At 34.9% G+C, this 72,089-nt stretch overlaps 4 protein-coding genes and 1 long non-coding RNA gene across 18 annotated transcripts in view; 1 reads left to right on the forward strand and 4 right to left on the reverse strand.

Moving 5' to 3' along the window:
• The window catches only part of LOC18448734 (U3 small nucleolar RNA-associated-like protein), a 12,370-nt gene extending 1,397 nt beyond the window's left edge, over positions 1–10,973 (forward strand). Inside the window, exons 2-6 of the mRNA XM_006858795.4 lie at positions 492–1,163; positions 2,781–3,236; positions 6,688–6,860; positions 10,427–10,610; positions 10,725–10,973. Coding sequence (XP_006858857.1) covers positions 492–1,163; positions 2,781–3,236; positions 6,688–6,860; positions 10,427–10,610; positions 10,725–10,817 — 1,578 coding nt within the window. The 3' untranslated portion in view covers positions 10,818–10,973. The remainder of the gene's footprint in view (positions 1–491; positions 1,164–2,780; positions 3,237–6,687; positions 6,861–10,426; positions 10,611–10,724) is intronic.
• Positions 10,974–14,265: 3,292 nt separating this feature from the next.
• On the reverse strand, positions 14,266–19,174 carry SKIP16 (SKP1/ASK-interacting protein 16). Its single transcript, XM_006858794.4, has 5 exons — positions 18,707–19,174; positions 15,777–16,496; positions 15,181–15,396; positions 14,978–15,084; positions 14,266–14,813 (listed from the first exon to the last, which is right to left on the reverse strand). The coding sequence occupies exons 1-5, from the start codon at positions 18,908–18,910 to the stop codon at positions 14,735–14,737; spliced, it is 1,326 nt and encodes a 441-aa protein (XP_006858856.1). The 5' UTR covers positions 18,911–19,174; the 3' UTR covers positions 14,266–14,734.
• Positions 19,175–24,802: 5,628 nt separating this feature from the next.
• On the reverse strand, positions 24,803–49,467 carry FPA (RNA binding protein). 4 transcript variants are annotated; one of them, XR_002283424.2, is made up of 7 exons: positions 48,730–49,467; positions 42,465–42,710; positions 42,257–42,343; positions 41,123–42,030; positions 39,195–40,581; positions 37,112–37,207; positions 36,387–36,771 (listed from the first exon to the last, which is right to left on the reverse strand). XR_002283424.2 is itself a non-coding variant. In XM_011630431.3 (6 exons), the coding sequence occupies exons 1-5, from the start codon at positions 49,030–49,032 to the stop codon at positions 39,219–39,221; spliced, it is 2,907 nt and encodes a 968-aa protein (XP_011628733.1). In that variant the 5' UTR covers positions 49,033–49,467; the 3' UTR covers positions 24,803–25,033; positions 39,195–39,218. The 4 variants fall into 4 exon arrangements, 3 of the variants coding, with proteins under 3 accessions (XP_011628733.1, XP_011628734.1, XP_088725284.1); XM_011630431.3 differs by lacking the exons at positions 36,387–36,771; positions 37,112–37,207 and adding an exon at positions 24,803–25,033; XM_011630432.3 differs by having other exon boundaries at positions 35,861–37,207.
• A 9,969-nt stretch (positions 49,468–59,436) lies between these two features.
• The window catches only part of LOC18448731 (3-beta hydroxysteroid dehydrogenase/isomerase family protein), a 16,306-nt gene continuing 3,653 nt past the window's right edge, over positions 59,437–72,089 (reverse strand). For 5 of the 11 annotated variants that reach the window (XM_020676256.2, XM_020676254.2, XM_020676255.2 and 2 more), the window contains 11 exons: positions 65,205–65,294; positions 64,952–65,085; positions 64,287–64,457; positions 62,908–63,024; positions 62,544–62,623; positions 61,604–61,805; positions 61,344–61,461; positions 61,052–61,226; positions 60,548–60,704; positions 60,053–60,119; positions 59,437–59,959 (listed from right to left, as the gene is read on the reverse strand). In XM_020676256.2, coding sequence (XP_020531915.1) covers positions 59,766–59,959; positions 60,053–60,119; positions 60,548–60,704; positions 61,052–61,226; positions 61,344–61,461; positions 61,604–61,805; positions 62,544–62,623; positions 62,908–63,024; positions 64,287–64,457; positions 64,952–65,085; positions 65,205–65,265 — 1,476 coding nt within the window. In that variant the 5' untranslated portion in view covers positions 65,266–65,294 and the 3' untranslated portion in view covers positions 59,437–59,765. Of the gene's footprint in view, positions 59,960–60,052; positions 60,120–60,547; positions 60,705–61,051; positions 61,227–61,343; positions 61,462–61,603; positions 61,806–62,543; positions 62,624–62,907; positions 63,025–64,286; positions 64,458–64,951; positions 65,086–65,204; positions 65,295–66,137; positions 66,545–72,089 lie in introns of those variants that run through there. The other 6 variants (XR_016057294.1, XR_016057293.1, XR_016057291.1 and 3 more) reach the window with 5 other exon arrangements.
• LOC148781849 (uncharacterized) lies at positions 67,805–68,009 on the reverse strand. The gene is made up of 2 exons (XR_016057298.1): positions 67,923–68,009; positions 67,805–67,891 (listed from the first exon to the last, which is right to left on the reverse strand). It is a non-coding gene; the product is annotated as an uncharacterized LOC148781849 (long non-coding RNA).

Below are 72,089 nucleotides of genomic sequence, written 5' to 3' on the forward strand. Positions count from 1 at the left end.
TTTTTCATAGACTTTTAATGATGTCTATAACATCTTTTGGTTTTTTTTTTTACTGATTTTTAAATATTTTTAACAGTTTTTTGTATTTATTTTATTTTATTCTGCAATTTTTAAGCCTTTTTTGGGCTTGTGCGGGACTCAGGTGAGTCCACTGGCTGAGTTACTCGGCTCAGGCAGGGACAGAGTCCTGAGCCCAAGCTGAGTTCTGTTAACATTGGTTACAAGTTTAGCATTTAGATGTTTCTTAATTGATTTAGGATGGGATAATTGTCTTTTTTATTTTTTGCTGGTAATTTGGTCCATCATTTGAAGTTAATTAAAATTTTCAAAAGCTTCTTTGTATTTTTAAGAGTCTACTTTTCTGAGGTTTCTTTGTCAAATTGATATGGGTGGAGCACCTTTCCTTTTTATTTTTTTTGGGTAAGTTGAACCATCATTTTTCAAAATAAATGGGTCAGTTGACCTTCTTAATGAAAATTTGAATGTCACAGGCACTCGCTCAGGCACTCCGTTTCCATCCAAATGTCCCTGGCCTTTGGATATATGCTGCTGCCTGGGAGTTTGGGCAGAATTTAAATGTTGCGGCTGCTCGTGCACTAATGCAAAGAGGGTTGAGAGCATGCCCCTGGTCAGAGGATCTTTGGGTCGAATATCTTCGAATGGAATTGACTTACCTCAATAAATTGAAGGCTCGGAAGTTGGCTCTAGGAAACGGTTCAGGAAGTTCAGTTAAGGTTGAAGAGGATGATTGGAAAGAACAAAACAAAGATTTATTTATGTCACTAGATAATGGAGATGAAAAATCAAATGATGGGGACATTCAAGAAGCTAAGGTGGATGAGGATTTGGATGCTAAAGCTAAGGTGGATGAGGATTTGGATGCCCTTCGAAAGCAGGGCTCTGATATCATACGGACTATTTATGATGCAGCAGTTGAATCCCTTCCCCATAACCTAAGTTTATGCAAGAAATTTATTGAAATTTTGGAAAATGCAGATGTAGCAAATATGGATGGAATAAAGGAGGATATGACAAGTAGTATTCACAAGGAGTTCTTGAGGGATGAAAGCTATTGGGACTGGCTAGCAAGACGTGAACTTTCTAGAGGAGACAAGGAAAGAACTGAAGAAGATATGCTTTGTCAATTGAATAAAGCAGTGCAAGTAAGTTGATATCTGAACCACATCAACATTTGATATGATTCTAATTTTCCAATTCCTGTTTTAGTATTATACATTATTTGTTGGGGGACTATCATTTTATGATAGGTCATCTTGATGGCATAAATGGAAAAGTTAATTGTGGATATGCTTTTAATTGTTGTTACAATTGGGATATAGAACTATGTAATGTGTTGCCCTGACATGTACCGCAAAAGCGCAAATCATCATATATTATTGTGTTTCTCTCAAGGGTTTGTTTGGGATAATGTTTGGATTGCATGCATAAGAGAATGGAAAACCCTTAAAAACGCCTATAGGCAATGCTACAGTGTTTTTTTCCCGAGAGCCATTGTGGGTTTTCTTGAAAAGTCGCAACAGCTCTCATAGAACCATGGCGGTTCCCGTATTTTCGCGTGAAAAATCGACCGCAACGGCCCGCAACAGACATAGTAGAGCCGTTGCGGTAGATTTATCCATGCCGTCCAAAAAAATCGGTTGGCACCGAGCCTATGGGCAAAAACAGTGTTCATTTTCGCCCATAGGCGTTGTGTAGTGGCTGTCAAGAGAAATATGTAGTGTTTGAAAAGTTACAGTTTCGATTTTGTTTCAATATTATTGCGAAAGAAAGGAAACTGTTCATGGTGAAGTCTTTCTTTCTTCTCTCCTAACTCTGTTAGTCATTTTGAGTTTGGCATGGATATTGAATCCATGTCTCTCATATGTTAGAAAATGAATGCAACTCTTTCTTGTCTTATGGACTGCACATCATATCATTTCTCCGTTAGTTGGTGCTTTGCAATGCCTGCATTTTATTTATTGATCAACCAACTTCCTACGTGCATGATTTTGGCTCATGCAGATACAGGCTTGCATCTGGTAATTGCTTTGTTTTAGTCAAATGTTATTTCCTAGATGTTTTATTCGAAAGAAAAGGCTCAACCTGAGAAAAGCACTACAATTGGATGCAACCCTTTTTATGTAAAAAAAAATGACAGTGTTTCATGTAACCACGAAGGGTCAAGTGCCTTAACCTTTACGATTTATTTTATAAATCAAATTTGTAAGCACGAAGGGTCAAGTGCCTTAACCTTTATGATTTATTTTATAGATCAAATTTGGTAATTGTATATTTCTATATACTTTACGGAGGCAGTCTCAGACTTGGTAGGGGCAGTTTTGATAATACACCACGAAGTAAGGGTCAAAGTTAAAACATTAAATAATATGACAAAATCTTTTTGCATATCAATTATTATATAGTTAAATGTCAACACTTGTTGATGATTTTTCTTCTCTTCTCATGGCATGTGATGCAAATACCCTCATACAAAAATTGCTTAAAAAGACAATTAGGCAATTTAATGTCCAACACATTTGCAATATATATGTTTATATATGTATAATCATTTTGTTATTTTAGTGATCGTATGTTGTATACAGGACTGAAGTTCTTTCTAGTGGAACATTCCCTGTGCTCTGATGCCAGACATCTATGATGACATGCTACATTATGATGAATGTGATATCTGTTATGTACTGTGTTGTGGTAGGATGGCATTCCTATTTTAAACCATATCCTGTATTGGCTTCTCCTAATGACAGATGCTTTCTCTTTAGGTTTATGAAGAAGCATTGAGTGTTGTTCCTTCTCCCAAATTGTTTGAGCTATATGCTGCCCTCTGGTCTGAAATCATTGCTTCTGAAGGAGGTTCAGAAGTTGTTGGTTTCAGCAACTTAGTGTCCAATGTTCCACAGTTCATATCGACTTTATTGGAAGTTTATGAAAAGGCTGAGTCTTGTGGGTGCATGACCCCGGATCTTGCCCTACAGTATATTTCCATGTACTTGAAGCTTGGAAAATTGGAGGAAGCCAGAAAACTGGCAGCAAAGCTTTGCATTGGTGGAAGCTCAGGGAAAACAAAATTGTGGCTTGGAAGGCTTTTAACTGAGATAAAGTGGGTGACAACAAAGTCTGCTGCTATAAGTAAGGATGATCAGCAGTCTTTATTTGAGCTCTTCAAGTGCATTTTGACAAAATTAACGATCCCAGAAGCTGAAAGCTTATGGCTCATGGTATACTTATAATCTTGCCTTCTATACTTGTATCTCTAGTCTTATTTCGTGCAAAGGAGTTCTTTATAGTTGCTACTATCTAGCTTGCACCTCTTCTAATGGATGCTTTACATGCATCATATGTTTTTTTCATTACAAATGTGGGGTATGTATCATAACAGGTAGTTAGCATAGTTTGTAGTTTGTTTTTCAAATTCTATATTTGGAATTCCCAAGTCACTAGCTTAAGATCACTGCATGGTTAAAATTGGGCAGCTTCCTTGCTTATTGACCTTGGAGTAACTTGAAAGGCTCAGGGTTAGCTGGGGTAATCTGCTTGCCCTTTTTGTGGCTTACAAAGTAAATAATATGCAGCCATGATGCTCTAGTTTGTTACTTCCTAGATAAGTCCAGAATATAAGAATGTTCAGTATTTTAGTGAAAAAAAAAAAGCTACATTTTGACGGATGGAATATGCCACCCTGTGTGAGTACCATATTGGCCATCTTAATCAAATTCACAGGCCATTTGTGTTGTTATTGAAGTTTTCCCTGCCATCTACTTATTTATTAGCAGTTCCAATTTTTTCCTGTTTTCCCCCTGATAAACCTACTGCCTGTTGGTTTCATGTTGTCAAATATATAAAAGTACACAAGTAATCTATATGCTGAGAAATTGTTTTTGGCTATTTATTATCTTCCTTTTATTCATTCAATCACAAAGTTGATCAGTGATGTCACCATTGGGTTAGCTTCTGGTATATTCCTTTGAATGGGAACTATGCTTCAATTGGCCTTTACTCATCTATAGAGCAAAGTGCTTTCCTTCCTGGGGGTCCACATGAGGGAGTTTATATTTAACCACCTCATTGGCATCACTTTCTGGTCTATTCTGTATGGTTTGAACCAATCATCGTGACTGTGGTTTAAGAAATTGCAAATTTTATATAGTTAGGCTTTTATTACAGTTGAACATGTTGTACTTTATTTGTTCAACATCCACCAATTGATGTAGTTGTTTTCTTTGGATATTAATGTTACTAAGTGGCAATTATGATATTGCTATGTCGGATCTGAACAGTAGAGTTTCATTTTCATCTGAAAGACACGTCTGATTTTGAAATCTTTCTTGGAAAGACTTGGGCTCTAACTTGTTTTTCCTGGATTAGATGCTGTATTAGTCCTTACATGGTCTTGCAGCATAAGTATGCCCAGAATCTCATTAAGGACACTCATCTCATAGATAGCAAGATAATGGATATGCCACTTGAGCTTAACATGCAACATTTGTCAAATCTGGGGTAGTCTTTCTAATCCTATACATTGCCGAAAGTTAGCGGGTTGATTGTTAGGTTTTGTTGGGACATTCCAGCTATTATGCATGCAGTTCATGACATCTCCTCAGAAGCTATGTTTGACCACAGTTTCCATGATAGTATGTCATGTTTTGCAATTCACACAGACAAATGTAGGGATCTCTACTTATCATCTTCATTGGATCTCTGAAAACACCCTAATTCTTCTTGCGCCGATGGTCCTGATTCCAGTTAGTTGATAATTGGTTTTTACTTTTCTGCACACTGTATACATCTTGGAAGTGCACAAAGCCAGACTGATAGAGTAAATACGGTGTGGTACTGAATATAGGATGATGATATCTGTGGCATTGAGTGGGATTGTTTGGTTTCGAGCACTTCTTGATATTGGATTACGTATGCTTTCTCCTTATCTCAAAGTGATAGTAGCCAGTGCTTTTTGGGTTGTTTTAAATCTGTTTTTTTGTAAGCTGACGAAGCTCATTGATGTCAACAGTTGTTCTACTCAAGAAAGGTTATTCTGCAGAACACTGTTTTAGAACTTGCTGAGTCTGACACGGACTCCCCAAATTACTCAAACCTGCCAAGGTTCCATTAAAAATCTCAGGAAGCATCTGAGTCTCCATGGTTCCTTTGGCCGATGTATTAATTATCCATAGACTCGGTTGGGTTGGATGGGCTGACAGTTGACTTAGGCTTAGGTCCTGACCATTCCATACCTGAATCCGAGATTTCAATCATTGGGGCAGAATTATGGTGCCTCCACAGTTCTACTGCATATGACCATAAAATATGAATTAAAAAACTTATGGCTATTGAATTTTATGAGTTTTTAGTGCACAAACACTCCTTATGATATGCATCATCCATACCAAGCTTAAGGGGAGGAGTTAATATTATAACAGAAATGTAGTTATATATTGTGTACATTAAGGGTATTTTAATCATTTATAACTTTGTATATAAGGTAATCTTAGTCAAAAAAACTTCGCATATATGGCTAATCCTTTTCATCGGAGTAATAAAATTAGGTGAAGGTTAAAATAAGGTGTAGGCCTCATGGAAAAAAATGTAAAGCTACGTCTCAAATCTCACCAAAAATTGTAGTTTTAGTGTTGAAAAACCTTTAGATCGATCATCTCGTTCTTGACCATTACGAATATGGAAAAAAAAAAGGTTTCCAAGCCCAAAAAAGTGTATATTTAACATGTTATCTAGAGCATCCATTTTCAAGTTTTCATAGATCTGCAAGATTTGTACCAATTTTTGAACTATGAATTTCATAATTAGTGGTGGAAATAGATTTTAGAGCTATCGCTAGGGTTTCCCATGCCTAGAGTGTTTTCCAGATGAAGTTTGGAGGTGAGGCTTTACGTTTTTTCCATAAAACCTAGGCCCTATAGAAACCGCATCAATAAAATTATAATGCACTCTCAAATTGCAAATTTTATGACATATATGTCAATGATGATGATGATGATAATCCGAGCCTTTTCCCAACTATTTGGGGTCGGCTACACAAATCTTGATATGTTATTCTGTTATATCAAGGGCCATACCCACTGTGAGGTCATAAGTCCTCATATTTTTTCTCACTACTTCCAACCATGTCCATTTGGGCCTACCGCTTACCCTTTTGAGCCTTCCCCTTGAATCAAATCGCACCTCCTAATAGGTGCTGCACTGGGTCTGCACTGTACATGATCGAGCTACCTAAGTCTACTTTTCTCATCTTATCACTTATTGGAGCCACACCTAAGTTTTTTCAAATGTATTTATTTTGAATTCTATCCTATCTTGTCTTGTCACTCATCCATCTCCTCATATCGTTGGTTTAGGATTCATGGAAAGTTTTGGCGAAGTTTTATGTGGCTGCCTACTTAACACAACCCACCTCTTTTACCCGGGCCTGAGATGGGTTGAGGGAAAGTTTAAGTTCCTCACTCTTCTTAGACCTTATCTCAGTCATGAAATGCAAAGGAAAATAAGCTATAGTAGTATTTGAGTCTTTCATGATAGCTTATGGCGAAACCCAACCTTAAGCCTGCCATATGTTACTTAAAATCCTTGCTTTGACACACACATATATTGACACATGTACAACATCAACTTTTTTACTTTATGCTCTGCATTTGACTCTTGCATGCTGTATTGCAGGCTTTGAAGATTTTCTCAAATCAGAGGGACCATATTGACAAACTGGTGGAGATTTGTTTGAGACAGCTTGCCGGTGGAGGTGACTGTGAAGCATGTGGGTCAGTATCTTGTGCTCTCCTGAATTGTGCTCTTCAAAGAGGAGGAATTCAGCGTGCAAGAGATATATATAAGCAGTGAGTTGGCAAAATATGGTTTATTGAGCCAATTATAGTTGTCCATACTTACTTAAACGTTTCTCTTTCATATTTAAGTTAATATGTTCCTCGGACAGCCACCTCCGAATTTTTTGAGTCTTGTTCATTGTCTGTCTGTCCTTTGATTTCTTTGAGATTGAATTTCATTTTCAAGGGTTTGTTGGTCTGCTTTATTTATGAGTGATAAGGTGCTAACAACTAGAGCAATCCCCTTTTTCTGTGAGATTTTTGATCAATTAGATAAATTGCACAGATTACTGAAGCAATTCTCAACATCACTAAATCATCTAATCAGGAAATTATGATGATTACAAGTGCAAGAACTGCAGTAATGCTGCTGAGATGGCTACAGCTACCACAGACTACAGCCTGTATCTTGTAATTCATAAATAGAATGAATAAATCTAGGTTTACACTATGATCAACTCGCCCATCAGCAATCCTCCAGTCCAGAACTGTCTCATGTATAGGTTACTTGAAGTACCTCCCCGACATTATTCTTGGAATCATTTGAGATATCAATGATATTGCTGTTATAATGTAATGCTTAGAGGGTCAAAGTGCGCTTGTATCCTAATGTTCATGAAATATATTGCCTTCTTGATTACCAGATGATTAGATGTGATTGTTTAGCATATTGAAAATGAAGTCTCCTCATTCAAGACTAAATTTCTGCTTCAAGCAAAAAGGATTGGAGATATAATGGCTTTCCATGAGTACTTTTGCTGAATTTGAGGCCTTCTGCAGTGCCGAACAATGGAAGGGATCCCGGCTTGAAAAGTATTCTACAGTGGATTCCATCGCATTCTGTCAAAAGGAGATTGCATATAATGCCATTGCCTGGAGCACAGGAATAACTTCATTAAGGAGAGATATGAGAGGTTCAATTGCAACTAATTCTTCCATAGCGTAACCCCTGGTAAGAAAATTGTGTGAGGACAACACTTACTTGAGGAGCAACAGTATTTATGCATATTTCTGGAAAAGGTGCCAGAACATGAGCAATAAGTTGGCAGCTCGATTTTGGACTAGTCTAAAGCAGTAAACTCGGGTCAGTGGAAATGGTCCCACTTTAGCTTGGATGGTAACTCAAAATGCATCTTCTTATTTGTATAGTTTTATATCTGTTTATAAGGCAACACATTTGGGCAGGACAAGCAAAACCGGCACTAACCTAACCAAAAAAGGGGAAAAAAAAAAGTTGTCAAAGAGGTAACATTTTATTGCTGTTGGGGTTTGGGTATAAGCTTTTCCTCAAGATTGCATATGGCAGTATGGGCACGGACAAATATGGCACTATAAATAGTGTTGGGATACATGTGATAGGAAATCACTTCTAACTTTTGAGGATCCACCTTTATTCATCCTACATTAAATCATTTCTGTGGCTGTCGGGCATGGGGAAGGCTGTATTTGTTTCCCAAGATGACATCACATGCAAAAAGTAATTTGGTAATGTGTACCCTAGTGGTAGGATATAGGAAAGAGATAGGAAAAGTCTTCCAAAGTTCATAGAAGGCCAACTACTGTTTATCCTGGATTGATAAAACTAAATAGAATGAGTTAAGAGTATTGTCTCCATTATTTGCAGAAGGTCCCAGGATGCTTATTGTGAATTACTTAAGTTCTCGCCTGTACAATTCAAGCAGCAGCTCATTAGAGGTGGGGATTGAACCATATGGGATGCCTGATGAACTTGCTCAATGCTCTTTGTGTAGGTTTATGCAGGGGAGTTGCTTTTTCATATAGTTTACTGGTCTGTTGACAAATCTTTCGGGTATAGATAGTGTAGTGCACATGCATTCATTTGATGAGAATGCTAATTAACAATTGCCATTGTAGTGGACCTGATTATTTGTGGGATTTGATTCCATGACAATCTATGATCAATTTCTATGTGTTGAGGTTTTCCTTTCTTCAAGCAAACTATGTTGCTTTGCACATGTTATTGGATGTTCTAGGATTGGTCTCTGTGCCATTACACCGCCATTGCCATCAGAGATTATGTTTCTTTGACATAGTGGCTTTATTACATACATGTTGATCCTTTTTCGCTTTTCCGGATGTATTCTATATAACCTTGTTTTCACTACTTCTATCATGGAATAATTTACTATGTATTATGATGTGGATTGTCTTCTGTTCCATTTGGTGGTTACATGTAAAAGCAAATGATGTGTATAGTATGCTCCCCACAAAGAAAATTTGCATTTACTCTCTCGGGCAAAATGATCTACTTAGTTGGATATATATATATATATATATATATATAGAGAGAGAGAGAGAGAGAGAGAGAGAGAGAGTAATGATCCTATGAGACCCTTCCATACCCATATGTGTAGGACCCCAAAAGATCACCATTAAATTTAGCACAGATCTCTTGAAAAGCTTTCACATAGGTGTGGGACTTGATTTTTTTAGGGATCTGTGCCAAATTTAATGGCGATCCTTTGAGGTTGTACACACATGGATGTGGGAGGGTCACATAGGATCATTACTCATATATATATATATGTGCAAGATACTACAAAACGCCTATAGGCGAAAATGAACAGTGATTTCGCTTACCCTCATCACCTTCCAAAGTTCATCGCACGGTCACGATTGTCCGGTAGTGTTTCATTTTTCATATTTTTTTACAAATCGAAATGATCTGAAAGTTGGAACATGTGTTAATAAAAAATAGGTGAATCTACGAAAAATATCAAAAAAATATTTTACATAAAATAAATTGACCAAAATACCCCCGAAAAGTTTCAAGAGTATTTTGGTCAATTTTTTTGGCTAATTTTTTTTTTATATTTTTATTAGGTGTGTCTCACTAAGATGTACACACGTTCCAAAATTCAGATCATTCCGATTTGTAGAAAAGACAAATGTAAAATGAAACACTACCGGACAATCGTGACCATGCGATGAACTTTGGACGGTGATGAGGGTAGGTGAAATCACTGTTCATTTTTGTCTATAGGGGTTGGGAAGACTCTTCTATATATATATATATATATATATATATATATATATATATATATATAGGTATTATCTGTTTTGGGATCCACTTTAGGATATCACTAAAATGGGTATTTCATAGGTATTATCTGTTTTGGGATCCACTTTAGGATATCACTAAAATGGGTATTTCATAGGTATTATCTGTTTTGGGATCCACTTTAGGATATCACTAAAATGGGTATTTCAAAAACTAAATAAAAAGGATTTTTAGTTCTTAAACACTTAGATTTGGCGGTCTATGTGCAATTGTAGGGCGTGATTTTTTTTTTTTGTACAATTCTTCGTGTTCTCTTTTAGGTGGGTTGCTAGTTTGAGTAGGTCACATCCCTAAAATTTGTGGTACAAAAATACTCCTGGCTAGGGTTTTGCTTGAGGGAGCAAATGTACGTTCGTTCCCCCGTAGGTGCCTATAATCTTTTCAGTATCGATGTAATTAATTTGATAATTTGATTAGGTTGGGTCTCATGCTGATGTGATTGGATCTGAGTTCTCTCTCTCTCTCTCTTGAGTTTGTTGTTATGTATCAACTGCAGATTCCTGGCTCTGCCCCATCCAAGCCTTGGGATCTACAAGTGTTGTATTGAATTGGAATCAAACCTCGCATCGCTAGGCGATGGTCGCTCTCTTCAAAATGCTCGCAAATTGCATGAGTCTTGTCTCAGTTTCTATGGCCAAAATGCTGGATTGTGGCGGGATTATTATTTTTTGGAGTTAAAGGTGAGAACTATTATATTTCCTTTTAGTTTTTTTCTTGTACTGTGGAAGTTCCACATTTTATCTTAGTTTCTCCCAATGACTGATGCCGTTCATGGCTGGAAATTGCCTAAGCAGGTGGGAACACCCAAAACTGCTAGTGCGATTTATTGGCGGGCAAAGAAGACTCTCTTTGATGCCAGTGAGTTGTTCCAGCCGTGCCATCCTTGATGTTCTCTAATGCCGGCTAGTCTTGTATTCTGTCACTTTCTCATTTTTTATTTATTGAGGGATAGTTTGTAATCTAGAATGCTGAAAATTAAAAAAATTGGAAAAGAGAAGTCGAGAAATTGTCTTTGATAAATAAGCATATATTTTTTCAATCAAGTTAGGCCCTCTCTCTCACACATGCACACAAAGACACACACACACCCATGCACAGGCACACATTACATTTCGTGTCTGGCTTCTTGAAGGGAGGGCTAGCATGAAAGAACTTCCAGTAATAGGCTATTACTGGTATCTATTTTGGAGCTCTTACTTCAGTGTAGCTAGACTTGCCTATATGAGCCAGGGGTTTCTATTACAGTATGAAAAGGTGAGTAAAGACAGTGAGCACTGGCAATGGAGGAAATGAGATGCCAAGTCTGTACGCAAAAGATGGTATTCACATATTTCAGGTTTTGGGAATACCTTGTTCACATATGAAGAATGATCAGATGCAGGTAAAATTGTCATAAGCCGAAGTTTTCCGCCTTCAACATTATGACTCTCGATAAGGTGAGCTAAGGCTCCAAAGATTGAGGACCCTATGTATCAAGAGGTCGATGCATTGAAATGTGTTCTTAAACTATTGTTCTAATGTCATATAATTAACATTTAATAATTGATATTGCCTTGGGAGAACTTTCACTGCTGTTGTAGGTAGTTTCATTGATTTGACCAGTTTATTGTGATGCTGGAAAGCTCTCAAATTTATCATCTCAACCTCGAGATGAATAGATATACATTAAAAAAGAGAAAAATTCAAGTGCTAACAATGGTGCATCCTGAATGTGTTGTTTGGAAGGTTTATTATCACAATTTTAAAGTCTTATACATATTTGCGTGATTTATATTATTTTTTGATATAGTTTGTGTGATTTTTATTTTTTGAACTTTAAATTTCATAATTAGAAGTGAAATACATTTTCAGGCCATCATAGGGGTTTTTAGCATTGGAATTGCATTTATATAAGGTTGACACCTTACATAAAGCCCACCCTTTAGTTAAATCAGCACATCCATGCGTCGTCTTTTATGGATTGAGGCGCTTTAGTTAATTTTCCTTTGTACATATACATCCTTGCATATAAAAGAGGTAAAATTTTATAGAACATTGGGGGACATTTGGTAACTCGCAATTTACTTGGGTTCTCATGCTAACTTCGATGAAGATTTGGGGTAAATGAAAACTAGTGGCCTGAAAATTGGGAACTGTTTCGTAACCTGAGTGAATTCTCTGCATTTGCAATTTTTCTTGTTTCGTAACTTGGAAATTGCATGTTTTTAGTTGTTCATAATGTAATTCATCGATAAAATGTGGGAATTATTTTAAAATGATATTTTTTTAGTTATAACACATAAATGGCATCACTTACAAAATAGCTAGTTCAGTAAATTATTATTCCAGTTGCCAGAAAAGACGCTAACCCATACTTTCTCTTGAGGGATGCAGTTCAAGACATTCTTAGGAACCAACTGATATGATAATATCCTTAAGACTTCCACTAAAATATTCACTTGATACAACGGTATCTTTATTTAGGGATGAAAGTGGGTAAAAATAAATAAATGCAGTTATGAATTCTCATTTGGAAAGCTCTTTGGGCATTGGAACTCTCCGTAATGACTCTAAAATCAAATTTAAAATCAATTTTCAATGCCGACTATCAATTTTGAAGCTCAGAAAAATGGTTAAGATCTTGCGGATAAGTGAACTCTTTATTTTTTTGGTGAAATGGATGGTCTAAGATTATTTGTTACAAAACACGTGTAGGATCATCAAGCTATTTCTACTAAAACACAAGTGTGATTCCCCCTAAAAAATGAAATACATTGACAGGAGGATTGTATTTAATAGTTAATATCATTCGCCATCACCTGAATCTCAAGGCACTCTTTGAATCAATCATACTTTATTGAGATAAGTAAACCATATTGAGATAGGTAAACCAAAGAGATTCCCCGTCCGAGAACCATATATGAAAATTTTATATTTATTATTTTTTGAGCTTGAGATCTTAATATTTTTTTCACAATCATAATTATCAAGGCCGAGATGATCGATTTGAAGGATTTCTGACTTCAAAAATACAATTTTCAGTGAGAAGAGGCCTTATTTATTTTGATAGGGCAACCACCAAAAAAAATGTGGACGATTAAATTGGAAACATACTAGAAACTCAAAAATTTAATCTAGTAATGTCTTTGCAGTATGGCAAAATAAGGAGCCTAGCACAAAAGAAACACAAAATTGATATTTTGTATGAACTTATGAAATATTGACATGTGTTTCCTAGGGTCGAATATTGACATGTTTATCAATACTTCTAGGTTATGACACCCCTTTTGAGTGTCGAATGGCTTGTCCCTTTAATCGGACAAATTTCATTTTTAGAATGTGGTGTTTCTTGTTTCAAAACACCATTCTTCAATAATTTCAAAAGTAAAAGATCTTTTAGAATAAAATAATAAAAAATTATCCGTGTTTATACTTGTCTATTTTAGGAAGGTATAGTTTGCATAAAGTTGTAACATTAGACAATTCAATTAAAGCGCACCTCCAAATTTTATTATAAGATGTAATTTTGATGTCAAAATTTTTAGGATTACAGAAAAATCTATTTTCATCTCTAATTATAAAATTTTAAATTTAAAAAATAGTTCAAATTATAATATTTTGAACTCCAAAAAAAAAAAAAATAGTTTAAATCAGTAGATCTATAAACAAAAAAATAATCTTGAAAATAGACTGTTTAGATAATGTGCTGCTGCAAGTGACTGAGACTTGAAATCTACTTCTGTTCTTATGCGTTGAGATGATCAATTAGAAAGTTATTTCAATATTAAAACAATCTTTTTTTGAAGTGCACCTTAATTCTACATTTACGTTGTCCAACGTTATATAAACTTTTTCCATTTTAGAATGTCAGTTCTTTGTAGATATTTTAATATTTTTTTCAAAATATAAAAACTAAAGCCCATTTTCATTAGTATATTTTCACAATATTCCTGAAAAGCCACAACCGAAGGTACCCATGGATAGTGCGTAACAGCAAATAGAATATCTGTGGACCGCTTGCTTATTGTAGCTTTCGCCTCAATTATGGGAAAGTTAATAGTAACCTGAAAAGCGAGGAAAAATATTTTCCCTGCTTTCCCAGGATCGAGAAAAGCTAGGAAACATGAGAGGATTTTCACTGGTTTCCCCGATTTCCAAACGACCCTAGGCATTTGCGAGATTTCAAGAAGAAAGGTTACATACAGAGTGCCTTTAAGTTCTTAAAGTGCCAAATACTAGTGTTGCATCCTGAAAATATTTGACACATAAAACTATGCACACCCGTCTTCATGTGTCTATCTATAGACCCAAACTCACTATCCAGAGAAACAGGGGTAACATCTGACCAGTGACCGATACAATAACAACCATATAAGAGGCTTCTTTAGATGAAGAACTCAAAGCTACACTATTTGAGTGCGAGGATTTCAAAACCACAAGACCATCAGCACCTGATTTAGGGCAAACCCATGATTACATCATTCTTGAGGTATCTTTAGGAGCCAAAATTTGGGAATGTAATCTCCTCAACCCATAATCAACCTCACAAAAGAAAACGAAATTCATACGCAATCTGTGTCCCTAGAAGGTTTACAAACTCAAAATCGAATCCCTTTGTCTTGAAAATACTCATATGGTGATTCCAGAGTGATCCTAAAATTTCAGATCAAGAGAATCCTCCTAAGCAATTCATTTCGCAAAGGAGTATGTATACAATGTGCCCCAGGAGGAGTACGCTATAAGTGCTAACATGACAATACTTTGTCTTGACAATGAGTTGGACAAGGTAGAATCCAATCCTCCTTCCCATGTCAAAACACTTTGATCAGAAGATGTAGTCTGGTAACTCGAGGGGAAACTGAGCTACTTCGGCATCAAATTGTCCACCTTGGGGATTGTTCAGCCTAGTAAAACCAATACATACAAAGATAACTGTTTAGAATCTTCCACAATCTTCCACACGAGTCGTAAGGAGCTTGCAGACAACCATTTTAGAAACATTAATTTGACATTTATAACAGTTTGCACCCACCCACACACAGATTGATTTACTTTTTGAGGCACATACCTGCCGGGAACAAATGTGAAAGATCCTTCTATAGACCCCGAAGGCAGCGGTGATGAGGTGCAACTCTGATATACAAATTCTTTACCACCTTCACGCAAGAGAGGATGCTGCTCTTCCCACACATGCACACAGAGAGAGAGAGAGAGAGTTGGCTAGGTTTTATTCATAGAATAACATAGCTGAGAAAAAGTTGGTATGCATACCTTTCCAATCACAGCTTTATCGCTAACATCAGATATGATTGCATCATTTGCACGGATAATCCAATGCCGCCAATAGAGTTGGCAAGAGCTCATAGGGTTTCCACTAGAGTTTTCAAGAGGTAGCAAGTGCATTCGAATAGAATAGGAAAATAAATACTTGTTCATTGGCTGGTCAAGATCGCTCAACTCCGGGACAAACACAGCAGAGGCCCGAACCTGAAAAGAAGTAAGAAAGGCAGGTTTTTAAATCATAGAGAAGGTTCACAAATAGGGAATTGACAGAAAAGGACAAAATTGGAGACAATTAGGCTTTTAAGCTCTTTTTATCAGGAAATCACTCTAGATCTCCTGCCAATACTGTAGTTTTGTAGTAATTCAGATTTGATATAGAAGAGAAAAGCTATCACGAAGAAAGGAAAAACGTGTTATGCAATATGAGAATCCTGTCCTCTGGTGGGTCTTACTCTTTCCCATCATTACATTGGATGGTGATGACCCTAGTAGACCATAGTCATTGCATTATGCATACTTTACCACAAAACAAACCACTTAACTGACAAATTCTAAGGGGAAAAGAGCCATGGGTTCTTGCCAACCTGAACTCCTCGGGTCACTGCAGTGGAGCACAATGGTGGTGTCTCTGGATATAGACATATACTTCTAGCATTGTTCTCCTCACGAACCCCAATAACACCACTTTGCAAGCGCCTAGCAAATTCTTCAAGCCATAGTAGCATCCCATCTTGTTGATCACCGCTATCAAGAGCATGCACAGTATTTACCAAGGCACCAGGCACACATGCCATCAAATTTATATCTACCTTACGATATTTTGTGTTAACATAGAGTAAACCATCCGTGCAATCGAGGAAAAATATCTTCCTCAGGTTACAGGAAGAGGCAACAACAATGAGTTTTCGCTTTCTAGAGAATCTAATGCGGCGAGTAAGATGCCTGGTTTGAGTGACAATTTCATTCAAGGGCAGCAGATGCACATCAACTGAATAGTCATAAAAGCAATAGCCTCCAATGAGGCCCAATAAGCATGGATCTTCCTTGAAATCTGAAAAACAACGCCCAGTGTCCTGTCCATTACAGAAACGATAAAACACACGTGTAGGAAGAGGGAATTTCACTCCAAGGGCTTCCTCAACCGCTTCTAATTCAGCCTCAGATGCACCTTTCTGCAAAGTACTTGCAGCTTCTTGGAAATTCTCTGACACCCAAGTTTTGATAGCATCCAAACAAAGTTTGACCCTCCTTACAAGAGGCCATGGATACATACCAAATTCTTTGTTCCACAATTTGTATGCCTCCTGCATAGAAAAATTCATACATTTGCTGAAAGCTTGCCATTGCGGTATGAGATAAGCTCAACAATTTTTTTCTTTCTTTGAGAATCTTAAAAGAAAAAAGTAACAGACACGATACATAAATAATATGCTAGACTGCTAGGCACATGATACACAAGAATAAGGTCTAAGAAGCTATTGTTTTCTCATCCAAATATAATTTCTTTCATAATCCGGGACATCAAATCTTTGATCTCAACACTTTTGAGGGATAAAATGAGTCCTCCAGCATTTTAATAAATTTTTTTTTTTTTTCGTTTGGTTGTCTTTTTTTTTTTTTCCTTCGGTTGTCTATTTTTTTTTGTGGTGGGGTTGGGGGAGTTTGAGTCAAAACAGACTCCTTTCATTTTTCTTTTGATAGATCGAGAGACAAACAGAACCTACCCTTGTGTAGAACATCAAATGAACAAATTTTAAAACCCACAGTTGTCAAAAAAAGCCAAAGAGGATTTCATACAGTTCCTCTACAAATTGTACAAGCATTGTATGTTAGAGAATTTTTTCCTTTTAGTGATTAAAGAGAATATTAAGTACCAATTAACTCATTCTAAACCACAATACTCACAAAGAAAAGCAATTACCTCTGTCTTGATAGCACAATTCCAAGAAGTGTCAAATGAAAGTTACATAAGTCCCCAATATCCTCATGGATAATGAATTATATATATATATATATATATATATATATATATATATATATATATATATATATATATATATATATATATATATATATATAGGAAAACTCTTCTCAACCCCTATAGACGAAAAAGAACAGTGATTTCGCCGATCCTCATCACCATCCAAACTTCATCGCACGGTCATAGTTATCTGGTAGTGTTTCAATTTTAATTTTTTTTTCTACAAATCCAAATTACTTTAAATTTGAAGCATGTGTACATTTTAGTGAGGCACACTTAATACAAATATGAAAAAAATAATTCGAAAAATATAATTGACCAAAATACCCCCAAAAATTTATGGGGGTATTTTGGTCAATTCATATTTTGCGAATTATTTTTTTCATATTTTTATTAGGTGCGCCTAAGATGTAAAAGTGCTCCAATTTTCAGATCATTCCGGTTTGTTAAAGTCCGAGGATTAATAACATGTTTTCCCAAATGTTTTGGATCATACCCAGAAAATTGATCAATGCAAAAACTTTACTAAAATTATATCAGTTTTAGTCATGGTGAACCATTTTTATCTTTTTATTCAACTTCCCACAAGAAGTCAAATACAGTTTGAAATATTCTTCTTAAACATTTTCTTAAGAAAGTTCACCTTAGTTTTAATTTGTTCATAAAACTCAATGCAGCTTAAATCCTTCCTTGTCCCCATTTTTCTTAAGCCAAAAATTAATTATATAGTGCAAAGGATAGCTGTTCACTTACAAATTAATCAAACAATTCATGATAAGATTTCCATAAGAAGAACCATCACCAAGAATATAATGCCAAAGCAGCTTATAGATCAGACAGTCAGATACTGATAATTGTTACCAAGAGCACATCTTGGATCATGAATTTCTCAAGCCATAGATGATATAAGAATCAGTAACACTGGTGTGTTTGTGTGTTCAATGCCTAATTTCTGCAGCCCTGGCCCGAGCCTAGCTACTCTTGCCCGAGGTACATGACCAAAGAGCTCTAAGAATATAAAAGGGAGATTAAAAAATTGTTAGAAATAAAATAAGTAAAAATAAAACTAAACCAAAAACAACATAAAAAATAATAATACAAATAAGCTGAATAAAAATGGAATTAAACATGGATTTAGAAAAAAATAATTTACAGTCGACATTTCAAAATATCCATAAAAAAGAGAAAATTATTATTTAAGTAGGGCGTACGACAAGAATAGCTCACAAATCATTCTAAAAAAATCCCAATTACATATAAACTATTTATACATTGATTCAACTGTTGAATATAATTTTAGATTTTTATTTTATTTTTAAGTCAACCCGAGTCGTACACGAGTACTAGGTTCCGCAAGAGGCTGAGTTTGTGAACCTTGGCTGCATGAGTTAGCCCATGATAGCGTGCAATCTTCCCCATAAAAAATGATGACATATCCAAAATTCACAGAAAATAAAGCAAAAGTAATGAGATTTTATCATGAAAAACAAAGAAAAATCCACGAATTTGAGGGGAAAATGGGATAAGAATCACCTTAAATGAAGAACAGGGTTTGCCCAGAGGATCTTGAGGTGTAGAAATTTGGAAATCTGAGGAGCAAAACTGAGACCAAATGACTTCATCTGAGGCCACTGCCTTAAAATGCTTGTTCAGACAGGATATGGCGGCCGTTTGTTTTGGCCCTAATTTCTCTATGATCAGGTGAAGAACCATGTCTCCCACACCCTCGAAAGCCATTTCTCTCTCTCTCTAAAATTTCAGGTTCCCTCTCCTATGTAAAGTCGAGATTTACCTCCAAGAGTGGGCGCGGCGCCGATGGTTTCTCCAATGGTCAACACATTAGGGTTTTGAGCAGCGACACGTATCGTATTCGCTCTCTAGGGTTCTCTCTCCATCAAAGCCATGGGGGCATCAGCACATTTGGGTTTCTCTCTCCAGAGTTCTGAGCTCTTTCAATCTCCGCTCCCAGAATTTGGATTTTCTCTCCCAAAGACTCGACGCAATCAGAGCGCGTGCGTGTTTCGATAAGGATATCTTTAAGACCATAAAAAGTTGGCCCTCTGTGTTTTCCTGAATCTCAGAAATAACCCTGAGACTCCTTGTTTATTTACGTATGAATACCGGCACAAACTTCCCCTAGGGGCCTGAACCAATTTTTATCGTCCAAACTTGTATACCAAAGTAATTTTTTATAGCCGATATCCCTCTAAGTAAAAAAGTTTGTTTTTTTGGCGGTAGAGCGCAAGCAGTCCGGAACTTGTAAATACGATGAGACAGTTATGATCCTCGCTTCGATACTTCTAAATGTGGTCTTGCGGATTATTGTTACAGTCCGGAAATTTTGTCGGTCTATTATACCTCGGTCCGGCAGATTGTTGCTTGGTCTAATAATTAATGTGATATGGGTTCTTTTCCAAAGGTAACCTTCTTTGGTGATTGGACGTTTATGGGAATGTGGTGCTTTTTCATGTACATATAATGGTATTTTTATCTTTTATTTCACCCAGGTTAGATTGAAAATATATGCGTTCCAAAAAGTATAAAGCATGCATATTAAAGATAGACATAGGCATATGTTCCATCTAAAAACAATAGAAATTAACAGTCCAAATGTTTTTTTGATAGAATTATTATTTTTAGTTTTTAAAATTCATTTATTTTTTTATGTTCATGATCTCCATGTTAGAGATCACATGTCTTTATAAATTAAGTCCAAAAATCCATCTCAAAAATAGGTTTATTAAGAAGGCCGCATTTCTACATATGCACGCCTGGCTGCATAGAAACCGTGTTCTTTTGCTATAAAAATTGTTTTTTTGATATAAGTTGCCAGAAAAAAATTATTTGGAAAGAAGTTGTAAAGAAAATTAATTCAAGGGGGATTTTGTAATTTTTAACAGTTATCCTGATGGGTCATCTCTTGTAAAGACGATAAAGGACCCAGTTTCTATCCCGTCAAGTCCGCATATATATAAATACGAGACTCTTAATAAATTTATTTTTGAGATAAATTTTAAGATTTAATTTTTAAGGACTTGTAATCTCTAACATGAAAATCATAAATATAAAAAATTAATAAATTTAAAAAATTAAAAATAATAATTTTAATAAAAAAAACATGTGAACCGTTAGTTCCTATTGCCTTTAAATGAAACACTTACGTGCATCTATATTTAAGATGTATGTATTACACTTTATGGATCACATATGTAGAAATGCGGTCCAGCCCAATGGAAACAATTTTCCATACGAAAAAGGCGGATAAGTTTTGATGCCTAAAATGTCCTATTTCAATTACCAGATTGACATGCTTGCCCATGAACTGCAACAAAGGCTTTGGCCGGTGGCGATCTCAAGAGGGCTGCGAAAGTGTATAACCAAAATTTACTTATTTTGACACGTATGCTGTCCTATCAAGTTTCACCTCAAACCTCATTAAAAATTGTAGTTTTGGTGTAAGAAAATCTTCGAATTGATTAACGTGATCATCTTGGCTTTTATCGTTGTGATTATATAAAAATAGAGTAATAATCTTATCAAAATTTTTTACATATATGTGTGTAGGATCTCAAAAGATCACCATTAAATTTAATATAAATTTTTTTAAAAATAAAATTTCACATCTATGTGATAATTTTTTAAATATCTATGTCAACATTAATGATAATCCTCTGAGGTCCTACACACATGAGTGTGAAAGGATCTCGTAGGATCATTACTCATAAAAAAAAGATTTGAAGCATTAAAAATAATGCGTATTGTAATACATTATTTAAATCTATTTTGTCCTTCACATATATTTGCAAGATTTTTAATATTTTTTAAGCTTCAAATTTCATAGTTAATATTGAAAATTCATTTTTAGAAGTTATCATTGTGATTTCTGATATCCACTCCAGATTACTTTCTAGATGAGGTTTCTAATTGAAGCTTTACTTTGTTTTTATAAAGCCTAGGCCTTATAGATGCTGCATCCATTTTATTTAAAAACAATGTTTCTATGAGTTGGTTGATAATCCATGCCATGGTGAATCGTGAATATAAAAAATTAAATAAATACTTTTTTTAAAACAAGAATAATAACTTTTTATGTATATTTCTAGGCGGTTGAATTAAAATATTTGTGGGACCACCACCTTTGCAATATATGTCTTAAAGATGGATGTTAATCGCATCAGCTAAGCACATGTAGAAGTGTGCCCTTTTAAACAAACTTCACTTTTCCTTTGTTATGAAAAGGGAAAATTATTTAAAATACAATGGGAAATGAACTATGTAATATTAGAAATATATATAATGAGATTATTTATTTTTTGTATAAAAAGATCACAATCATCAATGACCATTACATATAAAATCAAGTAGTTGGGGACGTCACTAACTGCACAAAGTTCAAAATAAACGTTATTGAATATTGTAGCACACCTCGATCCATAAGAATTCACAATGAATGGGTAACAATGATTGTGACCACCTTGTACCAAAAATGAATGGTGTTATAACATACAATCCTTTTAATAGTATACATGTATTTTATTATTTAATTTAAAAATATCTATTAAAAAGTGGGTGAGGTTTGTATAAGGTGCCCACCCTTACACTAAGCAAATGAGGCACGTCTCTAAATTTTGTTGAAAGATAGCGTTAGTTTGTATGCTACACGATCATAATATACAATAGAAAAGTATACAAAAATACAATTTACGTTTAATAGAAACAAGTTACAATCACTCTTGTTTGTTAAATTTCAAATAATTGTGAGTGTGTTATTGATAAGACTTAAAGTTAAAAAAACAAAAACAAAAAAAAATTTTGAACTTTGTGACATCTGCCTCTCCCATTTTATTAGAATAGAAGGCTAGGATGGTTCATCACACCAATCACACCATATATATATAACTTTTTTTTATACATTTTATATAAATAAAAGGGTATTATATATGGGAAAAGTATCTTCTAAAGAATCATGAAAAATTATCAAGGACTGGAAGCATCTCAATTAATATTAGAAGGTCCTTTTTAATTTTCATTTTACTAAAGTACCTCCTAAAAAAATGTCCACAAATGTACCCCAATTGCCCCTATTAAGGTTGAGAACCTAAATAAGCATGAGTATTCTAGTAATTTGACCCCACCTAAGAGACCCCAAGGCTGCAACCAAATAATAGATCAAATTGGTAAAATGCTTCTACCAGGGGCAATTTGAGCATTTTAGTATATTTTTTAGGAGAACTCAAAGTAAAATCAAAATTAAAGATAAACAATCAAATTAATATTTTGACCACAGTGATTTGTTACGAGTTTTGACCTATTAAATGATTCTTTTAACACCCATTAAAAAAAAAATCCTCATTAGCGGTTCTAACTCTTAATACTTTAAGGAAAAACATTGAATTAATAGTTTTAAAAATATAATGGTTTTAAAAATATAATGCCTTTTTCACAAGTTTTAACGCAACCATATACAATGATTTTGAACTAGTGATATATCATGTCTATATATTTATTTATATATACAATTATGGATACATCTAATCTTATATGGATTTTGATAGGGAGAAATCTATAATGGTGAATACCCCAGTGCACGATATACTTAAACCCTAACCTTGAGAGAAAATCATATATGGGCCTCAACACATCTCCAGTTACATTAAAGAAAGAAATAGAAAAACACATCTCAAATTCATGAAATTGAAATTGAAATTCTAAATACAATGCAGATATTATGATATTGGGAGAATTAAAATAAACAATCTCAAAAGAAATACAATATAGACCATTATGAAGACTCAATATTTATTCTTAAATTCATGATTGTGATAGTTTAGATAATAGATATATAATATTTATTGAATACGGTTTATATAACACCAAAAAAAAAAAAAAAAAAATCCCATTTTGTTGAATACCGGGCATATATTTACTGAATAATTTCCCATTTTGTTTAAATCAGCCAGCCCACACAAAGAAATTGGAACATGGCCCTGGTTACAGAACTCTCCGACACGAATCTCTCTCCCTCTTGGTGATGGCTTCCCCAAGGCTATATCACATTTTCTTAACTAGGCCATGATGGCTTCTTCCTTGCCCTACAATGCTTTTAACATTTATTTAACTCTTTATTACTTTTTGTCACTACATTTAAAAATGAAATATACCATAACCTGGTAGTTACAGATTGGGAAGCCAAACATAACCACTCGGCCTGATCGATCAGACTGTCAACTGGTGTGTAGTTTGATTCAATGTTCAAAACGACGGATGCAACCACCTAGGCGGGCGCCCAGATACTTAGGCGGCCCTAAAGGAAGGCGGTTGGGTTGCGGGACATACGTTTTATGTGTGTTGTAATTGTGTATGTATATATAGGTGCATGCACACATATGTGTGCATGTATGAAGTCTCGCATGAAATTCTTAAATATCATCCTTTTTTTCTTCTTTTTTTTGGATATGTATTTGTCAGAGAGGGGTCTCGAATACTTGGAGGATATGGAGAGAGAGACCTCACATCAAACACTTGGAGGTCATCTTCTAACATGTAAAGAGGGAGCATATGGGTTCATGTATCTTTGTGTGTGTATGTGTGAGAGAGAAAGGTCACGCACCGAACATGTAGAGTCCATGTTCTTCTTCTTATTCTTCTTCTTCTCATATGTAAGAGAGCACATAGACCCTAGGTGGGTGCCTACGCACCCGCTTTCATTGCCTAAGCACCCACCTTAGTCATGTCCTCTTAGATCCCATCGCCTAAGTGTTTGTCAGTAAGGCCGCCTAGACGGCACGATGGCTGAATTTTTGTTTATTGGTCTTGTCTAAGATAAAAATCACATTTGGTAAAAAACTATTCAATATTAGTATTTGACCAATTTTGACCAGTTTGATTGTCTAATTTTGATCGATTCTACCGGTTAAACAACATTTAGAAAAAAATTTTCAATATATTTAGTATTTTTAAAATTATATATATATATATATATATATATATATATATATATGAAGATGCTACAAAACGCCTATAGACTCAAATGAACAATGATTTCACCTTCCCTCATCACCGCCCAAAGTTCATCGCACGGTCACGATTGTCCGATAGTGTTTTATTTTTCATTTTTTTTTTCTACAAATCGTAATAACCTGAAATTTCAAACATGTGTTCATAAAAAATAGACGAATCTACGAAAAATATCAAAAAAATATTTTACATGAAAAAATTGATCAAAATACCCTTGAAAAGTTTTCAAGGTATTTTAGGCAATTTATTTTTCTCGAATTATTTTTTTTATATTTTTATTAAGTGCACCACACTAAGATGTACACATGTTTCAAATTTCAGATCATTCCGATTTATAGAGAAAAAATGAAAAATGAAATGCTATTGAAAAATCATGACTGTACAATGAATATTGAACGGTGATAAAAGTAAACGAAATCACTGTTTACTCCAATCAGTTCAACTGCCGATTAAATCACTTTTGATTCGACTAGACCGTGATTGATTTGATAGCCAATTTATTCCTGATAATTATACTCCAGATTCATTGTTGCACTCATATCTGAAAAAACCAAATGAATCGAGTTTCGGCACTCATTTCCCACTAAAAGAAACAATGAAGACAATCAAGTAGAGAGAGAAATAAAAGCAAGTAGTTATTGATCATTCTAAACAAAATTAGTAAAATTTATGGAAATTTCTTCTACGCATCATTTTATAGCCACACAGTTCAAAAGAAACATAGCAAGATCCAAATAAAGTCCACTAACAACAATTTAGGGCAGTACCCTTCACTATCCTAAAGCCTTCAAGGCCGATTCCCTTTCGCCTCTCAAACCGTACTCCATAGACCACGCTCCCAACCTACAAACATTAAATAAATAAAATTTAGTCATATGAAGTAGTTCATCATTCTTTAAAGAAGATTTAGATATTTAGTCAAGAAATGGGTGTTAGCTGCACATAGTTCATCTTTTTGGGACTTTTGATATGTTTCTCTAATCAATAGAAACATATACTACGAGACCAATTGCCTTTCCTATAAAGTTATCAGAGTCACCCTAAATCAAATTTGGAGATCATGAATACGAAAAAATAAGTAAATTTGAAAAACTAGAAATAATAATTCTAGAAAACATTTGAACCGCTAGTTTCCATTGTTTTGAGATGGAACACATATGTAGTCATGCGGGCTGTACTCGCGTTCCATCACTTTTTGCATTGCAAAAAAGTTTCTCAAACTTTAAGTGGTCATCCACAATTAAAAGGAAAAAGTTTATATAAGGGCGAGGCTCTTTACGATGCACCTTAAAAACTTCACTCAAAAGGTATTGATGCTCAAAAATCCTCAAATTGGTTATCTCGAATTCAAGATGCATAGATATGAGAAAAAATAGATTTCAAGTCTCGGAGATAGTACATCTTGTAATGCATTTTTGGACCATCAATTTTCAAAATTTTCAAGTATTCATAGATCTACTCAATCTACATTTTTTAAGGTTTAAATTTTATAATTAGAGAGGAAAATAAATTTTCAAGCCATCACAAAGATTTCCAGTATTGAAACAATATCTTTCAACACTATTTAAAGGTGTGCCTTACTTTGCCTGTCTAAAGCCTCGACCTTATACAAACTGCACCCAAAGATAAATAGTCCAATAGTATACAATCCCCAAATAAAAGAAACAAAAAAAAAAAAAAAAGACGGAAAAAACCCTTAAAAGTCAAAGTTAGATGACCATCTTTCAATTTAAGGGATCAAAATCAAATTGTTTTAGCAAAATTGTGTCAATGATCAATGCTCCACAATTTCTTCCTACCCCATTTAAATGAGTGTGCGAAGGCAAAATCTTACATCCTTTCCTGGCAAAAGAAAAACTACCTCATTCTTCCTTCACATATGTGGTGTTACTTCTGACACTCTGTATATGGGTTGGTGTCGCATGTTGACACTTAAAGACACATGCTCGCCCTTTGTTGCCTTCCATTATCATTTTCCAATATAGAGTCTACTTTAAATTAAAATGCAAGAAGGAAAAAGCTTTTGAATTTAAAAGCGCAGTCCATCAAAATCCTTCACTTCTAACAATATCTAGCAAGTAATTCAAAACTCGCTAATCTAAAGGCTGAGTCCCCCAATTTTCTAGCCTTTCCTATTATTGTTTTCGGGCTATTTTATGAAAAAACTCGTGAGAGATGTATTATTAAGCATTTTTAACTTTCGATATTATTCCAACTCATGATCGTAGGATTATACAACGGACCCGTGATTTTAAGATGTGATCAACTAATTTATTTATTTTTTCCTTTTTTTGGTGGGGTATGGTTGGCTAAAAAGATTCCTGACCCATGGCTAAAACATAGATTGTTCATCTTTTGGATGATGACGTCTCCAAATAATTACTTTCATTATAAAATTATTTATCTGGTGGTTCAAAGTGATTTCCAAAATATCACTTAAAAAAGGGGAAACTTACGGATTAATGTGTCATTTTTAATATTTAAAAATAGTTTTCTATAGTTCCTATTCTACAATCAAGTCCCATATTTTGAAAATGTAAAATACATTTTAATTTGATCTCTTTTTCTATAAATCAAATTAAGCTTCAGTAACTCCACCCATTTCAACATATTACACCATCAAAAAAATATTTTCAAAATTTTAAAATTCATAAAAATACCAAACCACTTAGTTTTGGTAATTTTATTTGCACAAAATTATTTTGAAAATACTTTTATAGGTGTATGACGATGACAAATATAGACAAACAAAAATTGAGCTTAATCCAATATATAGAAAAAGAGATAAACTTCACATAAGGTTTATGTTCTAAGAAAAAGGCTTCACTATAAAATATGAAAAATATAATTAATAAAAATTTCCCCGAAAACAAATAACCCTCCCAAGTGGGTACTTTTGCCCGAGGGAGCGAGTGTACCCCTTACTCCCCGATATTACTCATGAAAACAAAGAAAGTGGGTCTCGTATTAGCTCTCACCTATGGGTGGCGATGAGTGAAGTTCGGCCCAAACCGGACCCGACCCAAAAATTAAAATATCTATATATTTAATTATAAATATATTTCATATATAGGCACCTAAAAATCTTTACCGGACCCAGACTTGAATAGAGTTTAGGTCCAAGATTTGGACCCGAACCCGACCCCCCAGGTCCGATTTTTGAGCCCATACTTCGACCCAATTCAGGTCTACCCCTCAGGCCTCGGGTTGGAGCCGGGTCCGTTGCCACCCTTACTCTCACCCTATTTGTCGTTCCTTTTGGATGTTTTTTCCACATATTACAAGCGCAGATATAAAATAACCAACGGATCCCGAAACTTTAACATCATGGCATTTGAAGTACACAAAATACCACCAATCCAACAAATGACGTAAACCCCGTAAGTCTCGTACAAATTTCATCTAACACGCATGGATTTGACCCCTCGTAAATCCGAATCGTGAATCAGTCTATTCGAATCAAACCCTTAAAACAGTGATTCAAACATATTACACCCTTAAAACAGTGATTCAGAATCCGAATCGTGAATCAATCTATTCGGATCAAACCCTTAAAACAGTGATTCAGAAATATTAAATACCCTTGAAACAGTGAATCAGAATCCGAATCGTGAATCAATCTATTCGGATCAAACCCTTAAAACAGTGATTCAGAAATATTAAATTCGCTGATTCGGATCAAACCCAATAAATTGATGGACACTCGAAATTAATTTTCCCCTTATTTTATTTATTTTTAAATTTTTAAATTGAAACGTTGTGTGACACAAAAAAAAACCCCTTTGCCGATTACCGATGTTGATGTTTTCAAACTCTACATGATATGATCTTTTTGCTATTGTCTAGCGGAAGCATACTTGTTTTGACCGTTCTACCCTTGCGGCAATAGAAAATACTTTTGCTATTTTCTAGCGGAAGCATATATTTTTTTGTTTTGTTTTGAGTGTACTATCCTTGCGGCAATAGATCTATGTGTTGGTTCACTACCAATTTGTTTTCAGGACCACATTAAGAAATTTGGGTTTGAATAGAGGGAGTTTCATTTTTATCTTTTTACTCGTTAGGAGGGAAGATAAAAACCATAGTAGATACTTCTAAATGACCAAAAGCCCATCTCCATTGTTACACTAACAAAACAAGTGTCCATGTTCAATGCCTCAGTCTAAAAAATCAATATAACTAGACTCGTACGTATGATCAGACAACTTTTATAAGTAAAATATTATGCTGTTCGGTACATGTAATATAATATCTTATTAGTGGGATACATAGAAATAAAATAAGCGATCACATAAATAATTACGTAAATATGTAATCAAGAGTTCGTAGATATGTTTCAAGTATTTATATAAATAATTTCATAAATATGCGATGGAATAATAAATTGATATGCGTTAAGTGATCACTTAAATAATTAGGTGATTTTAGAAATAATTACATGATTTTTCAATGAAAATAATTACATAACTTTCCAATAGAAATAATTACATGATTTTTTGATGGGATAGTGCATTACCAGTAAAACATATTCATAATAATTATACGACTTTAATTATATTTAGATAATTGTTTTAATATTCATTATAATATTACAATCAAATTATTAATGTTGATTCTAATATTACTATAAAGCAATTAATGATAATAATTTAAATTATTATCATCATTATCATAACCTTTTTCCAATTAATTGAAGGTGGCTAGACCAATCCTGATCCTCCCTTCGCCTCTATTAATGGTTATAGCCCCAATGAGGCCACAAGTCTTCATATTTTTTCGGATTACTTCCTACTACGTCCTTTTGAGTCTACCTCTTGCCCTTTTCAATCCTTCCACTTGAACTAACTTTTGGGTCGGTGTCAAATATGGCCAGCCCACCTAAGTCTACTATCTCTTATCTTACTACCTATTGGTCACCACTTAAATTTTTCCCAATGGATTTATTTTAAATTCTATCACTTCTTGTATTGCCACTCATCCATTTCAACATCCTCATCTCCGCTACACCCATTATATGGATATATTGCTTTTTGTCCGCCTAACATTTCGCCCCATAGAGCAAAACTGGTCTTACAATTATCCTATAGAACTTGCCCTTCAGCTTTGTTGGTATACGACGATCCCATAAAATATCAATTGCACATCTCCAGTTCGCCCACCCAACTCTGATAATTTAAATCACTATCTTAACTTTAAATTAATTATAATAAATTTATAAAAATTTATTTTTATTACTTGAATATATTAATAATATTTAATTCTAATTTTTTTAATTACAATTAATGAAACTATACTTATTATTGTCATAACATATGAATTACTATATTAATATTAATATTAATAAGATTGAAATATTTATAATTATGATATACATGAAAAAAAATCATAATTACTTTGTTATTACTTTATTAGTAATACCTTATAACTACTAAAGACATCTTCAAGTTAAATTGATTTATTAATTCTTTTTTTTAATTATAAAGTTTAATATATAACTATATTTAATATCCGTTGTAGTTTTAAAGAATTTGCGTTTTTTAAAGTATGGTCACAGAATTTGTATATTTTAAAATAAATATTAAAAAATAACAAGTATTTGACATTTTATGTTATAGGAGATATCATTTCTATTAAATACTTTATTTACGTGTGATTAAGCCTCATGTTTTTTATCTGGTAGAAGATGCCCTTCTATTACCTACTTTATTTACGTGTGATTAGGCCATGCTTTGAACTTTATTTATGTGTGATTAGGTCATGTTTTGAGTGTGAATAGACCTTCATAGATCCACCTTATACATGATTTATTCCAAATACCATTTTAACTTCAATTTTCAAACTTTAGTGTTCAAAATCATCCTCAAAAAAATAAAAAATATTGTATGATTCAAGATGATCTTAAACTTGGATGAAGATTCTTGTTATTAATTTTTACTTTAACTTGGAACATTGGAGGATTTTAACTTTAATTTGGGAAAATGGCGGAGGATTTTAACTTTAATTTGGAACAATGAGACTAATGGTAAGTATATTTGAATTATCTATAATATTCTTTCCCATATATGTCGATCTATCTTCAGGCTTCACAAATATCTTTACTTGACTACTCTAAAATTAGTTTTTATAATATAAAAAATCACATTTGAAAATAGTAATACATGAATTACTTCATTAATATTAATAAAATTATAAAATAAATAAATAAGTATCATATATAAATAAGTATCAAAATATTTATATTCAACTTTTCTCTCCACATTGAATCCATCTTGTTTTTGTTGAAAAGTGAACCTTTTCAGCTTTCCTTTCCTATTCACAAATATCTTTACTATTTGAAAATCAAGTTTTACAAGTATCTTTAATTGATTAGTCAAAATTTAGTTTTTATAATATGAAAATTCATATTTGAAAATGCTAATATGTAAATTACATCATTAATATTAATAAAATTATAATAAAAATAAATAAATATCAAAATATTTATAATTAGAAACATATAATTATGATATTCATAAAAAAAAATCATTACTTTTTTTTTTTATTTTATTTTCGCTCTATCTTTCCCTATTCTCTCCTTATTTTTTCTCTCAGCCTATCTCTCCCTATTCTCTCCTTATTTTTCTTCTCCACGTACTCTTTTCTTCTCTTTATGTTTCCCTGGCGTATATCTCTCCCTTACAAATAATATCTAAGGGAATATCACGGGAAATCCATTAAATCCTTACCTCTCTCTGTCTTCTTGGATCCGTCTCTCTATGTCTCTTTGGCATATATCTCTACCTTATATATTTAGGGAATTTCGCAAATTACTCTACTTAGCCGATTTAGTAAATTTCCACCATGATTTAGAAGATTTAACAAATCTATTAAGGGTGCATATATAATAATATTATAAGCTCATGATTTCCATCATCATATCTATAGGGATTTGCTAAATTTTATTTCCTATTAATTTAGGAAATATAAACATTTAAAGTAATTTTAAATAAATTAATTAAAATGCATGGTTTATAGAGAGTAATTATTTTATTTTAATTTTTTTTATTTCTAAGACATCTACCCGACTTTATTTCTATGTATAGGGTCCCGTTTTATTCCCGCCAAAAGTGTCCATCCCTTAATTCTAGCTTAATAATGTATAATGTAGTACTGATACCATGTAACATGTAGATAGAATTCACAATAATAGCCGAGTATTACTCGAGTTCGAACCTTAATTTGAGCACTTACAATGTTTGTGTGAATGTTTGCCGCCACAGTCAACCTTTCAAATAAAAAAAAGAGTGAAAAACCAGTATCTTGTCTATGACGCTATAAGAATTCATGGGGCAAATAAGGATCAACTGGAGAAGGGCAACAGACAGTTTTCGATACATCATATTTATCCACAATTTACACAAACAAGGATCACATGTTTGGATTTTTCACAATTTTCGACCTATTTTGAATCCCAACCTTTCGACACGTCATATTTATCCACAATTTACACAAATAAGGATCATATGTTTGGATTTTTCACCATTTTCGACCTAGTTTGAATCCCAACCTTGTGTGTATTATGATTCAACCAATGGTAATTCGGAGTTTCGGAGTTTCTTAATAAGATAAATTAGAGATTGGATGTACAAAAACACATAATTGATCGATTTCCTTGAAAATTTTGATAGTAAACCCCCCTTGAATTCCAATTACTTAGTATTTAATTTGGAAAGATGATAAACTTTCATAGACAATCGGCCAACACGTCGTTTCAACTTGCTGAAACTTTCATGGGATTCAGAATCAGTCAACACTGAAGTGGGATTCAGAATTGGTCAACACTTAAGTTTCAACTTACTGAATCTTTCCCCAACCAAAAAGGGAAGCAAAGGAGAAAGACCTGCTTCCTAAATGACCAGCCATGTCCCCTAAATCATCCAAATAATGGCCCAAAAATATTCATTATTTCAAATAAGTTCATTCCCTTTTTCACCTTTTTCAGCCTATGTGAGTAAATAGCAGAATTTCTAAGTTTTAACTAGGGCAGGCAGGCCTATATGACTAAATAGCTGAATTTCTAAGTTTTAACTAGAGCGAAAGAATGAACCACAGCAGACCTAACAAACCTAACATTCCTATGAAAGCTCCTTGATGTTGAAAGCTCTTTGATGTTTGATGTTTGACCTGAATCTCATTCAAAAGTGGTGGCCCAGAGTTCTCTCAACCATTTTCTATGACCATATGTCATTCTTCTAAAGGAGCTCCTTGATGTTTGACCTGAATTTCATCCAAAAGTGGTGGCCCAAAGTGCTTCAAACATTTTCTATGACCATGTCATTCTTCTAAAGGTGAACTCTCAGACCATGTCATTCTTCTAAAGGAGTACTCTCAGTTAGGTCCGAAAACGAACAACTGACTTGGACTAACCCCAAAACCAGAAGAACTCAAGTATCATCAGTTCCGTGAATTTATGGTTAATTTTATGGGATTTGAGTTGACCCAGGACCAGAGAGTCCCGGCAAGAATCCCTGTGTATTAATTACACACACAATGTGAGCAATAACAAACATAATGTCTCGACATCACCTGTATTGCAGCAAAAATTACCAAGTTGCTCTCATAAGACCCACTCCAATTTGTATCTCCGTGGTTCGTCCACTCCAATTTGTATCTCCTTTTTTTCCCTGATGGAGTGAGATTGAAACCCTTGACATGACATTGTGGTTCATCCACCTGAGCACTAAACCAAGAGCCATATGCTATATAATATGTAATGAATCTATTGCATTTAAGGTCCTACGATTTATGATTTTTCTGATTCCACTGTATCACTTACCACTTTTTCTTATATAGGTAAAATCATAAATAAGATGTAAATGGACATGGCCATTCTAAATTATATGGTTAAAATTTTATTTTCATAACCATTGAAAGCTCCTCCACCCCAAAAGTTAATTCACACATAGACCCTACGAAAGCAATAACTTCATCCTAATTACTAACTTCATCCTAATTACTGAGATATCCAGGACCATTCAGTACCTAATCTTTTTGGAGTAAAAAGGCGAATGTGCAGTGCTATTCATGGCAAAGAACTACTCGCATTGTTATAGTTGCAAGAGAGAACCTCAAGGGCAATTAGGCTTTCCTTCGAACCTTTGTTTTTCTTTCTCTCTTTGGATAAGAAATGCACTAATTACATTTGTCTCAAATACATCTAGTTACATAAGATGCAACAGAACAAGGTTTTCATTTTTAAATCATAGGGAATTGAAAGTGAGCTTCAGAGACACTAATGCCAAACATTTATGACAACTAAATAGTATGAATTGGATGAGCTAGAATCGAATAAACTAATGAGGATTTTTGTGTGAATTATTCAAATCGATCAAGTATATTGTGAGGCACTCCTTTTTATCAAAGAAATATCTGACGAGGCACCCTAGGTTAATAGCATTCTCCGTTGAAAGGGAGTCGAACAAAAGAATTGATGATGCATCACCTTTCAAGTGAGAAGTGATATGCATTACACACAAAAGTACAAGGTCACATATACTATTTTAAGTATATGGGTCTGCATACCCAACATCCATTGTCCATATAATAGATGGGCGGTGGAGTGGAGTAACCATTCCTATTGAAATATGAAAAAATAAACAATGAGACCATTTACCTTTGGTACAAGATAGTCACAATTAATCTTGACCATTGGATATGAAATTGGGTGGGTGCATTGATTTTATTGACCAAGCTCAAAGTTCAAAAGAAATTTTCTCGAACTTTGTGACATATCTAAGCCATCAGATTTCACATTGGAGGGTCATAAGTAATTCTGACCTCCTTGTACCATAGATAAATGGTCTCATTGTATACAAACCCTAAAAATATAAGCCAGCATAACAACATCTCATCTACCGTTGTCCTTGGATAACCATGGACAATGGATGTCGGGTCTTAGGCCCTATCCCATGCTCGTAACAATTATGGGGATTTTCCCTAGAGTTCAACCTTGTGCTATTAATTAAATCAAATTATGATTTAAGTGTAACCACGAGATAACGAAATACGAAGTATAGAACGGAGTTATAGATTATACTTACAACATAGGTTCAGATGAAGTAACAGTGTTCAAGGCATCAATATAGTAGTGTGTGAAACTCAAAACAACTGTTTTAATGCTTACGTTGGGTCCTATTACTACAACCAAACTGACCAAACTGACGAGTGACGAGTGCTAATGTTGGAATCAAAAGGTCCCACACCACGTTAGCTGGTTGGCTTGAGTTGTTTCACGTAGATCCCACTAGAAAAGGGCCTTGCCAGGAGCAAAACATAGACCAGCAAGGCCAAAACATAGATAACTACTAAATGTTGTGCATATGTTTTTTTTTTTTGAGAAATTATGTTTTGTAACAATTTTGTTTCTATAAATCAGTGGAATACCAATTACTAATTTATACAAATTAGTAACTTGAGAGTGTGCACTTTAAGGATTGCATGGTTATGCATTTTTTTTTACAATAAAATATTTTTCACTTCTTGTCTACAATAGTTGGAAAGTAATCACTGGGCACATTGTGCTTCAACATCACCCCAGCTGTAAATGTGCTCAATGCATTTGAACCCTAATAATATTATTGTCTATATTAACAACTTCAATTTTCTAACTTGTCTTATTTCTAATTTTTGGAGGTAAAATACCACCCACAGCAGAGCTCAACCACTCACACAGGGCACCAAGAGCTTCTAACCGCTAGATAAAAAAGGAGAATAGAAGCCTTTCTAAGTTCTCTTATTTCTAATTTTGGAGGTAAAATACCACCCTCAGCAGAGCTCAATCACTCACACGGGGCACCAGAGCTTCTAACCGCTACATAAAAAAGGAGAACAGAAGCCCAAAGCTTCTGACCGCTACATAAAAAAAGGAGACTGGAAGCAGATTTTAGACTCATTGTTTTTAAGATTAGGGGTCACCCAAGTCCAACCAAGATTAGGGGGTCACCCAATCTTAAAACTCTATAGACCATATGAAACTCACGTGAATTTTTTTCTATTTTTTTTAGGCCAGGCCAACGCTATAGACCATATGGGTCTTATCAGTGTGTAAATCCGAGTCTCATAAAAAAATGAATATTCTGAAGAATATCCTTGCATATAAAACACGTGACTCAGCAGGTTAACTCACCTCAAGCACCAGGTGAGACCTGAAATGCGTTCGAGCTTTTACGCGAGTTGACTCTCCACATGCACCATGTGAGTTACGAATCGAGTTTGAGCTTTTAAAGATTCACAAGTAGCAACACGCTGAATGACAGGAAACTCGTAAAGCGATCATTCGCAATGCTTTGTAGACACCTATGCAACATAATGGCTCAATTGCTCAATGGATAGGACCCCTGGGTGGGCCATAATACCGATATCACGTTTCATGACCCTTCCAAAATGGGTTGGATAAAAATTTGAAACCACAAATAGTCATTTAAGATTAAAATTTCTACTCCATTTTTTTTTTTTTTTTGGGAGTTTGGGGTTTTTTTTTTGGAGTTGGGGGTTGTGGAGGGGAGATTTGGGTTTTACGTATAAGTTTGTGTGGTGTTCATGTGAACCGGAAAAGAAAAGACTAGGTATAAAGACAAGGAAACATTGAATTTTTCTTATTTTCATGCACTTCCATTCATGCAATTTCAAATAGACCAGCTCAAAATTCACCAAACGTGTCATTCAACTCATTATCAAAAGACAAAAGAGATAAAAATAGTCATTTGCCTGTACCAAGAAGCAGTAGCATTCAAGCCATAGACCTAAAACAAAGTATGCCCTACCACAAGTCTCAAACTCTTTTCCTAGATAATAAATTGAAATGAACAGGCTCAAAAGCATAAGTGCCACAAACTTATATCAGATAGCAGACACGGTTCAAATAGTGAAGTTACATCATCTCAAAGGAATTCAAAGGATCAATTATATAAAGAAGGAACTCTCAATTGAAAATAATTGCATATACTACTATAACAAAAAAAGAAACTACACTCGCATGAATGGAAAAATCTATGTAATCATTGATACATCCTAACAAACCATGGAAATGTTCAGAATTCATCGATAATGTTCAAATACCTCAAATGTCCTTATTCTAAGACAGATTATGTTGGATATGTGCCTGTGTGTCATATAACAATGGAATGCAATCCCTCCATCAAAGTTTTCTACAACACAATAAAAAATCCTAAAACCAAATTTTTATTGCAGTTGTCATCAAGTAATCATGGCTTTTCAAGAAGATAGCATGAAGCCATGCAGGCGATTCTTAAAACAATAACGATTTTCTGAATGTCCTCAATCCGTACTGAATCCAGCACAAAAACTTACACCTATCTGCTCCAAAATCCCAGGACTTACTAATTACTTTTATACAAATAAGTAGACAACCATGAGAGTTTGATTTAACCTCCCTATGCCCCATTATTAAGACTACCAAACAAAGTTAATATAATGCCGCACACCTTTCCTCATCAAGCATTTAATGATACTGCAGGAAGGTCCCCTACAGCTTGTCTATGATTTTGCAACATGAATGTACTTTGCAGAAATAACAGAGACAGCTGAAATAACAGAGACAGCTTACTGGTTAGGCAAACAACAGCAACTCCTCACAGTTAATATTTCCCCCATAAAAAACAAAAGAAAAATCAGCAACACCCTCCACTGAGATAGACCTAGGTCCTCTAGTTGTAGAACCTTTTGTCAGTTTCAAGTACCAGTCTCTCGATCAAAATTTCAGGAACAATAATTTAAAAATTACTATGGGAGCGTTAAAACTGTGCACTAAGTTTCACTGTGTTACTGCCAGACACTGTTGACTCGCTGAGAAAACCCAAGTTTTGTAAGGTTTCAAGCAAGTTTTCTAAATCGCTTTTGGTTTCGTAAGTCAGCTCAACTCACCTGATGGCAAGCCAAGTTTTGAGTTTGTCTTCCTTAGTTTGGCATGTGTGCAGCATACCCAGAGAGTTCCATCACCAAGTGAGTGGGTAAGAGGACCTGGTTTCATCAAATACAATCAGAGAATGGATTGCGCACAGCTAAGTTGCTCCTTATTGAACTTAATAAGGATTAACCAACTAATATCAAATGGATTTCTGTTGCTCATTAATGAATCTAATAAGGACTAACCAGCTAATATCAAACAGATTACTGTCCCAACTTTATATATATCCTTCCACAAAAATAACATTTCTCCTTGAAGGCAAAGGTTAAGCAAAACATAACAAAGCCATGAAATCTTGAATGTCATTATCGTTATCATCATCATCATCAAAGCCTTTTCCTAGCTATTTGGGATCCATGTCCTTTTGCGCCTACCTCTTGCCCTTTTTGAGCGTTCTACTTAAACCAACTCACACCTCCTAATAGGTGTTGTACTCGGTCTGCGTTGTATATGCCCAGCCCACCTAAGTTATTTTTTCTCCTCTTATCGCCAATTTGAGCCACACCTAAGTTCTCCTGAATGTATTCATTTCGAATTCTATCCCTTCTTATCTTGCTACTCATCCATCTCAACATCCTCATCTCAGCTACACCCATCCTATGGATATAATGTTTCTTGACCGCCCATTATTCCGCTCCATAAAGCAAGGCTGGTCTCTCAATTGCCCTATAGAACTTTCCCTTCAGCTTCATTGGTATTTGGCGATCACATAAACTTCTGATTGCACGTCCCCACTTCGCCCACCCAACTCTAATTCTATGAGCGACATCTTCCTCAATCTCTCCACTTTCTTGGATTATCGACCCAATAAATCGAAAATACACTCTTTTTAGTAATTCTTGGTCGTCAATCTTAACTATTTCCTGGTCTCTGCTTCTATTATTTCTAATCTTGCATTCCATATACTCTGTCTTAGTCCGGCTAATTTTAAAACCTTTAGATTCTAAGCATCCCTCCAAATCTAACTTTGTGTTGACACCGCTTCGGGTCTCATCGATCAAAGCTATGTCATCCATGAACTTCATATTGTAGGTGCCTAGTTAAGTTGTCCATAACTAAGACAAAGAGGTATGAGCTCTATGTTGACCTCTGATGTAAACTTATTACCACTAAAAACTCACTCGTCTCTTCACTAGTAGTTCGCACACTAGTTAGCGCTCCCTCATACATATCTCTCACCAAGTCGATACAATATCTGGAGATTCTTTTCTTTTCCAACAACCACCAAATTAAATCTCGAGGCACATCATCATAAGCTTTCTCTAGATCAATAAAGTTCATGTGGAGGTCTTTTCCCTTCACCCTAAACTTCTCAATCAATTGCCTAAATAGAAAAATAGCTTCAATTGTTGACCTCCCTGGCATAAAACCGAATTGATTTTCCGATACACTTGTTTCATGCTTTAGTCGTTGCTCAATCACACTCTCCCACAACTTCATAGTGTGACTCATAAGTTTAATTCCTTGATAGTGTACAATTCTATGTCTCATTTGCTTTTGTAAACAGGTATTGCAGTACTTTTCCTCCATTCGTCTGGCATTTTTTTTGTTCTCAACACCTTGTTGAACAGCTTGGTCCGCCAGAAAATGCCAATCTTCCCCATGCACTTCTAAACCTCTATTGGGATATCATCTGGTCCTAAACCTTTCCTATCTTCATCCTCTTCAAAGCTTCTTGCACTTCTAATATTCTAATCCTACGAATGTATCTATGACCTCCGCTCTCATTTATGCCAACAGCTCCTTCTACAGTTGTGCATTCCCGTTGTGATCGTCATTTAATAATTTTTGAAAACAAAAGACTCACAGACTATATAAGTACTTAGCATATAACCTAGACTTCAGACTTAATAAACATTCCTAAAATAATAATCAAGCAATTCTTCTGTTTTGAGTACCATAATTAAGTAATCTCATATGGCACATTAACAATTATTATATCATCTTAAAGATATATGCTAGGATCACATAAATAAGCCTTTAACAATACTTTTTAAAACTCAATGAAATATTACTAAAATATGTAATGTGGATGCTTACCTCAGAGAAGTGCTTCCAAAGCTCCTATTGCATATTTTGAGAGCCATCCATCACTTGGGTGTTTCCTTGCTGCTGCTGTTGCTGTTGCTGTATTTGCATTAGGAGGTTAGCAGCAAATTGCAGTGTTGACTGATAACGCTGGTTCTTGTCAGCCTCACTCTCCGGCATCGAAAGGGCAGATTGCAGTTGTTGTACAGGATTTGGCATCTCAGTATTAACAGTTCCCATCTGTTGCATGTTGGCCTGTGGTTGAGCCATATTTCCACCTTGAACATGACCAGGTGAAAATGAAGGCTTCATTTGCTGAGGGACCTGTGATCGAGAACTTTGAGAAGGATCAAGCTGATAACTTTGATTAACCTGGGGAGCTGGGTATTGTCCACCTTGAGAAGGAACTAAATTGTTAGGCACCGGGCGAGTAGACATGGTAGCCTGTTGGAAATTCATAGAGGTGTCCTGAACACCCATAACCATGTGTTCCATCCCACTTGGGATATTTGGATAACCTGGATATTGAGACAATAGGGAAGCTTGACTATTGAATTGTTGCCCAAGTTGTTGGTTTTGAAAACTCGCTTGATCTTCCCTTGATTGATGAAGGCCACTCGAAACCATTGACTGTTGTTGGTCGGGCCTCCAAACTTGTGATTGCACTGACTGGTCAGAAGCCATATTTGCACCAAATGCAGATGCCACTAGGGCTGAAGCAGGACCTAATTGACTATTTGCAGATTGAAGGTTGGCAGGGAGAATGGCCGCCAAGGCAGCGATGACCTCAGGTGTCAAAGAAACTCCTACTTGAGAATTTGCCAGATTATTAACATAATCTTGGGCAGATTGCCCCAAATGAGGCTCTTCAGCATGTGTTCCCAGTTGTTTAATCCCACCAGCAAGGGTATTAGGATCCTCATTCAAAACCCTGTTATAATCCATTTGGAGAGATTGATCCTCTTTGTGAGAAACCCTGTTATAATCCCCTAGCAAAGAAGGATATTGCTGGGTACCATCTACAAACTGTTGGGATTGGGATGGGGGTGGGGGTGGGATTTGAGGAATAAGTTGTTGGGGTGGTTGTTGAATAGGTGGTGCCCCAGAGATTGGTTGTGGGAATTTAAGAACTACTCCATAGAGGCGCTCAGGACCCCTTACCTTCAAAACATTGGTCAAGAAATCAGATGGTGGCACCAAAAATAGGGTTGTGCCATCATCAAACTTGGCAACCCCAGCACGACTCTTGACACCCAGGTATCGCAGAAACTCAGTGTAGGAAGCGAAATCATTTTCATTATCCGGCAAAAAGAAGACAATGTCAAACCCATTGGCCTCGGTATAATGCTTAGTGAGCATGTCTAATCCTGTTCTTGCTGAGCAATTCACAATCTCCGGACTGCAAAAAGAAGAGCACAATAGGCATATCAATCAACCAAAAGGAGGAAAATCATGAGAAAGTAAGGAAAATGATGAGAAGTATACACAGGAAAGCTCTAGTCCAAGATGGTCGAAGGTGGGCTTTTTTTTTTTTTTTTGGGGGGGGGGGGGGTTTGGCTGGGGGGAGGGGCAGAGAGAGAGAGAGAGAGAGAAGAGAGAGATGTTCTACTCTCTATCCACCACAGCCAATCTCTTAATTGCATGACCCAATGCATTATGTTAAATTTCCAAGAAAAGATACAGGGATGTCTTATTCAAATGGAGCATGACTTCTAGTCCTCCTAAGGGGCATCCACCATCCATTTCCCTAGACAGCGAAGATCAACCGTAGTGTGTCCCATCGAGGCAAACACCAATGCAGAGTTGATATCCACTGTCTATTATCAGGAAGATGCCACCACAGAGCACTCTATACCATATTCCACTGGATTACGGCATAACTTTCCAAAAATTTACAAGTCAGAAAAAGACCATGTGGTTCATGAATCATTTGAACTCACAGCTGAGCGTCTATCCCTTTTCCTACAGGTACGCATCGAGCACTACAGACAGGACTTCCCCCCTTAGCAATGATTCCACGCCAGATAAAATCCTTGCCAGATGGACCAGGAGCAACACGAGCTGGGGTCCCTAACACGCCTTTGTCAGTTTGCATCCCAAGGCCATTGCCCTGACTATCTGCTTTCTTTCCATGAAAAGGAGATCCTTCAACTGCGTTAGAACCTTCAATCCTAGACCTCTTTGCATCCCTATGAAAATTACTTTGATCAAACCCACCATCCCAAGAACCAGGAAGGGGCCTCATTGTAGGTCTCATGCCAGGTCCTGAACCAGGGGATAGCTGTCTCCAATTTCCAGGTATCATATTTGCATTAGGGAAATTAGGGAAAGGACCCCCCATATCGTTAAAAACATCTGGGCCATTAAATGGTGCCTCAAAGCCTTGTGGTGGGAAAGGTCTCATTAGCATATTTGGTCCAGGCATTCCATTTGGACCTAGAGGACCAGGAAAATTGTTGGGCCCCATTGGGCGATTACCAAATACATCCATTGGCCTAAATGGAGCATCATTAAAGAAGAGATCAGGTCTAGGACCTTTAATACCAGGGGAGAAACTTGAGCCCTCCTTCCCAGGTGCTACACTGCTTGAAAACAGTATTTGTATCCTAGGATCATTAAAAAGGCGACCTTGTAAACCTTCCTTTGCCCGCCGAGCCTCATCAACACTCCTGAATTCGACAAATGAGTAATGTCTCGATGGGAAGCTCTTTATTCTTTCAATTTCACCAAAGAGGATCATGGCATTATGAAGCATTTGCTCATCAATTTGGACAGATGGTGGGTATCCAATCCACAAGATATTGCTTGGTTGGCCTTCTCTTCGCCCCCCTCCAAACGGTTGAGAAGGCTTAAGCAAACATAAGCACAACATTAGATATTCATGGAAAACAGGAAAGAACAAGAAATGTTAAGGAATGTTGATTAACCAAAAGTGAAACTAATAGATTCACTCATATGAAGGCCATTTAGGCACACCAAAAAGACATCATAAGAAGCCAAATAACATAACAAAATATTCTAAATGCTGCCATTTTATAATAAAAAGTTGAATATATTTGGCAATCAAGAGCAACCTGAGTTTTGGAGTTTGGCATCCAAGATGCATCTGATGAACCTGAAAATTTTCTGTCTCTTGCATCATTAAAATCATTCCAATTTTCCTGTCAGCATGCTTACATATCAGAATCCAACACGAATAATAAAAATAAGACATAAGATGGACCAGACCTTATGCCAGCAAAATGAAAATTCAGCAGATAACAACACATATTCTATACATACTCTTTTTGGAGGCTGTGACCTGAGGTAATCTACGCGTAGCTGTTCACCACCGAGAAGCTTGCCATTCATTGCTTTTAAAGCTGAAACCGCATCTTCCAATTTAACATAATCAACAAGTGCAGAATTCCTGTCCCGGAGGAATTTGAATTCCTCCACCTTTCCAAACTTCAAAAACTCTTGTTCAAGTAGCTCCTTTGTTACAGATGGACTCACCCCACCCACCCAAAGATGCTTCCCAGGTTTAGCCTGCAAATTGGGAAGAGACAAGAACACTCATATTTTAAAAATCCTTAAGCCTACTTAGAATCATTCAACATGGAAAATTTGCAGGACGTGTCTGCCAAGATAAAGCATTACTTTTCATATTCTAACCCTTCTAATATTGCATTTAAAACAACATATTAAATCATCACAAAAGCTTCTCTTTAAAGGATTTGGTAGATGAAATATACTGTTGCAACAAGGAATGGACAAGAGAATGGAATTCCATGATCACAAGAAGCTGTCTGAACTGAGACAGAGCCTAACTCATTCAAACCATAATACCTGATATGCTAAATGCCAAGAATGTGCGTGCGTCACAGAGAGACAGAAGAACAGGAGGATAAGCACATATTTTCACCTTCTGCCAAAACCAACTATTCTAACCTAGAAACAGATGCTGCCAACCACCTTTGGTTTAGAACGGCTGATGTGAAAAACAATAGACAATTATTTCCCAACCATAAACTTCTTTCTTTTTGAGAATAATGATACATACAAACAGAACTTTAAAAATGATGAGTAGCCTAGACCAAACAGATACCGAAATACAATGCAGGCAAAATCCTCAGCCGGATAGAAAATTAAAATTTCATAGACATGAATGAATTAGGACATCCCACAAGACATTTATTCAGGCACCATAGTCAAACCATTTATATTAAATAGTGATGTGATACCGTAAGATCATTTCAATTCTGTAAATACCTTAATAAGACCCTCGAGGAATGTAAGGAGCCCTTCTTTGTAACAATCACATATATCCATTAATAAGTACTTCTCTTCCCCTACAACCCAGTGAAAAAAATTCATGGAAGCACATAGAAAAATTCTTTGTTCCAATTTTCTTCCTGATTTTTAAATTCTTTTTTTTCAATCATACCAAGGAGCATTAGCTTCAGCACAAATGTTTAGAGTGTCTTTCATTTTATTTCATAAACATCTCATCTTACATTGACTTTTTTCCCCCTCCCCCAATAAACAAAGCAGTCTACATTGATTGGTGCCAGTGATTTTTTTTTTGAAGCAGTTAACTGTTGATTGGTGCCAGTGTTATAAGCAACGGACAGGCCACCGAACCGCTTAGGGCCTAGTGAAAACTGGTCTTACTGCCGGTCGAACAGGTTAGAATGAATTAAAAAAAGAAAAGAAATGAAATGAAAAATTAGGAATAATAATTTAACTTATAAAATATGTAAAAAACAAAGGTTGCCCAACATTGTTTGGTTGGTCTAATGGGTCTAAACAAGCTTGTTAAACTGGACTTAACTAGTAAGACATTGGTTTTAACTGGTTTTCAACAAAACACAATTCTTAATTTGGACCACGGGCTGAGGTTCCAATGGTGGTCTGACTGACCAGACCGGCCCTTCCAGTCGAGTCTTGCTAATTATTATTGGCACTAGTTTTCAGCAGATTTTTCATGCGACATTTATTATTTTAGACAAGGCGACATAGTTGCTGGAACCTTGAAGGTGAGGTCATGAACCCAGTCTGAAACCTCGATCCCACGAATCCAGCCACGGATCTTGGATGGAACGCGGATTCCTATATTGTGATTCTCATTTCTGGCGCGTTTGAACTGTGGTACTCAAGTGTAAGATGCAAGGCAAATGACATTTTCCCTATTCGGCACTGATTCATATACACTAATTAAAGTTTGTGCCCAATGGTAATGTGAACCTAAACATCATTCGCCATCCCTTACGACTTCACTGTTGCGATTCCTATTTCATGGAATCGAGATTCCCTATGACAAGGATTGAACTCCCTTGATATAGGATCGTATATAAGACAATCCTAACCACAAGGACCTTCCAACAATCCATGGTTCAGAGGACTCGAACCACTTCCCATTCCCGGGATCGCAACCGAACCCGACAGCTATGCTTGGCCACACATCCTCAAAAGACATTTGAATCTTCTTTTATTGATATAGCATCATTCAAATCCAGGAGAACATAACTTAAAAAGAGTTTGGCGCCACACACACTAATATTGTTTCATCAAGGTTTCCTATATGCATTGAAATAAAATAGGTAAGCGTGACACATTTAGATTATAATTAGAGCATGAATATGTAGGTGGCATTCTAGAAAACAAAGTACGCAACTAGACCTGATGTTTTTTCTTTTAAATATCAGTCCTAATTCACTCTATTTTTTGCAACTTTGAAACCAACATGGGAACCTCAATTCTGCAAACCAAGCACATGGAAATTGATCTTGCCTGAACCCCCGTTGAGTTTTTGGTGAATAACAAAGACCAAAGCACCAAGTGTGACACCTCATAGCACAAGCTACGACCGCAATGAATCGACATGCAGTTTCTCATATGTGGCCGACGTGTATAGGGAACATTAAGTACCTTTTCAATCCCAGTATAAGGTTGTTAGATATCAGCTTTCACCTTGTTAAAATGGGTTCCTCAAATTTCTTTTACTACCTAAATTTCATAAACTGAAAGCGTTCTAAAGAAACCAAGAACTCCATATTTCTACTTGTTCTCAAATGCAAAATGCAGTTTCCTTCCATTAATCCATAAAGAGATGCATACTAGAAAGTCAGAAACCCAACCCACCATTGCATCTAACAATGGAGACATCATCATCATCCCAGCGTTATCCCAATTCTTTGGGGTCAGATTAACACTAAGACATCAATGAACAAATAATAGTATAATACTACCTCAACGGATATTCACAAGCACCTTGCTTTAGTCAGTATTGTCTGGAAGAACTGATAGTTTCCCACTAATAGGTATGTACATTGCTTCCACACGAAAGAAAAAATAAATTCCACATAGCTGCAGGGAAAAAGGCTAAGTAAAGCCTGCAACTATGTGCTTGGGCATCTACATAAAGATGTAAAATGCCTGTGGGAACGTATGCATATAAGCATGTACATACCATATAAGCATGTACATACATAAGTCCAAGAACTCACTTAGGCACACATACAGGATACAGCATAAATAAATGTTAACTTCCACAAAATTACTCCACCTTAATTGAGGCTTTCATAGTCAATTATTAGATCTGTTAGTCATATAACACAAATTAAGAATCACTTTCCTATAATTCTTTGCCTTTCAGTAGCTTGTAGAAATTTCAAACTGCATCCTGGATTTATAAGGAAAAAAAACCCAGCATTACTGCAGTGATACACACATTATAGCAGCACACACATACGCATTGCTTATGATAAAAATGTCTCAGAACAAAATGCCACACAAACACATTTTGCTTAAGAACAAGATGCCAGAAAGGCACAAGAATGAAATATTGCAACGACATTTTATCAAAGGGATATGGTATAGCATATGATGATAATTCTGTAAGATTCATCTCCAATGCCCTTCCGCATCTTGAGAACAGAAGTAGGACAATCAAGTTGTGTTGCATAGCGCACATCATGCATATGCTATACGTTCCATCTGTGAATAAAAACTCATTTCAAGTTAGCTCACCCGACTCAACAAGAAACTTGGGTTTGGGTAGAGTTTCTCAGTTTGCGATTTTAATATACTATAATTAGTACCAAAACAAAATCTCGCTTTTATGGTATATGCATTTCCCATATAATTGTTGTCCCAAGTTCGAATATTGCTGCCAACTCAAAAGACCTAACCTTTAGTTCGAATAGCTGGGCTTAAACATGTACGGTAGAAAAATGGATGTCTGTTATTTTACAGTTTGTGGCAGGCAGTAAGTCCCATTTTTCCGCATGATATGTCATTTATTATGTGACAAACATGCATGCTCCACCAAACAGTTGGCAAGGATCAGTGCACATAGGTTCACCTTGATGGCATCACATATGCTTCTAAATACCGTCTTACACACGTTCCCAAACAGTCCTAGAATGTGTCTTTTGGCCAAAATTAAAAAAAATCTTGTGTTTTCCTGAATTTGACTGTTCAATACAGCAGATCGAATCAGTTTTGGCAATGTCTAAGACAGTTCAAATTTTCAAACAATACACTTAGCTATTGTGACGAAATGCTACATTGCGAGATTGGAATGCACATGATAGGTATCAATTTTTTGCTTTCATAAAATCAATGATCCTTTTACTAGGAATTAGCGAATTATTTCATACATAGTTCTTTTAAGCTCCAAGGTTAGTTTTGATACATATGCAATAGGCCAAGGCAATAGCAGCTCATGGTGACCTCGACTCTTGATTCTCATTCTTTGGTAATATTTTCTCTTTTCTGTTTCACTTGCATGAATCTCAAAAATTGATCGACACTAATTTGCACGAGTAGGTGTATGATAATATGTTCTTCGATAACTTTGAGATGGTGGGGAAATTATTTTCTGCATGCGAGATTAACTTTGTCATCTTCCTGGTTTCCATGTTTCTTTCTCCTAATCAATCAACAATTGCAAGAATTGCCTAGGAGAGATAGTTGCAAGTAATTCGCTCCAGAAGCAGGCATTTACATACGCAAGTGGAATGCATTTTTTTCTCTTGATTGAAAGTCAAAACTCGCATAACTGGAATGCACACTCATGTAAACTCTCTCTGAGACAAATCAAAGTTATCGAGGAATATATTATCATACACCTAGTTCTAAAAATTACAGTGTCAACAAGTATTTGAGCATGACGCATATGGAAATGGACACAACATACAATCACATAAGCCTTCCTTTTAAAACATTCTGATAACAAGAGCAAAGGTAAGACCAGACAATAATGCATTTATATATGTAAGTGAAATGCATTCTTATTTCTTGATTGGAAGTTGAAACTCGTAAACGGGACCGGAACCAGAATGCAAAATCATATAACTTCTCTCTAACCCATTTACTTTCCTTTTAACAAATCTCTTATGATACCTGTTGAAACTTGAAATGAACATGCAGTGCCATTTCATGCCATTTTAAATCATTTGCTTTGTTAATTCATAGAAAAACGGTTGCTCCCTTGTTAGGCCAGAGGGTCCCATTGGTTCTTTGGATCTCCTTTAGCATCTCTGTGCTCTGGGGATAATTCAACATGGATACCGACTACTATTAAAGAGCCTAATGATCCTAGTAGGCAATTAATTGAATATTTAAACAAAGTATTCTTATTAGACAAGTACCGATTTAAAGTAGCCTTAGGACCCATTTGGGGCACACCAAATTTTCACAATGGCATTTTTTCATACACCCATTTACACGACATAGACATCCCAGGTTAATCTGCAACTATTCACATTGATGACTAGTTATTGTAACCCAGATTGTCCCCAAAAGGCAGAAACTCTGGCAAGTCTACAAGGACCAAAAAACCATTTCTCTATTTCCAAAAAAGGAGAGTTCTACTCTATGAAATGACCTCTTATGACTATAGTTCCTCAGGATCACCCATAAAGGTGAACATGGGTTATATGTGACTAACAAGGCATCCAAACGGGCTCTTAGCATACATGACTAGAAGCGAAAGCCCTAGAAACACTACCATCATCAAACAGTCACACCATTCCAGCTTCGATGCCATCTAATAAAGTACGCATAACCATGAATTCCATAAATATTTACACACTTGGTAGTATAGAAATTTAACATATAGTGATTGGGATTGATAAAATATGCACCTTTAATTCATCCTATACGTGAATGCCCCAAACTCATATCCTATAAAGAAGCCTTGTAGGCAAGCTACCAAATACAATCCTCAAGTTCAAAACAGTAATTAAAACTGCAGCCCAAGGAATCAAAAGTAACTATATCTAAATTTTATACAAATTGTGAATGCCCAATAAATAAACAAAACAAAGAGAACACCCAAAATGCATTTCGTAGAACACTAATTTTTAGGATTAAAAAAAAAAAAAAAAAGTTGGATATCACTTTTTAAATCTAATAGACTTCTGGGCATCCAACAAGGAAAACATCCACAATTATTACAACCAATGAATGTAAGGAACAGAAATGAAGAATACACAAAAAAAATTAAATTCTGAGATAAAATACACGATTCTGAATGCAAAAACTCTAAGGGGGGACAAACCGGTCTTGCAAACTCGATCCTCAATGCACTCCCTTTGACTACAGTTCCCTGAAGCGCTTCCTTTGCTGCTTTTGCATCTTCAAGATGCTTAAAATACACAAAGGCATAGTTTCGAAAATTGTATGTAGCCACACTATCCAAAGCCCCATATTTTCCGAACAAATCCATAAGATCTAACTCTGTCGTCTCTAAAGAAAGGTTTCCAACCCATAGATTATGAGAAGGTCCTTCGTACTCATCTTCTTTTATTCCGGGCCTAGAGTTTGAGTCCGAAGGTCCAGACGTTTTAACAGGAGGTGCCATAAGATAGAACGGGGGTTTCAGACGCTAAGCTAAAAGAAATAAAGGCAAAAAAGCTCTGGTTTCTAAGAGGATTATATAACAAGGCCAAAGTTACAGGGGTACCATGCTAAGCCAATGAATTACGGTTTTCCACAAGAACAAACCGTGAAAACCAATGTCTATCGGAAATTTGCAGAGATGGCCAGAAGAGCTGGGCTTTCGATAAAAACACAGGAACCAGAGAAAGCCAGTTAGGGTTTTCAGATGGCACGAAACCAGAGACAAATTTCAAATGATTTTCCTGAGGGACGCAATCAAGAGCAAGATCAACCAGGACTTTGCATAAAGAAGAGTAAGATTAGGGTTTGAAAGAGGAAACAAATTAGGGTTCCACAAAGGGGAGCACAGGAATAGGGTTTCGAATGAAAGAGATGAATTTTTAGACCGCACAACGACGACTAAATTTGCGGTTGTAGAGGAAATAAAAATCACCATGAAAACCCCGCAATTTTCAAAATTACCAATTTACCCTTTTAACTTTATTCGGCAACCTCTTTTTTAAATGCGAAAGGAGCTATTTGTAGAATTGAAAATATATTATCGGACCCTAGGTTATAAAGAAATATGACATTTTTATCGTTTAGGTACATTTTAATAACAAAAAAATAAAAATATATTATTTCAAATTTCACCAAAAAAAAATATGAAATCTATTATACTGTGTGGGGTAAAAAATCCTTCACCGTAATTTTTGGAAATCTTTCCCTCTCTATGCCATATCCCATTTAAAAAAAAAATTTCTTTAGTCTATGATATATTATATAATTATTAAGGTAAGTAAGAAGTGAAAGCAAGGGGTACTCTACATTGATATTTCAACTGGTACATGAAGAACAATTTTCTATTACAATCATAATAAATAAATTTCTACATCCATATCTATCCCCAATTTGGATTGTAGCTTTCATCTTACTCTAACCCTTTATCCCCAATTTGAATTACAGCCATTATCTTACTCTCATATAAAAACAAATTTTTTTAATAATGGGTAAGTGAAAGTAGGAGAAATCTAAATTGATTTTAACAGATATAGAAGTGAGGTACAATTTTCTACTGTATTCATAATAAAAAAAATTTACATTCCTCTATCCCTAATTTGGATTGAGCTCTCTATCCCAAATTGGTTGTAGCCCTTATTTGAAACTATCAACTTATATAAAATAAAAATAATAATTGATAATTGATGAGAAATTACAGAACACATTCATTATAAAAAAAATTCACACAACATAATCCTCATAAGAAATTAGTAAAAACTCAATTGAAATAAGATACATCTTTAGTCTCCTCCAATGCTTCAAATTTTTCTACTGCAATTACCAAACCTTTTAGTTTACAAACCAAACTTGCTTCCAGTTTTTAACTTATACCATAAAGATTTTGATTTTGATATCATAAATTTATTGCTTATTTGAAATTATATATAGAGAGACATTTGAAAGACTTCAATAATAAATAAATAAAAATAAGGTTTATCACAAAAAAATCATGTTATTCCAATCATATTATTCCAATGACTTATCATGTTGAAAGCAAATTCTAATCATGTTAGCCAAACATAGCCATTTTTTTCATATTTGGTTGTTAATGCAATGTCCATATTTCTTTTAAATAGAGAGAAACACTAGAAATGTATTTTCCAAGTTGCATCTAAATACTACCTAAATAGTGACAATTCATTTACAGGTAATGTATTATGATTACGCCAACAATATACTTCATAGAAAATATATTTCCAGGTATCCAAACGGCCGCTTATGGGTGTGGTTTATATAAGGGAAAAGTTTATATAAGGTTGCAACCTTCAAATGTAGAATTACATATGTATCTCCAAAATCCATCGGAAAATGTTGTTTTAATGTTGAAAAACACTCTAATTGATCATCTCGACATCGAGATATATGAATATGAAAAAAAAAAAAAAAAGATTTCGAGTCCCACAAATAGTGCATCTTGCAACATATTATCTAGACTATGTATTTTCAAGATTTTCATATATGTATAAATCTACTTCATTTTAACCATTTTTAGAGTTTATAAATTTATAATTAGATATCAAAATAGATTTTTAGACAATCTTACAGATTTATTTTTAACTCAAAAAATACATGTTATTATAAAATTTGGAGGTGCGTATTAATTTGATTGTTTAAAGTTGCAACCTTATAGAAACTGCACCCTTTATATAAACAATCCAATTAAAGCGCACTTCCAAATTTTATCATAGCAAGTAATTTTGTTGTAAAAAACTCTTAAGATTATTTTAAAATCTATTTTCACATCTAATTATAAAATTTTAAACTCATAAAATGGTTTAAATCAAGTAGCTTTATAACTATATGAAAAACTTAAAAATGGAGAGTATAGATAATGTGTTGCAAGATGCACTGTTTATGAGACTGAAGAACTTTTTTTGTTTTTTTTCATATTTATACGTATTGATGTCGAGATGATCAATTGAAGGGTTTTTTAACATTAAAACAACCTTTCCGATAGATTTTTGAGATACATCTATAATTTTACATTTTAAGGCTGCAACCTTATATAAACTTTTTCCTACTTTTATATCATGTTTTGCATTCTCCCGTTCTTTAATTTTTTGGCAAATTTATCAAAAGGGAAATGGTTTGATAGGGCTGCGGCCTTATCAAAATAAATAATAGCCTCACCTCATAACTCATTAAAAATTGCAATTCAATTGTTAGTAAATCTTTAAATCGATCATCTCAGCTTGAACATTATGGTTTTGAAAAAAATTAGGATTTTAAATTTTAAAAATAATGTTTATCGCAACAAATCATTTAGACTGTCCATTTTACCCTAAAAATAAATGTTCACAAATCCACAAGGTATATACCATTTTTTAAGATTCGTTTTATTGTTAGTGTTGGAAATTGATTTTAGATCCATCATAGAGATTTTTGATGTCAAAAATACTTTCCGGAGGAGGATTTGAGTTGACGCTTTATTTTGTTTTCATAAAGCCTAGGCCCTATAAAAGTTAATCTTTATATTATTCCTGTATTATTTAATTTAATTCCAAATACCTATAAAAAAATTGATCATGATATAGCATAGTGTAAAATGATGAATAGCATATCTCTCATGGTTTTTGGATAAATTTCCCCTTTTATCATATTTTTAGATTTGAGCAAGCTTTCTATACTTCCTCTACAACATAAAACTCACATACTTCCCCTTATCCAACCGTCAATTCTAAATAGAGGGCTAGATTGCCCCAATCACAATGTCACATTTCTACACTATTTTTCTTTTTAATCTTTTTTCTACAAACTATTTTAACACCAATTTTTGTGTGCCCAATCCTCTATTAAACTCGCACTAGTGAAAAATATAAAAACAATATTTTCAATAAAATAAAATGACCAAAATACCTTTGAAATTTCAAGAGTATTTTGCTCATTTTATTTTATCAAAAAATTAATTTTAATATTTTTATAGGTGCGTCCCAATGAGAAGATGACACATGCCAAATTTCATATTTATACAATTTGTATAAAAAAACTTAAAATAAACTATTTTGAGACGTTGGATCTAAGATCAAACGGTGAGTGGCTCTTTTGATCAAAATTAGACGGCTGATGGTAGGGGAAGCATCAATATTCTATGCCATAGGGGAAGTATAGAAACCTTTTGAAATCAAAACTACACTTTTTGACAGGGTTTGAAGGCATGCAACTTATTTAAATTGTTTAAGGTGGGCACCTTCTATAAGACATCATTTTTTATTGAAAAAAATATATAATGAAACCATTTATCTTTGATACAAGGTGGTCACAATTAATCTTACCATTATATGTGAAATTAGATGACCACATTAATTTCATTAACCGAGCTCAAACTTCAAAGAAATTTTTCTCGACCTCCTTGTATCAAAGATAAACAGTCTTATTGTATACTATCTCTTTGTTATTTGTGTTGGTAATTATCTATTTTAATGTAAAGTCTATTATGATCCATATGGCTATAGAAAGTCTATAATGACATGAGCCATCACCGCCAATTAGTGGATATCCATGGAGGGAGATTGGGATCATGAGAACATGAAATGAGCCAAGTGGTGTGTCCCGCTCTATTGCCCATCACCGTTCATGAACTGATTGGACAAAGGCATTATCTGACAATATAAATTTTGTACTCATATGGATCATAAGGGAAAGCTTTCTTTGTTCCCCCTACAGCATAGAAGTTCTATCTTCCCCCTTATCCAACCGTTCAATGGAGGGCTAAGATTGCCCCAATCACAATGTCACGTCTCTACACTATTTTATTTTTAATTTTTTTCTATAAACTGTTTAACACCAAAATTTGGATGTCCATTCCTCTATTAAACTCGCACTAACGAAAAATATAAAAAAAATATTTTCAATAAAATAAAATGACCAAAATACTCCTGAAAGTTTCAAGAGGTATTTTGGCTATTATTTTATTTATCAAAAAATTATTGTTAATATTTTTTTATAGGTGCTCCCTAATGAGAAGATGACACCTACCAAATTTCATATTCAGAAAATTTGTATTAAAAAAACTAAAAATAAAACACTTTGAGACGTCGAATCTAAGATAAAAAGGCGAGTGGCTCTCTTGATAAAAAATGGACGGCTAGATGGTAGGGGAGGATAGAACTTCTATATTGTAGGGAGAATGTAGAAAGCTTTTCAATAGGTTATTATTGACATTCCATTTTGTGATCATCTCAATCACAGTTCTAAGTTTATTGTTACTTTGTCCAAGTAAATATGAAGTGCAGGGAAAATACAAGAGAGAAACTAGAATCCTTTATATTAAAAGAAAAAAGAAAATACAAACTAGAATCCTAGGGAAATTTGAGGGGAGAGGAAGAGAGAGTATTAGAATTTCACTTCCAAATACTAGCCTCACTAATAGGGGTGGTAATGGATCGCGGCCCGACACGGGACCTAAGGGGCAGACCCGATCCAAATCTAGGTATGGGTCTAAAAATTGGACTCGGCGGGTCGGGTCCAAGTCCAAATCTTGTACCCAAACACTATTTGGGCCCTGGTCCTTATATCATCATCATCATCATAACTTTTTTCCAATGAATTGGGGTCAGTTATACGAATTCTAGTATGTCATTCTGCTCTATTAAAAACCATATCATCAGTGAAGCCATAAGTTTCTACATCTTTTCGGACTGCTTGCAACTACATCCTTTTAGGCCTACCCTTTGCCCTTTTTAGTCCTTTCACTTGAATTAACTTGCACCTCCTAACAGGTGTTGTACTTGGTCGACACCACACATAGCCAGCCTACCTAAGTCTACTCTTTATCATATTATCGCCTATTGATGTCACACCTAAATTATTTCGAGTCCCAATATGTGAAATATATTCAAATATAATTAAATGCATAGATATTTTAATTTTTAGGTCAACTCTGGTCGGGTTCAGGTTAGGTGAATTCCGGTCTGGCTCCAGATCCAGGTCCCATATCAACTTTTTTGGTCCAGGTTTGACCAGACCCGACACCGGCCCGACCCATTGCCACCCGTACTTACTGAACAGTCGATAAGAAAAAATTGAAACTGCACCAACCTTTCCTCTTAAGGGAGTTGACACGAACGGATCAAACACCTTCCGGTGTCTAGATAGATAAACATTGGGAACCAATACATTTTTGGTGCTCATGGACCATAATATACATTTCTTGTATTTGTTCTAGTCAAATTCTAGTCAAAATATTTTGTCAGAAAACAATATGAAGAGCAAAGTGAAAATGAAAAAAAGAAACTATAGCTCTAAAGCAAATTTAAGGGAGTGGGAGAGAGTTTTTTTACCTTCACTTCCTGATGCATCATTGAAGAAAAATCTGAAACAACAGTAGTCTTTCCACGACAGAGAGTCGATAAGAACGAATCAAAACTATTGGTGCCTTTCTATTATTGAGAAGAAATGTGCATTAGTAGGCAATGCATTTTCCCTGATCATCTAGATTGCAGTAAACATTTCTTGTCAATTTGTTCAAGTACTGAAGTAATGAGAAAATGCAGAAGAGAAACTAGAACCCTTGGGAAATTTGAAAGGGAGGGTAAAAGAGTTCTTGACCTTCACTTCTATATCCCGACACCGCATTAAAGAGCATATAAGAACATACACGAAACCACGTCATTCTTTCCTCGCTGGAGAGTCGATAAGAACGAATTAAAACAGTGCACACCTTTCTATTTCAAGAGAGGAGATGTACATCTGTTAAAGGTGGTAATAAATTTGTTACTGTTTCTCAAAATAAAAGAGAAGAGATGTACATCGGGGAGAAAATACATTTTCTGTGATTATATGGATCATAAAATATATTTCTCCTTGAGTTGTTTGATTAAATACAAACCAAAGAGAATGTAGGAGAGAAACTAGAGCTCTAAGGCAAATTTGATGGAGAAGGGGAAGAGTTTTTATCTTCACTTAAAAATCTTGACACATTATTACAGAGCATATAAGAATGCATACGAAACTGCACTGACCTTTCTTCTCTAGAGTGATGATCAAAACAAGGCAAATAAAAAATGGTGCACGCCTTTCTATTTATAAAGGGAAATGTTCATTAGGTGGCAACACATTTTTCATGATCATATGAATCATTGTATGCATTTCTTGTCAATTTGTTCAAGTAAATACAAAATAAAGAGAAAATGCGGGAGAGAAAACATGACCCTTATAAAATTTTGAGAGAGGGGGAGACAGTTTTTGAATTTCACTACAAAATTTTGACCTCTCATTAAAGAGTAGTTAAGAACAAATTTGAAACTGCAAGAGCCTTTCCTCTCTAGAGAATTTATAAAAGAGTAGTTGTGAACAGCTCTCTGTTTCCAAAGTGGAGATGTAAATCTAGATACAATAATGGATCATATTATACATTTCTTCTCCAGTTGTTCAAGTAAATGTGAAATAAAGAGAGAGTAGAGGCAAATTTGAGGGAGAGGGATTAGGCTTTTTTGGTCTTCACTTCTAAATCCTGACACATCATTTAAGAGAAGATGAGAACATATATGAAATTGCGTCGGCCCTTCTCTTGATTCGAACAAATCAAAATGGTGCACGCCTTTTTATGAAGAGGCAATGATATGTACATTGAGAGAACATTTTTCACAGTACACATTTCTTGTCTTTTTGTTCAAGTAAATATGAAATAAAGAGAAAATGCTAGGGAGAAACTAAAACCCTAAGGAAAATTCAAGGGAGAGGGAGGGAGAGTTTTTGAAACCAAAAACTGGGGCCTTATTAAAAGAGTAGATAAAAATCATCATCAGTGCGTTTCGGCTAAAAGAGTAGATAAGAATAAATATAAAAGTACACCGACCTTTCATGTTCAGATAGTTGACATGAACTAATCGAAATCGTGCACTCTGAGAGTGTTTTTTTTTTTTAAGTAATTCAACGGGGAAATCAAGCTTCTACCCATTTTTTCAAGTAGATTAGGAGGTAGCTTTTTTGAAGGTATTAATGGGGTGGTGTCAGTGGTGGAAATGGAAAATATAAGGTAACAAGGTGTGGGGTGCTACCGAAGATGAGAGGCATGGTTTATTGAAGCTGTCTAAAAATGATTTTGATTTTGACCAAAACACAACACTTAGGCTTGTTACTAAACCACCTTGTTTCTTTCTCTACCTATTCAGGATTGAAAAAGTACAGCCTGGTTCCCACTGCTGTTTTGGGTAGGATATTAATTCTTCCCTTGCTTAGGAGAAAGCATTGTAAAATGCTTGCCCTAATAAAGAAAAGAAGAATAAGAAGGGGTTGTATACTATGAGACTATTTATCTTTGTTACAAGGAGGTCACAACTACTTCTAGTCATTATATGTTAAATCGGATAGCTTAAAATGTTTTATGAAGTTCGAGAAATATTTTTTGAACTTTGAGTTTAGTCAATGATACTCTTTCTTACAACCATCCGATTGGAAATCTGATGGACAAGAGTAATTGTGACCTCCTTGTATGAAAAGTAAATGGTTTCTTTGTATACTTTTCCAAAAAAAAATAAATCTTACTAAATAATTCCAAGTTGTCATAAAATGCTTGCCCTAATAAAAAAAAGAAAAAAAAAAAAACTCACTAGTATTAGAGCTGTTGGACCATCCAAACATCCTTAGTTTCAAGTGTACATTTGAAACTGTTGGACCATCCAAACATCGTTTAGTTTGAAGTGTATATTTGCAAAGCATTTTTCATTTATTCCTTGACAACTCCACTCCAATTGTTGGGTAGTCCAAACAGGCTATAATAGGCATTTAAATATATGGAAGGGCATATTTGGTGAAAATATATTTTAACGATTGATATGTGAGCATGGTAATTTTTAGGCACTCTGGAACGTGCTGGCCAATCCGACTCTGGAGTACAACTTATGGGGTTAAAGAGAGGGAAATTGAGGGAGCAAATTGTACACTTGATCCTTCTGGTGAATGACCTTCTTCAGAGGAACTTCTTGTTTTTTAAAGTTCGGATTCAATTTATAGTTATTTCTTGGGGTACTTCTCAAGTAGCAAAATGAAAACCTAGATAAAAAGTACATTGTGTAATTAAGCACTTAGATCGGACCATTGCTAGAAAATTTGTAGACTAGAAAAACTTTACATATGTTGAGGGCCTTGTGAAAAAAGAAAAGAGAAGTAAAGTGGCACTACCAAAATCATATTTAATTTTTGAGAAAATTTCGTATAGAACTCTAATTCTTCATATTATTTCATAATAGACCATCTTTTCTCTTCATTGTAGACTATCTTTCCATTTTTCTTTTAAGCGGTATGAAAAAATTCTTAAAGATTTCATCAAATTCTTATCTCCTTCTTTTATTGACTTTTGACCATAAAAAGTAACCCCAACAAATCTTTTTATATCATTTCATCCCTAAAAATCTTTTAACCTTCTTTTTTCTTTTCTACCCATTAAAAAAGTTTTTGAGTTGAAATGATATAAAAAAATTTGTTGGAGCTAATTCTTATGATCAAAAGTGAGATAAGAGATGATGGGGTATAGTGAAATCTTTAAAGGTTTTGATGGAGTATGGTAAAATATTTAAAGGTTTTTTTATGCCGCTTGAAAGAAAAACGAATGAAAGTCTACCTAGAAATAATGCGAGGAATTAAAATTCTATATGAAAATTTCCCTTCTTTTTTTGGTTCAAAAAGACCCTCAAAACAATCATATCCACCGTAGCATATATGGATATCACCGTAGCATATATGGATATGAAAAAGTACTAATAATAATAATAATTAAACCCGAATAGTATTGCATCTTATAACAAAAGCTAGTCTATCTATTTTTCAGGTGTTCAAAGGTCCGCTCGATCTGATCATTTTGGGATCTTTAAATAAGAGTGAAAATAGTTTTGCAAGCTATCATAGGGGTTTTTGGTGCCAAAACATCATTTTTTAATAATGTTTAGGTTAAATTAGGGTACTCCTACCCGGACTACTTCTTTAATGTACTTCAACATCTCTAGATACTTGATACCCTCGCTCCACATGTAACTTTTTTGTCTAAGGATATTGGTAATTATTAATAAATAAGGTAATTTTTATTTATAAAAAATATTTATTAACTATATTAAAAAATAACATCATCCATACAGGGTATGACAACATTCATATAAAACATTAATTATTTTTAATTATTAATAAAATACCACAAATTTTTTATAAAAATATCTATTATATCTTTCTTAATAACATAAATGACCTTGCTAAAAAGAAAATTGTATTACATAATAAGGATAATTAATGGCCAATGAACGTTGAGTAGGCTAAGTGAATAATATGTACCCCTTTTATGAGGACCCAGTTTCTATGCGGCCAAGCCCACATATGTAGAAATGCGGGATTCTCAATAAATCTATTTTTGAAATGGATTTTATGACTTATTTTTTAATGACATGTAATCTCTAACATGCAGATCTTGAATATGAAAAAATAAATAAATTTAAAAAACTAGAAATAATATTTCTAGTTAGAAAACATTTGGACCATTAATTTCCATTGTTTTTGGATGGAACTCGTACTTAAAGATGGATGCTTTACACTTTTCTGAATCGCACATGTAGAAATGTGGTCCAGCCCACATAAAACAATTTTCTTTTTTTTATAAAGTCATCATTTTACATAAACTACAACCAAATATATTAGATTTTTTTCTGTTCGGTTTTGAGGCATTATTGTTTTATAATCACGATGCATGGACATTCCTCAAAAAGCAAGAGAAAAGAGAGAGATCCTTTGAACTGTAAAGCATTTCACTATGAGAGCCAAGCTCATAGAAATCATGCTGGTTAACAAGAAAAAGTTAATCAAGCAGTTTCACTGTAAGGACCAAGCTTATAGAGACCATCCATGTCAAAAAGAAATTAGTTATTCACATCACTATAATGACAATTGCCCTTTCTCACTCTTGGTATTATTTCCAGTTTCCTGTCTCATTTTCAGTAGCGGGCATTATCCCTGTTACGATCCCCATTACAATGTCATTATATCAGTAATAGGACTCGACCATTATCATGGTAAAAAAGAAATCTTAGACCGTAAACGTGGTGGTTATCTCCCCAAAAATGGCAGTTGCTTAGATCATGTTCATGTTTGATTCTCTTCTTGTAGGATCGTAAAAAGATGCATTATCAGATGCACAAAGGGCAACTACTTCTCATAGCGAACACAGAAAACAGATTAAGAATCTTTTGCAGTCTCATCCTGGGCTTGAGAGAAATTGCTTGAAAGATAAACCGTCAAATGAGCAGGCAATTTCCTCATCACTGATCTCATAACCCTTCTCATAACAGTGGTCATATGTTTCAAGATTCTATCAACCTCCTCTTCCTTTTGCTCATACACATGGAAAGCACTAAACACCAAAACTAAACCTGCAATATTCAATCAAAAAAAAATGTTTCATCAAGTAAAAGGATGACCATGCAATAAATTAACAAGAAATTCTGAAGAGTTCACACCATTACCTACTAGAAGCACAGCTGCAAAGGGAAGATACAGGAGCAACTTGAGCAAATATAGGGAACACAATGCCTGCTTAATGCCAAGATCAATTTTCATATTCAACTACCAAAATAAATTAGGTAAATACACAAGGGAGACCTCTCAAATAGTACTGGTTTTCCACAAAGGACCATGGCGGCCAGTACTGGTTTCAGAAAAAAGTGATAAAATAGAACAGAATTTGAAAGAAGGATTGAATTTACAGATATCTTTTTCTCATGAAAAGATAAAAGAATGAGCAAGATAAACTGTAGAAATCTTCGTCATAACATGCCCAATCCACCACCAACCCATACACGCACACACATAGACCCACAAGAAAAAAAAACAGAGAGAGAGAGAGAGAGAGTTGGCAATTTAGATATATATCTAAAAAATGACAAAAAAGTTGACAAGGATATAATGAGAAATAAGACCATGGCTCATGCTTCACGCCCTTAATTTATTTATACGTTTACCTTAAGGAAGTTTTTCCAGTCGTTTCCTTGAGCGATATAATGTAACATAGCAACACTTCTGTTCCAGGCTGATGCCGTGAAAATCAATGCATCCCGTAAGCGAGTCTCAGGGACTTCAAAATAAGAAGCTGGAATCTTTGGCTTGGAGTACCCCAATCTGTCACAATAGTCCTCACAAGCATGTCACATGTCAAACATGCATACTTGCAAGCAAGCATGCAAGCGTGCATACATTGTATGATATTTATCTCTATGCCTATATATGTAAATAGAACCATACATAAAAATATCCACATACCCATATACATACATACACACACAAGTGTATATATGTATGTATGCATGTTTTGCTTATAAATATCACCCTAGAAACTCCAAACCAGAAAAGAATAAGCTAAAGCTGTAAAACAAGATATCTTGGCGCTTGAATAAAGATCTAATCAAACCTGTCTCATAAAACTTAGAAATACTGTGAATACTGTGATAGGGAGAGATTGCACATACATTGAGGATGGGAGACATGCATGTAAGAACAAGAAGACAAAAACCAGCTGAAAGAGCTTTGCAGCAGATGAAATAAAAGGCCGCCCGGAGAGAAGAAACCAATGGAAAAAGAAAGCCAGGGTGATTAAGAGAGAGAAAGTCTTCTTTTCGTCACGCCACAAAATTACATCAGCAACTGCATCATTGAAGATCATAAGTTATCAAAAACATTATTTTTAGGATAGTACTTACAACTACAGCTTTGACAGTTTTTGCTTTCACATTTTAAGGTCCATTAAGAAATAGAGCGCACCTCTTCCACAGCCGAGCAGTTTATATGCCTTTGATGGCTGGTTTAAATCCCTGTTTTTTAAGAAAGATATATCTCTCGCTAAATGGAAGTATGATTCAACAGTCCACTCAATACCTTCCTGCACATTTATTATTGAAGAAAAAACATTCAAAGGCCCCCATGCATTCATATGATAGAGCTTGGGGACAATACCGTTTTCCTATTTTAAAAATTTTCTGGAGAGAACATTCCAGTCACTAACATCAAAGAGATATACTAACCTCCATAGAGACAATTGGTGCATAGCCGATATGTTTTTGAGCTATGGAGCAATTGAATGTCTTGGTACAAGTGAATAAGTGGAGACTTGAGGTGCTTAGTGGTAAGGGTGGAAGATTTATGTAAGAACACAAATTTTTATAGACCCTTTCCATTGCCTCTATGAAGACCATGAATCGTGCAACAGGAATATGGAAGCTGGGGCTGAAATTATGAGAGGATTTCCATTAAGTTCAAGAAAACACTTGAAAATCATAGCATACTAAGAAGAAAACATCACGTAGGGAGATCTCTCTCCCTCACTACACACACATACACAACAAGGTCAAGGAAACACTTGTTAACATAGCATCATGTATATATATATATATATATATATATATAAATATATATATATATATGCAGCGAGAAATGTGCATTCACACACAAAATTATCATTGTGTGTTAAGTGTGTGTGTTTGTTTCAGCTTCTAATGAACAAGGAGTGGGACTGAATATCACTAAAAGAAGAGCAGAAATTTCTTTAATCGAGTAACAGTAAAGCTCCAAAGTTTCTCCATGTGTTTTGATGATGTTACACTAACATCAGCAACCTATCCTAATGGAAGAAAGAGGGAACACTGGTACAATTTTCAAGCAATTAAATGGTTATATTCTCTATATGGGTGAGAGACGTTTGAAGTAGATGGTGATCTGCATAACAGTTTGATATGCTACAAGCACATTGAAACTTGCCTTATTTTCCCAATGGCCAGATAATATGTACAACCATTACATTTTCCACAGATCGTATAAAAGAATAATATGACATTTTGATGACATATATGTGTAGAAACTCAACATACTACGTGCCTCATCTTTCTTCTTTAGAAAAATATTTTCTAAAACTGAGTAGAAGTTTAATTACTTCGATACATATTGTACGGTTCCCAAGATAAGCACCTTTCATATCGCATAGCTTCCAGTACAGAAGAAACAAAATCCCAAATTACCATCGGTTCCAAATTAGTGATAAAAAATACCTGCAGAGATTCAAGATCAAGAATGGATATGGTTGGCAAGGAAATGAGAACAAGGTTAAAGAACAGGAAAAGCATACTAGAAAACAATGGAAATGACAGATAGTGATGGAGAGAGAATCGGATTACACCAGGATAGGACCTGACCCCAAATGATGTGTCCTGCTACCTCTCAATCACCATTCGCTATTTCATTGGACAGTGATGACCGTACTATGGTTTCATTGGTACATTGGATTATAGTATACTTTCCTAAACATTATCATGAGAAGCTAAGACAGACTTACCCCTCCAGAAACTGGATCCTTCAGGGATTGTAGAGCTTGCTCTGCACAAATATGGGCATGGGCAAGATTCTCCACATAAGTAAAGTCCCACTTGTTTCGACCATCCCCGAAGATGGCCTGGGAATAGAACCGAATAGTTAGTTCTTTGCAATGGAAATTCTAAAGGAAAAGCCACAAAATAATACAAAGAAACACTAAAGCACATAGTATTTTTGAAGGCACTATCTTTCTCCCATCAAGCAATAGGTCCCACAGCAATCTTGGGGTACATTTTGGGTCTTTCCAATAAAAAATGAAATGTAAATCTATTCCATATGTTTATACGTGCACACATTGTATAGACACATGCCCAGAGAGCGAGCGAGAGAGAGAGAGAGAGAGAGAGAGAGAGAGAGAGCACACCCTGAACACATTTTACATACACACAGTAGCTGAGATACATATATATATATATATATATATATATATATATATATATATATATATATATATATATATATATAGATAGATAGATAGATAGATAGATAGATAGATAGATAGATACTACCATACATATGCACGTACATATATACATACATGTAGATAGACAGAAAGCATTTAGGTCCATCCAAAAACAAATCAAATCTTAAAGTATTGCCTCTTCTTCATGAATAGAGTGCATTTACGCTGAAGAGTAATCCCCCAATTCTTGTGTGGAAGAATCCAAACAATAATGCATGAACTTGAATAATTTCTCAGTATAAAATGTGCTTTAAAGTTGACCATAATAACTTTTAATTGTTGTCACTGAGACACACACCCTTCAAATGAAATGCAACACAACTATTTGAACCAAAATATAATTAAGAGGGAAATAAACAGCTTTTTACTAAACTAAATAAATAAGAGGAGCGGAATAGTGCAGTTATATTTTCTATAATGAAAGCTTATATTTTCGAATGGTCTAGGACATAGTCTCCTAGCATTTATCTTTATATCAAAAGAAAAATAGTCTCCTAGCATTTATCTTTATATCAAAAGAAAAAAGAAAAAAAAAAAAAAAGTAACTCATTACTTTGAAGAAAATAAATTCAGAAGTTGAAAGTATCCCATCCACCAATGGCATTTGATACATGATGCATACAAAGTACATCTATGATATATACACCAAGGGATCTCCCAATTATGGGCTGTGGATAATTCTCAATAGAAAACAAGGTGAATGTTTTGGGTCTCACAGCAGTTGATCCCCACCACTCATCATCAGGAATAGATGGTGGATGCTCCAATGATATACCATAGACTACCCCTCATTGATGGATGATATACATTCCCATTCGAAAGTATTTCCAAAGAGAAAAAGTGGAAGTTGATTAGCTAGACATGTCTCAAGTCTCAACCTTAAACCATCCATCCTTTGCTGCTTTCACAAAATATGGAACCAAAGGTGCATCTTGAGGCCCAAAAAGATTGCTTGGGCGTAATGCACAAGTTAACAAATCACCATTACCATTGGCAAACAAAACCATCAACTCTGCCTGACCGATTAAATCATTGCGGGGGTCTTCATACTGCAAAACAATAAACATAGCATAAATTGGGATCAATATTACACAGAAGTATCAAAGATGACACACAAACATAACGGAGAGTTACCAACATCCAATATACCACAGAAAATTTTAGTCCATTGTGTCATCATCGTTCAATGAAATGATGGAAACACATGGAATGAGTAGGGTCCACAACTAGGTTTCATGGGTTGATTTGGTCGACCCACCATCCCTCCATCACCGTCCATCATTTCATTAGAATGGTGTTGACCTCAATGGACCATGAGTTTACCATGGGCCATAGAACTACTGCATACTACCCTTTGAGATCACAGCCAAAACAGGAAAACATCATTTAATTGTAAACGGAAATGAAAGTCATGAGGTAGAATATCAAAGATATAGCATTTATTTAATAACCACTTTCATATCAACAAACAGAAGTGCACATTAATCTGTATTTGAACGTGAAACCAAGAGAGAGAGAGAGAGAAAGAAAGGTGTGGGCATACTTTATTTGGGAATTGCAAGAACTCATCCCCATTGTCTATACTGTGCACACCATCAAAAACTACATCAGCTGAACTGTTATATATAAGCTTCTTGACATTGCATTCTTGACAGGCTCTGATCACATTTCTTGTACCTGATACATAAAACCACGAATTCTTCGAGCAATATACGAGCAAGCTGCATAAATTAGAAGCTATAAATGGTTCTTTTCTTAGTTTTCCAAGGAAATATTTGAGGATTCTTTTCTATTACCTTGAACTATGTGAGCATAGAGAGTTTCAAAATCATTTACAGATCGGTCAGGGGTATACATATGAAATACAACCGATGATCCAGATATCACTGCAACAAGCAGGCATGGTACACATAGTTAGGATACACAAATGATAGTTTCCTAATTAACCTTAAAATTGATATAGAATTCCCAATATTCAAATTTTGTTCCAAAAGATAAAACCACACTTTGTGTTAAGTATCAATAAGAAGAAAAGAAAAAGAAAACCATAACCCTAGATATAACTAAGTCTTCATTGATTTCAGAATATTTCTTTCAAATCTCAGAGAAAACGAATCAATACAACCCTCTCAGAAAATGGGTGCCTAAAAAATGGAAAGAATTCTGAAAAAAATAATAAAAATAAAAGAAAGAACCGCCAAACTCTTGAACAGGATAACCGGCAAGAACACCAAATGAAAGAAGACATGGATGCAAACATCTACCTTGATAAAATAAAAAAGAGAAAGGAGAGAGAAATCCAACATCAAGAAACATCTAGAGAGAGAGAGAGAGAGAGAGAGAGAGAGAGAGAGAGAGATAATATTCCTCATTCCAATAATTGCTTCCCAAAAATGAGAACCTGGATATAAGAATTGGCTAGAGGACCACTTAATTACAAAATATCCAGAAACATAAACCTCCAAAGAACCAGAGAATTCCAAGCAATCATCACCTGAACTCAACAAACTCTGCCATTAAACCCAATCATTTCCATTACAATCAACGAAACTAATCAATCCATTACCAGATATCAGTTCTCAAAACCCTGAAAACCCCAAAACCCTATAATTCAAAACCCACAGTGAAAAAACCAATTTTGTGAATACCCAAGAAATCAGAAAATCAACCCAACAGAAACTTCTCGTAATCATCCATTAAGCTATTATAGAGAGAGAAAGAAGCCTTACCCTCGCAGAGTTGAGACTTGTTCGTTATGTCAACCTGAGAGTAAGAAGCACGATCAGAAGAGCAAGCCGTGGAAAGCATCTGATTGTGGTCATCTTTAAAGCGAGCGAAAGGAAGAGAGGGATCAAAAGGATCGATATTGGGGGGCTTTGGAATCTCATCATAGAGAGGGAGAGAGGGCTTTAAGTCTGCAACTTTTACAAACCACTTTTCCGTTGAGAGTAGTCGGAAAACGAGGTGTCTTCCGGCGAGGTTCCGGCCGCCCAAGACGAGGCAGGTGGTGAGGGAGTTGGAGTCCTCAGAGAGAGACATTTGGTTAGAAGTGGAGGGAGTTACAGAACGGGTTTATCAGTGGGGAGAGAGGGAGAGAATTTATGGAGTTTGGTCTACAAAAGGTACCGTTAGTTGGCGCCTAAAAGTTTTAAGCAACTCACCACTAACCACCAAAAGATGGAGTAAACAAGACGCAGCCAGCTGGAAATGGGTCGGGTCGGGTCGTGATCTAGATTCAGGTTTGAAAAGTAAACATGGCATTGGGATTTCGATTTGGACTGTATCGGATCTAAAACGCTATTTTATGTGTCATTTTATAATTTTTATATTTTAAAATTAATATATAATAAAAAATAGGGAAAAGTTTATATAGAGTCGAGGTTCTAAATAATCAAATTAAAGCTTACCTTAAAATTTTTATTAAAAGAAGTTGTTTTGGTGCACAAATATCTTCAAGTTGATCATCTCGACTTCATGCATGGATACAAGAAAACAATGGATTTCATGTTTTGAAAATAATGCATATTGTAACGTATTTTTAGACTGTCAATTTTTTACATATAATGTAAAATAATGTATTATATTTTAATAACTATGTCGAATCCACCTGCACCCAAACCCTATCTAAATGATTGTTCATATCCAAATTTTAGATCCGGATCCCATTGTTGGATCCAAATCCGAAACTCAGGCTTTAAATCCAATCCAAGTAAATTCTCAGCCCTCCCATAGCCTAGAGAGAGTAGTACAAAATATTAGTAGTATTCGTTTTTTGGCTAAGTAAAATCGTCCAGTATCACCAAAGCAACTAACCAAGAGACGGAGGAAGAGGGCAAAAGGTGAAAAATTCACAAAATATCTAGAGCAAATGGCCCAATTAGAGAGAGAGAGAGAGAGAGAGAGAGAGAGAGAGTGGGTATATTAAACAACTTCTCAAAGTCAATGGGAGAGAAAACCAGAATAAGGCTAGTAGGGGAAATATATGCATCGAAGCAACAAATCGTTAAGCGATTGAGGTAAAAGATTTAAAACTGGATTAGAAATTGGTGGTGAACAATTAGGTTCTTAGGCGCGATCGGTGTTATAACAATGACTTTTTTTTTTTTTAATAAGGGTGAGGTTCTAAACAATCAAATTAAAGCACACCTCAAAAATCCATTAGAAGAGGTTGTTTCGAACCTCAAAAATCTTCAAATCCATCATCTCAACCTCAAGATGTATGAATATGAGAAAAAATAGATTTCAAGTATTGAAAATAGTACATCTTATAACGCATTTTTTGGACCATCGATTTTTAAGATTTTCAAGTGTTCATAGATCGGCTCAATCTACACTATTTTTGAAGCTTTAAATTTTATAATTAGATATGAAAATAAATTTCCAAACCATCACAAAAATTTCTAGTACTTAACATCTTTCAATACTATTTGAAAGTGCACCCTACTTTGATTATTTAGGGCCTTAGTCCCATACAAACCACACCCTATAAGAATTTATGTATAGTAAACCACAACCTATAAGAATTTATGTATAGTAATATGTATGACTTCTACTTAAAAAAAAGGTTGAACAACATTGGTGGTTAGCACGTTTGGATGTTGTGCATGGTGTTCTCACTTTCTAGACAAGAATTTAAATTTTTTAAGTTAAACCTCAGAAAAAGTACAGGACAAAATAGTTTTTCATGTGAAACCTCCTTCTAAAGATTACATGATTAAATAGTTCTTTAAGCGAAACCTTAGAAAAATTATAAGTTTCGAACCTATACCCGCATTAAATCCTGCCCATCGATACGAAAAATGCAGAATAATAAACAGTTTGAAATATGTGTTATCTATGATAATTTTGTCCCTTTTTTAGAAAAAAATTGCCAAATCCCCGATTCACCCGCTTTGGATCACCTATTATGTCAATCTAGATCAGGGTTAGTGTTGGTCAACCCATTCTACCGATCCATTTTTTAAAACAGTGAGATTAAATAAAGCATTCTTTGTCCTTCGGAAATAATTTACTTTCTTATTTGGGATGGAGGCAAAAATAAAAAGTTTTAGGGCTACAAATGTGGTTTAAAAAAGTATTGGAGCCGGGTGTGAAGACTTAATTTGACTCTCACCTCACACAAACACATGGGTTGACACACACGTGGGTTGTGATGTGGTCAGTGTGTTTGGTATAATGAGCTTGTGAATTTTTATTTCCCCATTTTTAGAGCATTATTTTTCATTGCAATTTGGGTTGCCACAAATCATGGTAGAAGACCATGAAGAAGAAATCATATTGTTGGATGTGTGGAATCAGCAACAATGGTATTCCTTAGGTCAATAATGATCATACTGCCAAGAAAAAGAGAAAGTAAAGAACATGGGAGGGTCAATTAGATGTCTTGGTACATTCTGAAATGAAAAACCCTCATAATTTATGAGCTCTCAATCCCATGCACTTCTAGACAACATCTGTGAGATTTACAATTGCAAATCTGACTCTCTGAATATTCTCCTAATTTATGAGCTCTAAATCCCATGCACTTCTAGACAACATCCCCCAGATTTACAATTGCATTTCTTACTGTTTGAACATTTGCAAATTACTTTTTGGAGTTTGTTCCTTCATGTCACGGGAATATGGCATTTTTCTCCATAACTTTGCTGCTTCCACTTCTGTATAGGCTTCTCATACACTTGGATCAAATCACAAATGATTCATACCTAAGAAATGCAATTAGATTCCTGATTCATTGTTCTCTTTATACTTTGTTATCTGAAATGGCTTTTTGGTTTCTTTTGCTTTGGGCCATGTTAAAAAGAAAATTTGATCTTTTTTTTATGGTCCTTTGCTGGTGTTGGGGCCTCAATTTTTGAGTTCTCTAGCCTGTAATACTGTAATAGTGAAGCATCCGGGAATAACTTGGTGGAAAAGAGTAAAAAAAAGATTTTTTTTTCATTATCGTTTAGATATATCGGCTAGAGACGCAGAAACAAAGAAGGTAGAATATGAGTGAATGAGAGAGAGTCATCATGCTGAAGTTCCATTTGATAATGGTGATCAACACCTGAAGAACCAAACCTTCAAATAAGAACATTTAGCCAATTCTTCTTAAAAAACAGGGGTTTTCATCCTGAAGAACTTGTAAAAGCTGATATTGAAGAAGTGAGTATCATTGAAAAGTTGTATCTGAATAAACAGTAACCAGAAGTTTTATTTAACATCAATGACTTCCAGTTTTTTTTTTTTTTTCCTGATTCTCAATTCGAATGGATCATCATCCAAATAAGCAAAGGACCACAATCTAAATTGAAATGGAGAAATTTGACGACTCAACTTTTCTGATAACACTCCAATTCCCTCCATTGAAACCATGGAGATACAAAAGCAATCTGCCATGAAAAATCAACCAGAGATCACCAAACCATCGTCCTTTAGATAAATCCAGAATCCCAATCCCATAAACAATGGCACACAACCAGTCATGGAGACCTAACACTTCGGGCACTAAAATGCAAAGAAAAAGATCTCAATCTAAATTGAAATAGAGAAACTTGACCACCCAGCATTCTGACGTTCTCTAGTGCCTGTATGAAAGGTTCATATTTTTTGTTTTAGTCCCAACTAAGTTGCCGGCTTTTCTGAAAATAGAAATTCTCCAAAAAACAAGGGAGGATGTAAAAGCTCCACTACAGATAACCCGCAATTAAAATAACATAAAAATAAACAAAATATATTTTAAACAATGCTAAAAATATAGCTCGTTCATTCGAGACCTGCTTAATCCCATTAAAATACAAAAGCACTCACTAACTCTAATGTTGTGAACACCATACAATGGAATTTTACCTAGGAAGCCAAGCAAAGCTAGGGCACGTTTGGGTGGAGGGCAAAGCTTCGTGTTCGTATTGTGTTCTTTTGTATTACATATAAAAAATAAGAGTAATGATACTATGAGACCCTCCCACACTTACGTGAGTAAGACCTCAAAAGATCACTATTAAAATTTGACACAAATTTCTAGAAAAATTATCAATAAACCCATTCACCCAAATCCCACACACCCATGTGATAACTTTGCTAGAGATCTGTATCAAAATTTAATGGTGATCCTACATAATCCTACTCATATGAGTGTAGAGGGATCTCATAGTGTCATTACTCAAAAAATAATATATTAAATAAGTTCAAGCCAACCTGATCTTATTTTGAGCTTTATCTAGTGAATGAGTTAAGAGGCTCCGCTTAGTTTGTTCAGTGAATAAGTTAAGAGGTTAACTTAGCTACGTCATATAAAAAAAAGAGGTTAACTTAGCTAGCTTAGTTTGTTCAGTGAATAAGTTAAGAGGTTAACTTAGCTGGTCTCTTCGAGCCCAAAAGATATTCTTAGACATCTAGGGGCTAAATCAAACCATGCCAAAAAATATTGTAAGACGTCTAAGGGCCGAGTCAAACCAATTTGCGAGTAGCTCGGTCAAATCAATTTGCTAGACTCAAGCTCGGTCATATACAGATTTTTAGATAAAGTATAGGCAAGCTTCCAATTTGTACGGCCAAAATCTATGGAAAGAAAAAAAAAAAAAAAAAATATGGCAAAAAGAAAACAATATTTATAAAAAAAAATTATAATAATTTCTCAAAAAATCTTGGTAAGAATATTATTTGAGTTAAGGTCGGACAAGACTAGAAAACTAAACTTTGTAGGTCAGATAGCGCAGGGATTAAAAACTACAGTAACGAATGCTGTGGTAGGAATTTATATAATGCTCTATTCAAACATTTATTGCTTCCCTGCAATCTATCTTTCTTATGATTAATGGAAAATGGAGACTGGGTATTATGCGTAGCAGAGAGAAAAATCGGAAACAATCCCACTTTCTCTCGCCCCCGCTCTCTCTCTCTCTTCATAACGCTCCCGCTCGCTATCATGGCCAATACCCTCTTCACTGCATACTCTCTGACCGTTCTCATTTCTATCCACTCTACGCTATAGACAATAATCGGGTAATCGAATTTCAAAATTTTTAAAATAATAAGGCAATTGACTTGAAGGAAGAAATTCATGCCAATGGAGATCGGACTAAAAAGTCCATTGATGGTTATTCATCGCATAGCTTGGTAGTGAAGTACATGTGTAATTATCACTAAAAGCACGGCGTTATCTTAACAAGGACATGGCCAAGATTTTTACTAAAGCGAATGGGTATTTGTAGTATTAAAGTTCTATGCCACTTTTTTTCACAATCTTAGGTCTGTAAAAAAGAAAAGAAAGAAGATTTTAATTTACCATTGAGCTATCTATAAAAGATCTTTTTTTTTTTTTTTTTAGCAAAACTCAATTTTTTGAATAATACACCCATTACAACTTGGGTCTCAGAAAGGTGAGGACCTTTAACTTTCCTTTAATAGCTTGTATAGGAGGTGGGTTGTGTCAGGTATACAGCTAGCCTAAAACCTTTGCAAGGTTTTATCATGGGAAAAATAAACCTATGAATAGCCAAAGGTTTTATCATGGGAAACATAAAACTACGAATAGAAGAATATGTTTCATGAACCCAACCCCAATTTGGAAAAAGTTTGGATGATAATGATGATGACACCCATTATAAACCAATCTAATATTAACTTTCATGTATTTTAACATTTTCAAAATCAAATATAACATGATAAACTTATGTACTATTCTACTATTTCGAGGT

This window comes from Amborella trichopoda, chromosome 6, assembly GCF_054954075.1.
Source record: "Amborella trichopoda isolate Santa Cruz 75 chromosome 6, AtrichopodaSantaCruz75HAP2 v2.0, whole genome shotgun sequence".
Classification (NCBI taxonomy): Eukaryota; Viridiplantae; Streptophyta; class Magnoliopsida; order Amborellales; family Amborellaceae; genus Amborella; species Amborella trichopoda.

Excerpts from the sequence above, each read along its gene's own strand:
- FPA (XM_011630431.3), bottom strand. The coding sequence starts at position 49,032 with ATGGCACCTCCTGTTAAAACGTCTGGACCTTCGGACTCAAACTCTAGG. Across the intron at positions 42,711-48,729 it reads GGATCGAGTTTGCAAGACCG|GCTAAACCTGGGAAGCATCT; the intron begins GTTTGTCCCCCC and ends CCCAATTTGCAG. Across the intron at positions 42,031-42,256 it reads TGCCAAACTCCAAAACTCAG|CCTTCTCAACCGTTTGGAGG; the intron begins GTTGCTCTTGAT and ends TGTTTGCTTAAG.
- SKIP16 (XM_006858794.4), bottom strand. The coding sequence starts at position 18,910 with ATGGCTTTCGAGGGTGTGGGAGACATGGTTCTTCACCTGATCATAGAG. Across the intron at positions 16,497-18,706 it reads AACCCTGTTCTTCATTTAAG|GAGGCATACAAATTGTGGAA; the intron begins GTGATTCTTATC and ends TTTTCTATGCAG. Across the intron at positions 15,085-15,180 it reads ATAAAGCTGTGATTGGAAAG|CATCCTCTCTTGCGTGAAGG; the intron begins GTATGCATACCA and ends TGGGAAGAGCAG.